Source organism: Meles meles, chromosome 15, assembly GCF_922984935.1.
Source record: "Meles meles chromosome 15, mMelMel3.1 paternal haplotype, whole genome shotgun sequence".
Classification (NCBI taxonomy): Eukaryota; Metazoa; Chordata; class Mammalia; order Carnivora; family Mustelidae; genus Meles; species Meles meles.
Window position 1 is genome coordinate 62,850,090 of NC_060080.1, and position 72,089 is coordinate 62,922,178.

Here is a 72,089-nt window from a genome sequence, read left to right on the forward strand (position 1 = left end):
TATGTCATTATTAGGGCTCCCAGTCAACAGTAAGCTATTATTAGTAGTTTTATTTGCGTGAGTAAAATGTTATATGAGGATTTTGGACTGTGCAGGGGGTTGATGCCTCCAAACCCTATGCTATTCAAGGGCCGACCATATAGTGAGGACTGTGGGAGGAAAAGTGGACTTAACTATGTACCTGGATGGATTTTTAAGTCAACATACCTAAGAGAGAAAAACTGAATTCTCATACAGAAAACCCTGCTTTGGACATTTTTAGATAGCAGTACTTCTGCAGCACACCAGGGAAACAGTAGTACCTGAATTTAGATCTAAAGTCAAGAATCTCCATTCTTTCTCTACTGAAATCACAGAGTATTTCTTTGAGGCTTCATTTCTGTATCCACATGCAAGGCCCTTTGTTGGAATCGAGGGAAGAGAGAAATTTAAATTCAGCCAAATATCCTCTCCCCCTCAATGGTCCCACTCCCCCAACCCTAGAATATACTGGAGAATCACCTCTCTCCTTCCTACTCCATGTGCTTTTCATATGAGGACACAGCCCCTACTGTAGTATTCTTGGCTTTGTGCACATGGCCCCATGAGTCTTGAAGTCCCCTGAAAAGTTCAGCCAGCTATTCAGATATTTCTGTCATGCTGATTATAGGTCATCGTAAGGGTTTCTAATAATCCTGAGTAGATTTCTATGATTTGCAAGGAAAGGTTAAATTATAGTCAATCTCAGGGAGGTTTTCATTGAAGGGCAGCTTCTCTAAGTGCTGGGAGCTCTCTCCTCCTCCTCTCGGTAGCACCATCATGGTCTGGTCTGGAGTAACTTCACTCAGTTCACTTGCTGTTTTGCCAGACTTCCGTGGTACCCTGGCAGCCAGCTGATCTTCGGTGAGATACAAGCATCCGTATTTGAACAGGCTGAGGCATCAAGTCTCTTCCTGTCATTTTAAGGTTCCAAGCAGAACTGTTATGCCATCACAGGGTGACCAGTATAGCCTACCAGGTAAGAAATATGATCCCACTTCTGATATCCTTTTGCATGGCTCCTTTTCCAAAAGTGCTTTTTACACATGTTGCTGGCCCTGAAATATGGGGCAGAGGGTTTATGAAGGACTGATCTCTCCAAAAGTACTTCACTCTCCAGCTGGAGACAGACATGCCTAGAGGAACTTGGGGTACTGTGTTCTAGTTCTAGCGACCATGAGTTCTAGCACATAACACCTTCGTGTTTTCCCCACCTCCTGAAAACTATTTAGAGCCTTATCTCTATCCTTTCTGCTTCAGTCCTTGGGCTCTGTAAGAGACCTAACCTTGAGGGGAAGCTGAAGAGACCGTGTCCATGGACACTCTCAAATTGTTCCACTAGTTAAAATAGAAGAATGTAATGAACCCAAGCTTGAACACAATCATACAATAATTGAATCACTTGAAAGAGCTGCTGGTTTCCGATTTCTTGTCCTTTGAAGGCCTTTGTCTACACATGTAGGCAAAAGAGACCAATAGCTCTGAGTCACTGTTCCTTTCAGAGCTATGTAACTTAACACAAATAACAATATTTTAAAGTAAGCCATGTTAGACACTGTTCAAGTTACCTTCACCAGGACCATCTCAAATAATTCTAAAAACCACCTTTCAAGGTAGATATTTTCATTATCCCAGTTTTAAAGATAAATAAACTGAGGTTCAGAGCAGTTAAGTAACTTGCCTAACAGTCACAGAGCATGAAATATATTCCTTTCATACATTAGGTTTTGAACCCATCGTGAGTTCGGACTTTGTGTCTGGAATGCCCAGCGAATTGTAATGTGAGCGTTTAAAGGGCGTGACCGCAGTGCCTTTCCCTCATGAATTCCCTTCCAGGCATACCTCGGTTCTCTTCCTCAGATACCACACCTAATGATGCTTCGAAAACAATTTATTATGTGTGGTTTTGAAAATAAGGAGACAAAGGCAAGGGGACAAGATCAAGAAGAGAAGAGAAAGCTCAGAGCTGGGGAGGGAAGGATGAATAGGAGGAGCACAGAGGATTTTTAGGATTTTAGTATTTTAGCGAAAATGTTCTGTACGATGCTGCGATGATGGCTATGAGCCATCACACATTTCTCCAAACCCACAGCATGTGCAGCACTGACAGGGAGCCCTGATGTAAACGGTGGGTGCTGGGGATGACACTGCCCCACTGTAGGCGCATCAGTTGGGACCAGTCTACCGCTCTGCTGAGGGACGCCGATAATGGGGAAGGCCATGCGTGTGTGAGGACAGGGTATATGGGACATCTCTGGATCTTCTGAAGAATTTTGCTCTGAACCTAAAATTGCTGTAAAAAAGTAAGGTTAAAAAAAAAAGCAAGGAGGATAATGTGGGAGAGGTGTTAAGAAGCTTGTTGTTGATGATTCTTTAAAGAAGGAGAGTGGGAGAGAAGGGGCACGTGGCTTCCCTATTTGGAAATGCTCATCTGTTTTTAGCAGCTTCTTTCTTTGTGAAAGGTGCCCCATAGATGACAAAAAGCAGGTCATCAGAGAATAGGCACCAGGAGAGACTGAGGGGAAAGGCCCTTCCAAATGTGGGACGATAAACTTTGCATGGGTTTCCCATTGCAGCGGTGTTCAATGAGTTCTCTTTACTGGAGAGGATGAGAGACAGAGGCTGGCCTCTCAGGCAGGAATCGGGAATCAGAAGACTCTGGGTCCATCCTTGTCTCTCCAAATAAGACTACTGGGCCTGGCGGTGGAGAAGCCAGGGTAGGACTCTGCCATGGGGAGAAGTTTTAATGGGAGCAACTGGGTAAAACCTAGTCACATAATCAGACAATGATCAGATGAGTGGTCTGAGTATAAGGCCTTCCCTCCAGGTGGTAGAGTATGGAATTACAGGAGGTGAGTGCCCTGTGTGAACCCCCTGCTGCACCCATCCATTTCCTAACCCTCTTGCCTGCTTTTCTCCCTTAGTCCTTGTTGTCTTGGATCACCCCAGACATTTTATTGATTTAGGTTATTTATTATTTAGCTTCTCCCTCTGTGGAATGTAAGCTCCGTAGGGCCAGGGAATTTTTAATATTTAGATCCCATTTTAATGGTCTTCTTAGGTGCTCAGTAAATACTATTGAAGGAATGAATGCTGGCGCTGGACATCCAGTAGGACAGTCTGGCCAGGAGGCCCAGCCTTTGTCTTTCTGTTTACAATAGCCATTGTCTCTCATTGTCTCTCCATCAGCTCTTTTATGGCCGGGGGCTAGCTGGATAGGTTTTTTTTTTTTTTTTTTTCATTTTTGTCCTGGGCATTCTCTCTCTCTTTTTCTGTCCTCTATACCATATTCCATTCAGTGTTCCCCACTGGCATTTGGGGCAAGTTCCTCTGCAAAATCTTTATGCTAAGTCACGATGTAGTGTGAGGAAGGTGCGGGTGACAGCCTAGGGTAGACAAGGTGATTAGCTGCTTGTTCAAGGAGGCAGGTGGTTGGAGAGCATCCTGGTGTCAGGAAGGCTGAGCTCAGGAGGTGTACCCATTCTTCTCTGGGTCCATAGGACCAAGTTACCTGGGCAGAGAGTAAGACATTAGTCCATGTCCATACTAGGTTTTAAGATGAAATGTTTTGCTTTTTATGGGAAAGACAATTTCAAAACCTCCCTTGATAACATTTCCTGGTTAAATACTGTATGTATATTTGTACTTACTGATTTAATAAACACTTCTGTAATGTTTATTATGTGCCAGGCACTGTTCTAAATCATTAAAAAATAAATATTAAGGCATCTAGAAGTAAGTACTAGTCTTACCGGCTCCCTCCCACCATATTATTATAATGAAGAGCTAAGTGCAAGGAGAGGTTAAGTAACTTGCTTGAGACTGAGAGGTAGTAGTGGCAGAGCTGAAATTTGTGCTTGCATACCCACATCTGGCTCCAGAGTCAACACTTTCATCTACTAATTAGGCTACATCTCCAATATTTACTAATAGTTTTGAAGTATTAGTTATGGTCTCATTAAAAAATCATCCATAATTCTCTAGATCTTTGCAACGGAGATGGTAAAAACCCACAGAGGAAGATAGGCAGCTATTCTAACTTCAAAGAAAACAAATTTTCTGATCCGATTTGTTTTGTTTTAATGCATTGATTATCTGCTCTGTATATATGCATACATAGATACTAACTATATATAAACATACATAGATCTGAATATATACATACATATATATATTCAAATGCTACGTGAATATATTGTGCCTAATCCATACAGAGCTTCATCAATATTTCTTCTTTATTCTCCTTTATGCCAGCAGCTTTCTTTATGCATTTCCATTTTCCACATTTTTCAGAGTGATTGGATTAGGTTGCATACACCTCTCCTGATATATTAAGTGCATACACTCTGCATCCACACGTATTGGGTCTATAGTTATGATCTATCATTTCGAAAATCCACATGTTAAAAAAGAGCAGAACAGGGGCTTGAGTGCTATGAAGTATTAGGCCCAAAGAACCCCCTGCCATTTATCTTCTCACTAATGCAGGGACTAACAAGACCCCAGAGTTTCTGTCTCATTGGCAGATCCTTTGTCCTACTGAAACCACACACACACACACACACTCATTCACGCACGCACATGGACACGCATGCATACCCATACTCACTTGCTCACATCTGCTTTATTTATCTAAGAGAATTAACCCATTTCATAATGAGTTAGTCACTGCATAGTCATGTAGAAGTGGGCTGTTTCTGAAATTTCTACAGGGGATATGGTACCAGTACAAGTGTCAATCAGATTGTTGAGCTTTGGCCCCAGGACAGTTTGGGGAAAACCTAGGTACAGAAATGGTTGGGCAAGACATCATTTTTAACTTATAATTGCTTCCACCTGATATTGTCTCTCTCTCCATACTATTTCTTTTTTTATGACCTTTGGCATTAAATACTTCCAGCGTCTAAAGGTACTGCTGCTAGATGGTGCCCATTTATTTTTTCCTCTCCTCTCTTACAAATATGATAAGGCAGCCTTTCTTGTTTGACTTTATGGAAATTGGTCTTACTGCTTTGGAGTCAGGCCATGCTTGCTGCAGTATAATTTCCTGGCTGATGGTGTCTCACTGTGCTTACTTTCTGGACACCCCCATGCTTGTATTGGGTCCACAAATTCATTTTCCCTGCTTATCTCAGTGGATTTCTGCTATGGTGTGTGCTCCCACCTCTGAGCATACAGGCACTTGACTTCTGTCTTCCCTTGAAGTCTGCCGCTCAGAACTTCTGAGTCCCTGTCCTCTGCTTGTGAGATTTCATGACCGGTTTAAGGTTGAATCTACAAGTAGAACAAAACTACCAATCCCTTCCATATGTTTTAGATAAATTCATGAGAAAAAGTCAATTTGTTTGAATTAGTTTGTTCAAATGGGAAAATCTTATGTCCTGTGTGAACGTGATGTTATTCACTGGGTATCTTAGTTGCTAGTTATTTATGCTGATAAAGTCTACAAAGCCTGAACACCCAGATTTGGTCGGTCATCTTTGTCTGTACAATTCCCCGAATAAGGATACTCTTATATACACATAAATCCCGATGGTTAACATCATGGACCAAACATCCTGATTATTTTGTGAATTTTTCAGAATGCTTCCTAGTAGGTATCTCTTTGAATTTGCTTTATTGATGTATAGCAAAGTTTCATTTGCTCACAGGTTTTGATTTAAAAAAGAAAAGCTAATGAATGTTGAATCGCATTCTTTAACGAAGGTAATAAGCCTCGCATGTATATATAAAAAGCTACCGCCCTCTGATTGTCAAAGTTTACTTCTTTCTTTTCAGATTCTTCTTTGTATTGTTTTACAATCTAGGTATATCTGTTTAACATGAAATGCAGAAAATGACAGGGCTCAGACAGCTACTGCATCCAGTGACAAAGATTACTGTCATCCTGGCTCATCAGTTAATTCATCATTGGCAATGGTCCATTCCATTTCCTGGTAGCCTAGCAACAGCCAATGGCGAGGAGGGCTCTTTGCCATGTGACAATGGGATGTGGTACTTTCCAGAATGCTTTTACATAAAAATAGGATGATAATTTATAAATTTACATTTTTATTTTAATAAATGGGAATATTTGGTTTTAGGGGTTGACATTCAAAAGGGAGACAATTTTATTTTGCGGACCATGACTTTCAAGTGCTGGACTAGTGACTTAATAACAGAAAGGGAGCTATCAATTTCACATAAAAACAGGGGTTTAAAGTTGAGCCTGTGAATGCCTTACTTTACCTTAGAATGAATGATACTCCCCCCACAGAGTAACTATATAAAAAATATAATTAAATGAGAGCTGTTCTTATATCTTACACACACACACACACACACACATCTTAGGATTTTCAGTCTGAACTTTGGCTCCTAATTTTCTCTATCACTGGATAGAGAAAAAGCAAAGAGATCTATGAGCATCAACAATTACTGTTGTCCTCAATATTTAAAAAAAAAAAAAATCTTTCAGTTTCTCAGTCCTAACCCTCTACTGATGATTCATGGTTCGGCAACTCATTTGAAAATCTGCTCATTTGTTTTCACTGATTGAACTCCCTGATTGTTAGTGTGTATAAATGTGTTAGCTACTTTTGAAGCCATCTTCTGTTAAAGAATTGATAGAAAATCCTATTTAAATGTCATAATGCTTTTTCTCTTGTTATGACAGTATCATTGAGTAAATAGTTTTATTTGAGTGCTATAGTTAAGAAAATCTATAATCACCTTCTCATAAATCTTTTTAAAAACCTATATTTAGCCCCATCTGCAGAGATAGGAGTGGAAAATAGGCGACTACCTGAGACATGAATTCCGTTAAATATTAAAGAGATCTCATCAATGATTTTATTAGTCTCTGAGCTCAGTAAAGGCCTCACTGACATCTAAAGTCTAATGATTTTTTTTAAAATATATTTAAAGCCTTGCACTGCACCTTTAAATATTGAACAATATTGAAAAATATTGAAGCTCTTTTTTTGTATATTAGCTTTAGGCAGAACTGTTGTATGATTTCCACTCCTTTCATGACATTGTAATGATGTTACCACATACAACTTTATCTTGCATGAAAAGGTGAAGTCATGAGTGATTTCTCCAATTTAAAAGCACTCAACCCTCACAGTGCTAGAAATGAATATTTTGCATATATTCATGCAACAATGATTCAATTTAAGATTTCTATTTTCAAACATTGCTTGAAACCTTCACTGTGTTAGTAGTAAAATTGCCAAAATGTGTAATAAGATTTATTATAGATGAGTAGCATTTTATTTAGTATTTCATGTTAACACGCTTTTAGGGTTACCTGGTTTAGCAGGAGAATTCATCTTTCCTTTCTAATCAGAGATAACATTTTATTGTATTTTAAAAAATACTCTTCCTGTACACATATATATTGTGGCACAAACTGAATTTTCTCTTGCTGGCAACACAAACCCAAACATTGCTCATGTCAAAGCTCAGTGTACCCTCACATAAAGACGCTCTGATTTAAAAAAATAAGAGAGAGAATAAAGACTTCCCTTTCTCTTTTGTAATCACTGTCCCTTCTCTCCAGAATATCCGGTAAGCCCTTTTGCTGTACATCCTTAAAATGGGTTCAGACTTTTGCTGCAGATTTGCCCCTTTATAGGGGTCTTGTTGCACTCTGGTTTATACTGTGTAGGTGCTTCATGCTGTAACAGCTTAAAAATGTATAACACAAGTTTCCTAGAAGCCACATCACGCGTATGTTACAGGCACAAGAAGTATAGGTTGGGGGCACCTGGGTGGCTCAGTGGGTTAAGCCGCTGCCTTCGGCTCAGGTCATGATCTCAGGGTCCTGGGATCGAGCCCCACATTGGGTTCTCTGCTCAGCAGGGAGCCTGCATCCCCCTCTCTCTCTGCCTGCCTCTCTACTTGTGATCTCTCTCTCTCTGTCAAATAAATAAATAAAACCTTTTTTTAAAAAAAAAAAGAAGTATAGGTTGGCGGGAGCTCTTACTTGAGGGGCTGTGTTTTTGAAAGAGGCTTGCACAGACGGAAGGGATGTATGGAAATGTGGTTACCTGTGGGCTTATGGATGAGCGACCAGGCAGCTGTGTAACTGTTCCATGACTATACCTGGGATTGTCACAGGGGAGGTGTAAGAAGGTATAAACTCTTACTATTTCTGTGTTCATCATGTGGCTTAGGCCCGTAAGTCTTCTTTCCATTCCAGATTTTCAGTCATTTCAGCAGTGAAAGAGGGAGCCTTCCGCAGACCCATTTTGTAGGTATTAAAAAAATGTTCTTCCTCCCCAGGTGTATTGATAAAGTGTACATGTACACACACATGCAGTCATGGAAATACACACACAAAACAAGGCTCTGAGAAGGTGGGTTAGCTTATATATGAAAAACAAAAACAAAAACAAAAAAACCACTTATGCACAAGCGCATAGTTCTCCCTCCAGGAAGGAAATACTAACTTGATTTTCATTTAGCAGAGACCTGTAGTTGCTAACAACCAACCCCATTTGTTGGCGCAGAGCCACTCACAGATGACACATACATACAAATGTGATTTTTTTTTTTTTGGTTACCTTAAATTTTATAGTTAAAAAAAATGTTATTGGCAACTGGAAATGCAACATGCTGGTTAGAAGCTTGTTCTGCATTTTGGGGAGGGAAAGAGAGTGGCGATCTTATTAGGCCCCTGGGTGGGCCAAATTTTCCTAATTACATGGAAATCAGAGGCAGCCCCTAGACGGGTCTCTTACCTGCATGGAGTAAACACTCCCCTGCTGTCACTAATGTCCTATAAATCATGTTAAAGAGAAGCATAATTAACATTTTTTATCAAATCAGGTTTCAAAGTCATGAGGTGCTTGAGTGAATAAAGCCCCATTTCAGCATCAGCAGGGAACAGATTCTCCAGAGAAGGCTGAGGATGGTCTGCACTCACCTACCCTACCCTTTGGATACCCATCCGAGGCAAAGGAAGTCTGGAGGAGAAAATCCTAGCAACATATGACATTCAGTTTCATGGGTCTGAGTTCATCAAGGAGGCAAAGGGCATGGGGTAGAGAGGGGACAAGACACTCCCATGTCTGAGAAAAGTGAGCAAATTTATTTTTCCAGTCCGATAAAAGGGTATTCTTTCATGGCCAAATTGATTCTGCTTGTCTATTAAACCGTTTAAAGAGGATGATATTCCTAGTTAATGGACAGGTGGTTTTGCAAAAATCATTTCCATCTTCAATTTTTATGTATTTTGAGAAAATTTCTAACCAGTTGCCAAAGGCTAATTAGAACTTAAGCTCATCTGGGGGTGGGTGCCCAAGTGGAAGAGTTGAAATGTATTTCAAAAATTTCTAGCCTCCAGGATAGCATCCATATAGAACCCTAGAACTGTTGTCACGGGAGAAGGTGTTTTTCTTTTTTTCAATGACAGAAGAGACTTTAGTTGCAAATCTCCATGGAAGTTACTAGTAAACTTGCATTCACACCAAGTTATAAGTGGTTGATAGCAGTGTCTTGGCGAAGGGAGTAAACAAGGGATGGGGAGAAAGAGGGAGCTCTGGATGCCCAACTAGGGCAGTGCAAGGAGGGAGAGAGGTGGAATAGAGGAGATTGTGTGACATGTAATCTTCTACCTAAATGTAATAGTTTTAATCTGGGTTTGGCTCTGGCTCTGAAAAGATCTCAGTAAGCATCAGTGACAGCAGAAGCAGAGGTGGTAAGGAGGACCCCTGCTCCCGAGACCAATGTCTGCACGGCAACATGTCCCTTGTAACTGGAGAAAGAAATTTTCCCTCAGTCCCCTCATTGGCTTTGGTACTCAGGGAGAAATGGGCTCTGGCAGCAGGGGTGGCGGGAGCCTGGGATTAGGGTCTATGGCTTTTCCAGTATTCCTGCTGGCTCCTCCCGTCAGAATGATACCTGGATTTTCCTCCTCCCTGGTATCCCGTCAGTAAATGCTGGCTTTATCCCTGCTGCGTTGGGTAGCCTCTGAGATGAAGTGATCCTCTCCACTTCCAACTCCATCAGCTGGGTGTGTGGGCTTGGGGAGGAGGGAAGAGGGATATGCCTGAAGCTAGGTTATGCTAAAATCCCTTATTTAAACAAACAAATACAGTAGTAAGAGTCCAGGAGCTGTGTGTTCTCCAGGAAAGAAGTGCATTTTCTACTAGGGTAATACAGATTACATTGGTGTTGAGGTATACTTCTAAGAACCATGGTTTCTGGATATTCTTTTCAAGAAAATGAATTTTTTAATAGATTTTATTTATTTTATTTTAGAGAGGGAGAGTGATGGGTGGGGGCAGAGGGAGAGGGAGATATTGGATCTCAAGCAGACTCCTTGCTGAGTGTGGAGCCAGAGGGGGGCTGGATCTTATGACCTTGAGATCAAGACCTGAGCCGAAATCAAGAGTCAGATGCTTAATTGACTGAGCCACCCAGGCGCCCCTCAAGAAAGTAATTTTTTGTTCTAAGATTTTATTTATTTATTTGAGAGACAGAGATCACAAGTAGGCAGAGAGGCAGGCAGAGAGAGAGAGGAGGAAGCAGACTCCCTGCTGAGCAGAGAGCCCGATGCGGGGCTTGATCCCAGGACCCTGGGATCATGACCTGAGCCAAAGGCAGAGGCTTTAACCCACTGAGCCACCCAGGCACCCCAAGAAAGTAATTTTTAAAACTAACAACCAAACATGGTTTAAATTGTATAAATTGGAAAAGCTTTTTATATAAATGTGCTTACAAATCACAAAAGGAATTCTTCATTAGGTCCCGAGTTCTAAATTATGACTCAGGAAATATGGGCTGTAGAGATATGCATACTGCCCTTCTTTTTTCTTGGGTCTAAATGCTTGGAAAGTAAATGACTCACAAGGTAAACACAGACTAATTGGTTACTTGGCTGCTCAGGAAGGCCAGATCGTGCTCTTCCCTCCCTCCTACCCCATGCAGAGGGCCCACCACAGTTCTTCTCCATTTTGCTCCATGTTGTTTTACTTTGCTGAATGTAGACAAACTGATCTGTATTTAAAACAAATGAGAGACAGACAACTTGAATTACTCTGAGAAAAAAGTGTTCTCTCTTTGTAAGTGTTCTGTTAACTTGAATTGTGCTGTGGCACAGGAACCGAAGTCCGCGCATATCTTCCTTGGTGTCCTGTGAGTGGTTTCTTGAGTCTGTGCTTGCAAGGGTTGCTGAATCAGTTTGATCACATCTGTTCCTAAAGATGAAAAGTTCATTCAGCTGGATAGTTTGGCTACGTTTCTATCTGGATAGGCCTATGGTTGTGGCTTACATGTTATCCTCTTAGGGAGGTCTTTACTGACCTCTTTTTTGTGCTTTGTCTCCACGGTACCTACTACCATCTAAACTGCTACATAGTTTAATTATGTGTCTGTTGTTGGTCTTCCTTCCTCAACCCCCAGCCACACTCTTCACAAATTACATAAACCCTCTGAGAGCGAGGATTTCTGTGTGTTTTGTCCACTGTATCCACAGGGCCCAGAATAGTGTCTCACACACGGTAGGCACTCAAGAAATGATTGTCGAGTAAGCAAATGCAGTAAGTAGATTGGATTTATCAACTCAACTGGTTTGAATTTAAATATATGACACAAATTTAAGTTTTATAAATGAGCTACGTTGATTTTTCGTTTTTGCATTCTCTTTTTGTCTTTACTGTTTTGGTCATTTTCTTTTCTAGGTCTTGTTCTTTTGACAATTTATGTGACATCTAAGTGTGGTGAAAGGAAACAAAATATCCATCATAAAAGTTATTTTACCTCATGTAGACCAAGAAAACTGGCTATGTCAGCAAATTTTTCACCTTCTGACGGGTTGTTTTGACACTTTGAGGACACCACTTCTGTTTTATGCAGTGTCATTTAGTCTTTGTGGTTTCATAGTACAGGAATTTGATCATAGTTCACTTGACACATTCCCCAAGTACCAAACCTGGAGTGGGTAGCTTGGGGCTGCCAGCCTGGAGTGTTGAAGCCTGAAGATTGAACGTGCTGAATTGCATGAACCTTTATACCCTTTGACCCTCGATGACACAGATACAATTTGTATCATACATAACTATCAACAGTCATTAAAAACCTGGTTACCTTGTCGTATCCTTTTTGTATTTCTGGGGATGGATATATGTGTGCATCTGTGTTTATGTGTGTGTGTGCCTATGTACACACATATGTATATGTAATATGAACATTATATATACACACACACAGAGAAATTATACATTTATGTGTATATGTATGAGGGGAGGGGAAAAGGAGGAGATAGAGGGAATGAATGAAGAAATGATAATGTTGAATAATGCTTGAATCAGCAAAACAACATAGTTCTGCTTTTCACTTTAGGCTGCTTTTACCCTGCATGAGGAATCCATATCTCTTTACTTTCTGTCCCTCTTTGGCTTTCTTCTGGACAAAGAAATATGCCCTATACCTGCTGGTGTGTTTTTATGAGATGTTTGGTATTTTCTGGGGTCTTCCCCAGAGGTGACTGTGTTTCGGTGGTGAGTGAATAATGCAAAAACAGTCTACAGGCTGTATGTATTGAGTAATCACTGGGAATTCTTCAAAACAATCTCAGGTTGGTAAAAATTTCCACAGAAAATAATAGTAACAGTCACAATGGCATACCAGTAACAATAAACACGATATGCCCTGAATGCTTCCACCCAATTATTAGCTAATAATGCATAATTATGATGAATTCCACTCTTTAAATGCAGACTCTAAGTAGCAATAACCATTTATTTTACGTTTTCACGTTATTTTCCTGCACGTCCTTTATGTCAATTATGTGTTTTCAGGCACATCTGATTGTGCTCTACTGTGGTTTCGATGGTTTGGTAATTGTACATTAAAAAAAAATAACAACACGTGTTTAGTATAAAAATTAATTACGTTAAGCATTCCTACTAATTTTGCTAGGCAAAAAATGGCATCCCACAAATTTTCAGCATAAAACTGGTGGCCAGCCCACTTAGGAGCTTTATGATCTGTGGCCGGGTTTTGTGAGTGAGTTCTGTCAAGGCAGTTTTCTCAAAGCTGGAGACAGAATGCACTGGACGGCAGCATGGCCCTGCTCTGGTCCCCGTGTTCCCTTAAAATTCGTCTCTGGTCTCCATCTAATCAACCACTTCCTAATTACAATTATAATAACAGCGCTGAAAATATCATTTTGAAATGTTGCTGCAGTCCAAATCGACAGAGCTTCTGCCAGCAAGCTGGACGGTCAGGGATATGGCTTCTTCCTTTTGGTTTGTTCCCATTTATAAGGGGTTGGTCCCTGGTAATAATGAAGAAGAACATTAGATATGCTGTATACCCAGAAAATCCGTGGGAGCAGGGGAGGGGAGCAATAATGGAGGGGAGAAAGGAAAAGGAGGGACAGAACCACAAGGAATTGGATGAAGAAAGTCTGCTCGATATTGCAGTCTTTGAGGAATATTTTCTTATAATGCATTCAAAATATTTGATTCTTAAAACAATTTTCTGGTTCTGTAACTCAACATAGGGCTCAGTTAGGGGGAAGGGAAATGGAACAATTAGTTGGCTTTATTTCTGAGGTTTTATTACTTTGATTCTTTTTGATTTAATCAGCCACGAATGCAGCTACTAGCAGACGGTGACTTTTCCCTGAAATGTGCTTCCTGCCCAGAACAGTGGCTTGTGATTGTAGGTTAATGTTAATGAAACATGAAAAGGCAGACCCTTTTTAGGAAAATTTGTTATTAACAAATAAAGACTGGGTAACATTTAGAATCACACCAGAAATCACACCGTTGAAAATATGGCCGGAGCAGATTCAGGAGCCAGCCCGCCATGCTCAAGTGATAAATTTGTTTACATCCTTTAAAAGTTCTAACTCAGTACAGACGAGGTGACGTCCTACTTTTCACATTCATGTTCAATTCACAAACATAAAGAGACTCTGAGCCATTAGGGAAGCTTTCATTTTGGCTGGGGAAGGATGAAATGATAGTGATAGTGGCTTTCATAGCAGAAAATAATTGTATACTTTTCTTATTATTATTTTTGGCAAGGCGTGCACATTTCGGCTTTCCGGTGTATTACATCATTACATTGTATAATGCATCATAATGATAGAGTGAATAGAGATGAAGAAATGCCAGCGTCTGCTGCAAGTTAAAAGAGAGAGACATTGCATGCATTTTCAGCTGGGGAGGCTGCTGTTCAGCGAAGTGTTCTCTGAGATGAAACAAAGCTGCCTTCCCACTTGGCATTCACATTAATTGTGGACTTGCCAACCGGCCAGTTTCACTGGTGTATAAATTAGTGGGGAATAATTCCACTTGTCTCAAAAACCAGAATATCTGAGGAATGCTTCCTGAGATGGTGACTTATCTGCTTTTCTGTGGTTTGTGCCCAGCGACCAGCAAACCTCCAGGATCTGCTAAACACAAAAAAAGCTCTGTGTCCTACCCTGGCTTACCTGTGTGAGAGGTAATGGCTGTCGTTAGGACAAATACAAGTTTTATTATTTTCAGCAGCATGTTTTGCAGATGTAGTAAAATAAATCATTTCGCAAATCCTCATTATTGAAAAATGAAAATCCATTGACATCTCCTGAGAGGAAATTTAAACATGCTGGTTGTTATTAATAATAATACTAGTAAATGCTAATTGAGAGTCGATGATCGTCTAGGAGCTGCCAGTCAGGACGTGTCAACGGATGCTAAGATAACCAGTTACAGAGGAAAAGGAAATTCTAGTCAGCTCATTCGTTTTGTTATGTGTGTTTGCCATTGTGTTGCAAAATAGATGCTTCTTCAGTGACTAAAATATATTTTTTAATAATCCAGATTTAGCCAGATGTATTTGACACCGCCTCCTAAAGGGTCCTGTTTTTCTGAGTTCTGCCTCAGACGATTATAGTGAGGATAAATATATGGCCCAGGACTTTCAATGTCCCTTGAACCTTTTACATTAAAATTAACGGAATCTTAAACATTTACTCTTTCATTCCTTAACTGTGCGTGTATTGGGCACTTTCTGCTGTGCTGGTGCCCAAGAGATAAAGGTGAACAACAGACTTGGAGCCTCTCTTCTTGGAGCTTGTGGTCTAGAGATCTAGATGTCCTTATGCCAGAACGGCTGGACGATTCTGGCCATACCGGGCTTTGTACACTTGCATCGAATCTGTTCTGAGAGTCACTCTTAGTTGAACCAGTTAGCCTTGAATTTACGGAGAGAGGCCACATTGGTCTTAACATTTATGCAGTCTCCTTAAGCCTTAATGGAAAGGAAAAGAAAAAAGGTGTTAAACCATTTAGTTGGAAGCAAAGTGCATGGGTGTTTCCATTGTTACCTGTTTATATGTAGGCTTCAAGGAGACTCACATTTTTTGTCCTTCAGATACTAGAACATTTTGGATTTTCACAAGCCCTGCAAGGCAAGGCTTACATAACCCAGTGAAATAGAGATGTATTTAGTTATTAAGAAATTTGAATTTTTTAGCTAGCCTGCCAGCCAGTCAGTTACCTGAGTATTTGACTTTATCCACACACATTGTAGCTGCCAAGTGCTTTGCAATTTATTAAACGTTTTTGAATGTAGTACCTCATTTGCTTACTGGTGAAGATCATGGGCATTGGAGTCATTTAGATGAATAGGGCTGGGTTCAAATAGTGGTTCTGCCATATATTTATGAAGTGACCTTAAATTCTATAAGCTTTGGTCTCCTTGTAAAATAAGGATAATAGCTATTTCACAGGGCTGCTATGAGAGACAATGAGATAATCCATTAAACTAGCTTATGGGAAACACTCGATAGATGGTAGCTGTTTTTGTTGTTGTTTTTTTAATAATATCCAATCCTTAGTAAACAACTTTATGAAGAAGCCTACTAATGATCCCACAATATCCTCCCATTTATTTTCATTTTCATGTACAGGCAGACTCCCTTTCCAGGAAGCTTCCCTTTTCTTCCTTTAAGTATTTCCTGCCCATTCCTGAGGGCTCAGTTGGAGGTTTTTTCCCTGACTTTAGCACTTGAGTTCAGTACTCCACAAATACTTATCTAGCTTCACTGTATGGAAGTCACTACACTAAGTGCTGCAAACACAGTAACAAAAATGGGAGAGATCATTGTCCCTGCCTCCATAGAGCTTACGTTCAATCAGAGGAAGCAGCCTCTCAACAACTATTGCGAAGATAAGTGTTTACATGGGTTGGATGAGGTGCTCACAAGGTGAGGGGTATTAAGGAGGCTAATCCCTGGGGACTGACATAGTCTGGGGTTGGAAAGATTTCCCTGAGGAGGAGGTATTGGGTTGAGATCCAAAAGGTGATGATTAATCCAAGGGAAGAGGGTCAGGTAACATGCGAAGATAATCTACCACATTCTTCACCTATACAGAGCCTTGAGGGGGATGTAACCTGCCTTGTAAGAGTTTCTAATTTAGGGGAACACCTTTTCTGACCACCAGTGAACAATGAGCTGCTTTTTCTTGGAAGCCCGGGAATGCTTACTGTTGGAAGTGTGTGGTTTTTTTTTTTTAACTTCTTTCCAGATATGTATTATTTATCCATTCATTCATTTATTTGAAAAATATTTATAGACCATCTAGAGAGATTGTCCACTATAGAAATGTCCTCACTTTACATGCATTTATGTAACCAGCTACCTTTAAGGTATATGTTCATACCTCTAGATCTGTCTTGTTTACTCCATTACAGTCCTGACTACAGAATCCAGGTCTCTCATCACTTTCTGGCCCATTCAGTAACTTGCACACAGTAGGCACTCAGTTGATACCGAGGACCCCAGGTGAGCCCTGGGCCGATCTTTCACATGGCAATTTTCTGCCATACTTTTAAAATCCCTGGAAACATGTTGTGATGTTGAATGTTTCTAGCCTAACAAAAGACATAATTAGGAAGGTAAATCTGCTGAAGTGGAAACAAATCATTTAATTCATTCCACAAGCCAAATGGAAAATGATTTTGAGATTATCCACCGTATTGGGTTATCTGCTCTACTGCTCCGTACCATTAGCTCAGGCAGTTGGGAATTGCTTGCAATTCACAAAGAAGCAGATTGTGTTTGGTTTGTGTTGGCTGTGTACCCTCTTCTGAAGTGGCTGCAAGTCCTCTCCAATTCGGCGAAGGCAGCCAGTCTGGATGGCCAATAGGCCGAGTAGGGTTCTCCCATGTTGGTGTTTCCATGTAATGTGGGGCTTGTGTGGGCACGTATATGCCTACCTCATTCCATTCTAGTTCCCCATCAGCTGAAGGTGGAGCCTCGTCCATACTTGGTCATCTGAATTTCTAGATGACCCATTGCTTCCTATTAACATTTCATCTTTCTTAGGGGCAAAAATGACCTGATGCTGTGTTATCCTTCCTTTTGCAAGAGGTAAGATACTGCCTCTGGTTCCAAGAGGCTCTGGAAAGATATCCTACCATACAGAAGTCCCCTTGCCTGTGGGAGGGTTTGGGATGCTGAGCTTTTTGCACAGTTGAATTCAGTCATGTACTTTAACATAGTTCATAGTGTTCTGAGATCTCTTCCGGCTTCCCTGGCTTTTGAAAACTCACATGTCTAATATGGCAAAGTAGGGTAGCACCATCATGAGACACTTATTCCAAGCTGGGTGGAAACCTGCCTTAGACCAGCTTGTTTTATTCATAAAGAGAAGAGTGGATAGAAGCTGTACTTCTGAAAGGCGCAGTTTTTAGGCATGAACTTTTAAGGGTCTTGGGGCCCAACAATGCAGTTTTAAAGAAGGTTCAGATGTCTATTCACAAAACCTGGGAGTTGGACCTTCAGTAACTGATTGACAGAGAAGATGGGGAACACATAGATGGAAAGGTAGATGGCCGAGAGTTGATTATTAGAAACATACAGCAGTGAGCCCTTTCTGGACTTGCTCCCTGTCTCACTAGGGAGTTACTTAGGCGGTCTTAAGAATTTTTCTTTTCAGCTCTGCTCAGTAAATGTGGGGGCCCTTCCCGTCCTTTGGAGCTGTGAAGAGCGCAGTGACACTGGTACTTTGTGGGCCCAGAGGCTCCTGAAGGGCCGATATGGGCCATCCTGGCCAGGCTTCTGTGAGGCCAAGAGAGGCAGACCCAGGCATTGGCAGGTGTCACACTCTATTAGGAAAGCTGCTTATGAGTTTGGCTGCATGCCCTCGGAGTGTAGGAATGCTGAAATCTTGGGGGAAATAAGTTAATAAAAAGAAAACACCTGACTCAAAGCAGGTTACTTAAATAGATTAGGCAATTTGCTAATATCACACTACAAATGATGCTTTTCTTATGCTAACCGAGATAGAATAAAAGACAACTGAGACTGTCTCATAAAAAGTGTCATAACTGCTTGGTTCCATCTACATTAGCATGAGAAAGCCCATGGACTTCTAGATCTAGCATGATAGTAGTGTGGCTCTCCACAATAGAGACTTTTGCCTAGATTTCTTTTTGCTCAGGGAGAACTCCCAAGCTATTAAAAAAAAAAAGAAAAAAGGGACAAGATCATCTTAATCTCTAACAGCACTGAAGGATGCTGGCTCCCGAACTGTGGTAACAGTTCCACCTGGATCTCTGTCCCCTGTGTGTGTTCTCATTACCTACGCCTCTGCTTGGAGGTTGACTAAAAAGGTAAATCAGGGCATGATTCTTACGGTGACGACTCTTGGTCATACAACCACAAGGAATTGAATTTGGCCAACAACCACATGAGCTTAGAGGAGGGTCTCAAGCTCTAGAAAGGGCCACAGCCCTGATGGACTCTGTGATTGCACGGCGATCGAGTAGGGAACCCTGCTGAGCCAGAGGCCAGACCCCTGACCTGCAAACAGAAACCGGGAGATAATAAATGCGTGTCATTTTAAGTCATGAAATTTGTGGTCATGTGTTCTATGGCAATAGAAAACCGGTACAGTGATTCTCTTCAGAAAATATCCCATCATAAAACGTAAGTAACAAAGTCCCTGGGTGCGCGTCTCGGAGGCAGCGTGTAAAACTGCAGTGGACACACACTTCTAGCCTGTAGGCTCACGTGTGAAGCCCAGTGCGTCTGTGCTCCTGCTGCCTCCGAGGGAGGAATACCTGCAGTGTGCCTGGGAGACTCTGGCCTGGCCCCTGTGCCCCTGCTGTCGCAGACTTCTTTTCAGCTGTCTTTGCAGGCGCATACATTTGAGCCGAGTGGGGATTATTAGTCCTGAGGGGTCTGGAGGGAGGGGTTGGTGGTGACAAGTCTCTTTCCTCTCCTACCAGTCCTCACCCTCCTGGAATTTCAACGAAAGCTGTTCACTGAGAATCCACAGGGTTATCCAGATAGACTTTCATGCTGGTCCTTTTGTGTTTCGCCCCAGGGAGAATCTGGCCAACTATATATTCATTGATATTTTCCCCATTATTTATTACCTAGACAGAATAGCATGATTAATTATTGATCATAGACTAGTAACTGATTAAAGTGTGGTTCTGATCAGCAGTCAAAAGTCATTTGTTTCCAGGCATTCATGGTTCCTGCATAGAGAGTGGCAAAACAATACTCTCTTTTCAGTGCATAAAATATGACACCTGTAGGCAGGCTGCAGTTATAAGCCAGCAACGGAGCTCTTTGACTGTACTTTGTCTTAATAAATGGGAAATAATGATTTGCCAAAAGAGAGAAACTGTTTGGAAGATTTACATGTAGAGAATACAATGTGAAGTATAATAGGAGGATTCTAATTAGAATTGTTTCTCATGGACTGAATGCTTTGCTGAAGAGAAACTCACTAGGAATAGCTCTTTACCATCTGGGAAGCATATCAAATTTTATTTCATTCTGACTTTATTTCTGGGTTTATTCTCCTTCTCCACCTCGTCTTCAATCTCCCCTTCTCCTCTCCCCCTTCCTGGTTGCTTCCCTCCCTTCCTCCCATCTTTATACCTTTCATTGGATAGTCTGCATCAGGGGTTGGCAGACTGGGGCCTGCGGGTCAAATCTCGCCACCACCTGTTTTTGTAAATAAAGTTTTGGAGCACGGCCAGGCCCCTTTGTTCTCATACTCTGTGTAGGTGCCTTTGGACTACAATGGCAGCTACACAGTTGTGATGGGGGCCATGTTGCTGCAAAGCCTAAAATGTTTACTTTCTGGCCATTTACAGAAGAGAGTATGCTGACCCCTGTTTTATGTGCCAGGCACTGAGACACAGTCCCTACCATCCGTGGTTTCCGTTATGTGACCGTCTAATTATACTACGTTGTGGAGGGTAGGGTGATGGACATCTGAATGGAGTACCGTGGGAACCAGGGGATGTATTTAAGAAGTGGGATGAGAGGATGACATCTGCAGTGAAGGTAATGTTTGAGCTGGGAGTTTCCTGGCAGTTTGGAAGTGGAGAAAAAGAGTCAGGACTTGAATCTTATAGCTCAGGTATTTTATTTCAGCCCCACAAAACACCCAACCGAAAGTTGCATTTCCTTCTTTGGATGATAAACTTTCTTTCTTTCTTTTTTTTCCTGGTCAGTTACTAGTGGGTCTTCAGCGTAGAGGCATCTCAAGATGTGGATGATTTGTGGAATCTAAGTTTTCTCTTGGATATTAGAACCTAGTGAATTGATAGAGTCGAGCTTCCAATGGTGGAGAGTGGCAGGAGGTCCTGATTGGCCAAACTGTTTCAGACCTCCAGGGATGCTTACAGAAGACACTGCTTTCGTCTTGAAAATTTTAAGGGCATGTCTTCATTACTCTGATAATTGCAAATGGAGTCAGTTGGTACCAGATGACGAGGAGACTCCCACATGCCCACAAACAGAGGTGGCCTTAGGGTTTGTAGCAGTATTTTCTGCAAGAGAGGTGTCCCTGAAGTTTTGACAGTGAGCTCCCTCCACCCCCTGCTATGAACTTGGCTGGAAGCTAAGTTCATTCCAGAAACAAGCAAACAGTATAATTTTTCTTCTGTCTTCTAGAGAAGTGTTCAAACCCACAGTGGGGTTCATTTTAGGAATCTAGTTTCAGTCTACCTAGGATACTTTCCAGGCCAAGCAAAGACAGAAACCCAATTATAAAAATCAAGTAAAGACAAGAAGCCAAGTTCAGATTTAGGAACTCTTTCCATGAGAGTAAAAAGTAGAATTGGTATGAGTTTGCTTTCTAGAAAAAAGGAAATAGTGGAAGAATTCTAGAAATTACTTGGAACTGAATTTTTAAAATATTGGGCAAGCAAGCCTTTGCCAAAGAAAGAAAATAAAGCCGACTAGAATGGGTGAAACCATCCCATTTCATCTCCCAGTTTTCAAGATGTCAATTCCTGCATGAGAAGATTTTAATCCAAAATTTCTAAGGCAAAAGAAATTCCCCTTTATTGAATATGGATTGAATGACAGTTGAGTGACATCACATATGCTGACTTTTAAACTTATACATAAACCCCTGGATTTTGTCCCTGGAGCTGTTAGGTTCTTTTTTCTAGAAATAGCAAAGACTTCTGGCATACCTAGGAAAGGTAATGGTGTCAAGTTAGGAACCTAAGAATTGAGCCAACCACACTTGCTCTTGAATCTCCGCTCTCCATTTCTTAGCCCGAGGCCTTGGTCAAGTCACCTGATTTCTCTGAACCCTGATTTCTTCATCTGTAAAAGGGGGGCTAGTAATAGTGACATGATGTAGCAATTGTGAGATTTTTATGAAGCAGTTAGCATCATGACCAGCATATAGTGGGTGATTAATAAATCCTTGCTATTCTCATTTTTAGTTCGATGTTACAGTAATTTGATTTCCTAGAAGGTTTGGAATATTCAAGAGTGACATGGACTTTCAAGTTCACTCTTTTGCCCACACGCATTTGGAATGTGCTCGCCACGTCAATTTAAATCACTATGGTGCTTACCAAGCAATTTATGAGCACAGATTTCTGAATGTCTGCTTGAAGAATGGACAACAGAAAGGACAATGGCGTCTTTAGGAGACAAGTCTGTTTACTCAACAGCATTGAAAAGGCATTATGCGTCAGACACTGGGCAATGGCTCAGGAGACAAAGGTAAATAAAATATTGTTCTTGGCTCATGGTTTTATAGTCTAGTTACTCTATGGACATGTTAACAGAAGATTATAATTCTGTATAAAAAGTGCCATGGTGGAATCTGTGGGATTCAGATGGCAGCAAGGGGACAGGAAAGGCCTCATGGAAGAAGCTTTTGAGCTGAAATTCAAAGAACAAGCAGGTGTTTTTCAGGCAGGCAGATGAGGGGAGGACATGCCTGGCAGAAGGAACGATGCAGAAAGACACCGCAGTAGTTCAGGATTGCTGGGGTAGAAAGCACATGTAGGATAGAGTGGAGGGAACTGCAGCTGGACAGGTTGGCTGAGCCCCATGTGCCCCACAAAGGCATTCTGTTTTAATCCTGTAGGTGGGAGGGAGCCATTGAGAAGTTCGGAGCAGATGAGTCACATGATCCAATACGCTTTCTAGAAAGATAATCTGGTTGGCAATGTGTAGGACTAATTGGAGGCAGCGAGGCAGGGAGGCAGGGAGATAGATGAGTTATGAGACCTTTGCTGCAACTACCTAGGCAAGAGATGATGATGTTCCAACCCATGATTGTGGCAGTTAAGAAGAAGGAAGGGCATGCGAGTGATGCTGAAGAGATAGGAACTGATTCAGATGGACATTATTGGAGTAGAGTCTGTTTCAGGTGCACAGGTCATCTGAGATCTCCTGTGATCTGAGGTGGGATCTAGACCACAGTATGGGCTCTTGCTGGTTTCATCTGGGAGACCACTATTGGCCTGCTTATGTTAGCTTCTTGAAACTCTAAATGGGACCAGAGACTCATTCCTCCAGGGTCAATCCTTACTCATTGATGTGAAGCTGCATATTTCACAATGGGTCAGTCTAAGTACAGATTCAGTGCCTACGGTCTGTGGGTCTTCATTTATCATCAAAAGGAAGTAGTCTGTCAAAAATGGACAATTCAGGGTGTGATGCCAAAACAATGAACACTGTTATGCTGTAAATAAGCAAATAAAAATAAATAAATAAATTAAAAAAAAAATGGACAATTCACATTTTCCCTAGAAATTCTGGGTTTTTGGAAGGCAACTATGCTCACCACTATACCACCAATGCAAATTCTGGGTTTTTGGAAACTGAATAAAACTCTACTCTCTCAAAAATCATATTTAAATATTATACTATTTACTATCCACCCATATATCTGTCCATCCATCACTTAATATTGGTGATGAGCCATAAAAACTACCTGTGAATTTTAACAGGTAGTATGAATCCAATTACCAACTGTTACTAGCATGAAAGAGTCAGGAAAATTCAAACTATAGATATGGAAACATCTTTTGTCAAATCTAAAATCCACAAAGCCTCTTTGTTTGCTTGCTCTCATAATGCAAATCTTGTGTTTGTTAATATCCAGTATGCAATTTTGTAAACATGACATAAGCATTTTGCACATATAAGATACTGTGTGTGTATGAGTGAATAGAATGTTTCTTTTTCAAAAAGTACTTGCTAATGAAGTAATTAGTAGGGACATATTTTTTTACTTTGTGTGTATATGTGTGTATAAATATGTGTATATATATGAATATATGTGTGTGTATATATGCACACATATATATTCATATATATACACATATATATTCAGTCTGATTCTTAATATATGCTAATCTTCATAGCACATGTAATATTAAAAGAAAATTTGGTAATACTTTAAATGTCCTATCATTGTGAATTCATTTTATATTCATTGTAATAGCATTGATCAAAATGAATTCATTTGGTATTCATGTAGATGTCACATGTACTTCCATAGGTGTTTCATTGTAAATTAGCATTTCTCAGAGGACACTTAAAATAAGTGTTACTGAAAGTCCTCATTACACATATTGCCGAGATTAGTACATTAAGGATCATGTACTTACATAGTACTAATGCATTTCTGCCACTTAAAATACTACATTACCCATTTCTGATATCTAGCAAATATCTAAGGCAATTTCGAGAATTACTGACATCCTAAAGGAAGTGGTACTTTTATGATTAAGCAGGTTGCCTATATTTTGCTCTGATTTTTTTTTTTAAACTGAAGTTCTGTTAGATATAAAAAAGAATTAAAAATGAAATTTATGTGATAACAGTGGTTTTTAAGTAATTTTCATATAGTCAGGCATACAAAGAAAGTAGAACCATATGTAATCTTATTTTTGATCAATAACCTTGCTTAAAAAATCAAGTGAAATGTAAATTTTGTGGACCAAACTGTAGATGTGTCAAGGAAACACTGAATTCTTGGAAGTACCAGTTTTGAGCTTGACTTATCTCAGATACAACAAACACATAAGCAAATTAAGGGCCATTCATCTTTGTGATTTATGCTGTCTTTGTAACTCTCCCATTGCTCTTTGGGGTAAAAATATATGTTGTGATCGTCATGGATGTTGGGACGATATAATGGTGGCTCACCTGGGTGGCGTTTGGCTGCAGGGGAGTACATCAGTAAGTCAAAAGTGTGGTTGGCTCTTCTCAGCTTCCTGAGAATTCTGACAGACAAAGGGGGAAGGTTCTGATGACTGACATGGTGGTAGCCAAAGGCTTGCAGATCAACCAGGTACAGTTGGGATCAATTTGGGATTTATCAGGATATTCAGAGTATTGGTTGGGATGTCTGTCTTAAAGTCACACTCAAAAAGATGTAATATATGCTTTGAAGAATAGCATTTCCTAGTACACTGTTAGTGGGAATACAAAATGGTGCAGCTGCTATGGAAAACAGTGTGGAGGTTCCACAAAAAATTAAAAATAGAACGACCATATGATCTGGCAATCCAACTTCTCGTATTTATCCCAAAGAATTAAAATCAGCATCTCAAATAGATACAGCATTCCCATGTTCATTGAAGCACTGATCACAATAGCCAAGGTGGGGAAACAACCTAAATATCCATTGATGGATAAATGAATAAAGCAAATGTGGTATGTATGGACAATGGAATATTATGTAGCCTTGATAAAGAGGGAACTTCTGGGGCACCTGGGTGGCTCAGTGGGTTAAGCCGCTGCCTTCGGCTCAGGTCATGATCTCAGGGTCCTGGGATTGAGCCCCACATTGGGTTCTCTACTCAGCAGGGAGCCTGCATCCCCCTCTCTCTCTGCCTGCCTCTCTACTTGTGATCTCTCTCTCTCTCTCTCTCTCTCTCTCTCTGTCAAATAAATAAATAAAACCTTAAAAAAAAAAAGAGGGAACTTCTGTGATATTCAACAATATAGATGAATCTTGAGGATATTATGCTAAGTGTAATAAGCCAGTCACAGAAAGATAAATGCATGATTCCACTTCTATGGGATATCTAAAATTGTCATGTTCATAGACCTAAAGAGTAGAATGATGTTTTCCAGGAGCCAGGGGAGGGAGGAAATGGGGAGTTGCTACTCAAGGAATATAAAGTTTTAGTGAGGCAAGGTAAGTTCTAGAGATCTGCTATACAACTTTATATCTATAGTAGACAATACAGTATTGTAAGCTTAAAAAATCTGTTGAGAAGGTAGATATCCTGTTAAATGCTCTTACCAAAATAAAATTAAAATCAAGTAAAATAAAATTAAGAATGCACTAGGTTTTAGGATCATGCAAGGGAAAACTCATAGATAGTGCTTCTAGGACACACCCAGTCATCAAATGTAGGTCCCAAGTTCTTTTCCTTTTTAGATTCTTTTGTTTTTGTCTTCCTCTCTGCATGGGCTGTTTGCTGTCTACACCTGGTACTGCATTGAAGGGCTGCCTCGAGAAGGACTTTCCCCCCTTAGCCGCACCAGCACTGTGGGGAGACAGCACCTTATTTGGCGCTGACTCAGGGGGAGCCAAGTTTCCAGCAGGCTACCAACTCACACCTGCAGAATTTGCCGCACATCCGTTTTGCAAACACACAAAATGGGTAATTGGGCACACAAATGCCTATTTGCATTGCAATTTGGCATTTGTATACACAGTGATGGATTTTTTTTCATGTGCAAATGTGGGGGATGCAAGTGCAAAATGGATGTCCTCAAGAAGGGGCGCCTTTAAAAACATATATATCTTTTCAGAATCCTGCTAGAAATTTGAGGAGTGCCAGGGAAATAGGTAGACACATGGGTCGATGTCTTTTACTTTTTTTTCCCCTCCATTGGGGAAAAGTCCTGATAGCATTGGTTCTTTTTTGAGGAAGGGCTACTTTTTCCCAAGTAGGCAGAGGGACATCCAGGCTTTTTTCACCATAATAAAAGATTTATCTAAGTATTACAGAATCAGCTAATAGATAGTAATACTTTAGCTGTAATGAAATGTGAGGAGTTTTTACATTCTTCAGGTGGTTGACATTTTATCACACGTGCCGTACACTTGTTTTGAGGTGACTTGCTCTGTGTTTATGTTACACTCCCAAACACGGAAATGTTAGGAACCATAGATTTTTTTTTTTTTCTTAATAACTGATCAGAATGATGCAGAAAAAAATAACGGTGGCCCTTTCAGTGTGGCGGTGTTCCACATGTTTCAGCTCATTTTCTGGTTTCTGTTTATTCTGTCTGGCGCTGTCCCTGTACGCTGCAGTGCTGCTCGTTCAAATCTCGTCATGTCTGGAGGGGCTCAGGAAAACAAGCTGTGAGCACCCACCTGAGGGGACCTAGCCTATGGCCCAGGACTATGCTTTGCTGGTCACTGTATCTGTCTGCTGTCCCTGGCTCTTGCCCCTGGTACCATATGAGTCCATACTTTCCTCAGATCTCTTCTGCTTTTAGCAATTTGCAAGACCATGTCTTGGCTCTTTTGGGTGCTGGCTTTCCTGCTTGGTTGGGCCTCTACTTTCTTTGCTTTGGCAGTGCCTGTGACACTTTGTGGAATGTGCTTCTAGGAGATCTTGACCTGCGGCCAAGAGATGGTTTAGACTTGAACTTCTGCCCGACAACTACGGGTATTGATCAAGGTTTTGGCCCTGACTGTCCATTTCTTTCTCTGCATGTTCTTACTCTTTGTGAGCTGGGGCACACTCACGCCTCCCATTACTGCCTGTAGTCTGATCTGCACTGCCAGCCCATTTTTTTCCAGCTTCATTATGCTGTCCTTATCTCTCATTTAACATGCCTACAACCAGATCTGGTTTCCTCCGCTTAATTTCCTCTTACTATAGTACTTGACTTGCTGTTTCAATCTTTTCCTCTTCCAGGCTTTTTATCCTCATTGGTGTCTGTCTTTTCTTGCTGCGTCTCATCCCAAGGGCCATCAAGTCTCATCGAGACCCCTTTTGAAATGTCTCTTAGGTTTTAAGCCTTTCTCTTTACTACAGCCTCCACCATCTGGTGATATTTACTGCCTGAGATGTCTTCTTGCTTCACTGTTGTTTCATTAAATACTCTGGTTACTACGGCTTTCATCTGATTATGAACTAGAGCTCCATATTGTCTGATCAAGTTCCCACTACCCATTGTGATCTTCAAGGTGCATATTCAACATTATTTCCCACAGTAATCATGGTAAATTCCTTTACAGCTCTCATTTCAGACTTTTCTCTTCATTTGCCCCCATACGTGTCTCTCCCACCCACCTCTATTTTTTTCTGTGTGGATTTCTCAACCAGGAATATTTTTCCTTCCTCCTGTTTATCTGACCCCCAAACAACCCTTGAAGTCTCCACAAATCCTAGTTTTATATATATATATATATATATATCCCTACTTTTAATTATCTCAGATCAACACAATTTTCCTGACTTTGCACCCTACAGCATTGAGAGCCCTACACCAGTAGTTCTAGATAGATCAAGCATCTCCTTGAATTCTTTTTTTATGTCTTACACTGGACTGGAATTTCCTTAAGGATAGTTATTCTGCTTTATTATTTCATGCCCTTTGCAGTACTTAGCACAGTGCTAGTCATATGGAAAATGCTCATTTAATACTTCTTGACTTTGTCTTCATATTTCAGAGGGTTGGAGGTTAGAAGAGGAGGTTAAGGAGTTAGTAGCGGAGGATGTCCTAAAGCTCTGTTAAAAATTCCCTATTTACAGTGATGCAGGCACACCAGCTTGTTGTTATTGTTTTAAATTTAAACTCTGGTTCCTCCCCTTTCCTCCCCCTCCAGAGTAACAAGGGCCTAATAGGCTTCATGAGTAAGTGCCTATTTTTATTAAAGACAAGTGTAATCTTTTGTAGACCAAATGTCCCTATCATAAATGCTAACGGAGAAAAATATTAGGACTCATTTATTTATGAACCTGTTAATAATGAGGTACAGTTATGAAAAAAGGCTTCCTCAGCAAAAGCTCCTGAACAAACAATGCACACTGGGGAGAAAGAAGCTAGTTAGCCTTCTTGACGTAGATAAAGCTATGGAGAAATGACAAGTGCCAGTAATTAGCACAGCCTCTTCAACAAGATAACCCTATACATCTTTGTCTATTTCAATCACCAAAGACTCCGATTCAGTGTAAAATTAAACCTTGGATGCCATCAATTTCTGTTAACCTCTTTATATTGTTCTGTGTTCATGCCTATGTGATAGATAGATTTTGTCATTTTATTAAATGGTGACATCTCTACAGACACGTGACCTAAAAAATCTGTTTGCTCCTTAGCAAAGTATTCCTGATCTTCTCGTAGTATGTTTTACAACCAGGGGACTAGGTTTATTCCCACATCCCATTGATGAACTCCTAGTCGTTAGGAACTTGACACTTTGTTTTGTTTGAGCTACCCTGCTTTTTTTGGCTGTTAACCCCAAGCCTGTCCTTCCCCAAATACTAGTCAGGGTCTAGCTTCTGGATCAAGCTGTTATATTCACATACCTATCAAGAAAACTCTGGGGCGCCTGGGTGGCTCAGTGGGTTAAGCCTCTGCCTTCAGCTCGGGTCATGGTCTCAGGGTCCTGGGATCGAGCCCCGCATGGGGCTCTCTGCTCAGCAGGGAGTCTACTTCCTCCTGTCTCTCTACCTGCCTCTCTGCCTACTTGTGATCTCTCTCTCTCTCTCTGTCAAATAAATAAATAAAATCTTTAAAAAAAAAAAAAAAAAAGAAAACTCTGATTTGAAGCATCTTCTCCCTTCATGTTTATTTCCTTCTTCCCACTCAACGCCAGTCTCTAGGCTATTTTAAAGGCTCCTGATTACCTATGACTTCAACTGTTCACTTTAATCTGGGCTATTTTGAAGTTGTAATGCCTAGTATTCCTTGCTGCCAATAGACTTTTATTAATTTATTTTTTATTGTTGTAAGGAGTAGTAATAAGCTACATCCAAATTGGGAAATAACCGGAAATGATACAAAACCACAATTTGACTTCAGGATCCAGGTTTATCTACAGTGTCTTGGGTAGACTCATGTTGAAGCCAGTGGAACCAATGAGCATTGCATGTTTTCAGTTGTTCCCCCAGGCCCAGCTTAAGGTCAGTGTGTTGCTTATGTCTGACGCACCTCTGTGTCCCGGCACAAGGGAACGTCATGCAGTTTAGAGGAAAAGTATACAGAACTGTTTCCGTCTAATGTGTGCTAAATTCCCTACTCTTCTTCACTAACTTTCTTCCAAAGTTTTTTTCATTAAAATGTTTATTACCATTTAATTTGGCTCAGGTCTGCAGTCCCTCCTGTCCTTTTCCTAGGGACCTCACTTCTCTGGTTGAGTAATATTTGTGTTTTAATGTGTTTACCCCACCTTTTCTTAACTATGTTGTGATCTTTTCTCTTTCCATTCCATAGATAGTATCGCAGGCTTGCTCCTTTATGGTGAGAAGGGTGCCAAAATTTAACTTCTGTAGACTCCTTTCCTTTTGATCCCTGATTGCGATGGGTCCCAGGGAACTATTACAAGCTATCATTTACGTATGTATTTACACAGTATTTTAAGATACACGTTATCTAGCCAGTAAAGCAAAACAGCTTACAACAATAAAGGGAATAAAGCACACTTAGTGTTTAAAAGCACAGATTGCTTTATGGTAAATGCTGAGGGAGCCTTTGCAACACAGCCTTTTATCAAGGGCATGCTGTTCAGGGTCTTCACCTTGTAGTGATTGTTTGCTGTGACCTGCAGCTTGGCCTTATGGCTTAGTTAGAGAGGAACTTTGAGTAAAAAACCCATTATATTTTACATTTGCGAAGTTTTGGGTAGTTGAGGAAAGAGGTAGTGATGGGAAAAGAAAGGCAGAAAGGAAATTAGAAAGGAGAAGAGATTCGGAGAAAAGAACATTGACACTTTGGAAACAAAGAAAACCTACCCAGAGAGCTCTTCTGAGTGAAAAAGACATCACCATGGGAATGACATACAAAATGCACCTTTTGCTTGTAAGTTGCTGTGATTGAATATTTGGATGATTAGCCAGCCTCCTGAAAACCATCTCCAACAAACTTAGGAGAGAACACCCTGAATCAGCACAAATAAGAATTCTGTCTGAGAGCTCCACCAGAAAAACAAACAATGCAGCCACAAAAGGAATGTAATTTTTAGAGGGGGAGTGACTGTCCAATTTGTATCTCTAAATGTTGAAAAGTTTATGAAATGCAGTGCTCCAAGTCATATTCACATTTTTCTTCACTCTGCTCTGGCTCCTCTGGTTTCTGATTATTTTGTTCCCCCTCTAAAATGTCCAGGGCTAGACAAGACTCTTTGATGTGACTGCCATTTCCACCCTAGCCCTCCCACCCGCACTCATCCTCACTATCTTTACCCTGTGTGGCCTGAGCTTTAACTCTCTTCTCCAGACACTTCCCAACTTTTCATGTGTTCTCTAAGTGTTCCTCCCCTATCTAAAAAAAAAAAAAAAAGAAGAAAGAGAAAGAAAGAAAAAAGAAAAAAAAGCTCGTGTGGTTTAATTTTCATTATTTTTAGGTGTTAAGTTTTAGATTAGCACACTATGTCTTAAACCACTGTATTAGAATGCTGCTTGACTCACTTCCAAATTGAAGACCTTTTAAAAAAATTGAAGCAGTCCAATAATTTTAAATCACTCTACACTGTGCATTGCAATTTAAAATTATTGGAGTGCTTCAAATTTTTATAAGCCCTTGAATTTGGAAGTGATCAAGGTTCTAGGCATACTCAGTGTAGAGCAATTTAAAATTATAAGAGCTGTCAAATTTTTATATAAGCACTTCAGTTAGAAAAGGGATTTGGGTTCTGGGCATGTGCAGAGAAGAGCCATTTAAATTATTAAAAGTACTTCAATTTTTTTTTCCCCAAGCACCTGATTTTGGAAGAGTTTTGGTTTGTGCAGCCTAAAGTGACAACTTCCTTTGAGAGAATCTGTGTAAAGAGACTTTCAATCTTTCAAATACGGCCAGCACTGTGGGGATGTGCAGTAGGTAGCTGGCCTTCTGGGGTGAGCTGGAGGACACAAGGAGAGTGTCTCTGTGGCTTGGCTTCTTGTCACTTTTGAAGTCCTTTGTTTGGTAAAGGCATCGCTAATTTCTATTAACTCACTGACACACTACTGAGATTAACGTTATCAGTGAAGAGCATGGCCCTGGGGGACTCAAGACTCACAAATACTTTGGTGGAGAGGGGAGGGAGATGGGTCTCTTGATATGAGCCTTGTTTCTGGGGATGATGTTTCTGGTCATCTCGCATGGCGTCTCTCAGACCCCGAGACTGCGGCTGAGAACAAACCAGGTGGCCTCAGAGTAGGGCAAGAACGTAAAACTGACTTTGTGTGTCAAGATTTTATTGAGCATTGATCCCCTCCCCCACTTAAGCTAATCATTAAAAAAGGTGGATTCCATGGTACTTTTAATGTTCATTTGCATTACGGCTTGCCCAGGATATCAATTTTCTCTTTTCTGAGAAGTGAAATATTATTCATCTGAAGCATTTTAAGGAGAAAATTGAAAGGAAGGTAGAATCGATAGGTTCAGCTTTAAGGTTGATTTTCCTTATTTCAGCTTTTGGTTGGGAGGTTCAATGATGTGAAGGAAAAAGAAGGGAAAAAAATTTAACAAAATGAAAATAATATTTCTCCTACAGAGGTTTATTTACAACAAAGGAAAGGGAAGATAAACGATGTAAAATTTAGGCACTTTGCAATTGTGATTTTATTAATTTCTTACCTCAGCAAGATTTAGATGACCATTTCAAATATTTACCTTTGTAAGAAATATGACAGTCATGTTGCCATATATGACTATGCCATTTGGAAAATGTTTGTGGGTCCTTGAATTTCTTAAAGAGGAAATAGCTTTAAATCAGGAAACCTGAACACGAAAAAAACATTCAGTCTTCTGAACTTCTTCAGAGGGACGTTGGTTCTTTTTGAAAGTTGAAATGCTCATTGTTGTGGAGTGTGAAGTATTCAGTTATTCAGAGTTCTTATAAAGGCACAAAATGAAACTTACTAAGGGCTCTGCATGTTTATCATCTTCTCTCCCAGGAACATACGGCTATGACAGTGAGCCAGCAAATACGCTGGCCTCACGCAGAGCTCTGGGCCTCCCTGTCCTTGCCTGCAGGTAAAAGGGATGCCGGTCCTTCCTCTTTCTTTGAGCTGGGGACTGAGCTAGTGTTTGGAAAATGGAAACCACTTCACTTGGTAATCTGCCCTTCCTTTGAGAGTTGTCCAGAGTGTAGCTTACGTCCCTGCCTTTATCAGCAAATTCACGTGGGGCCTGTGGAAGTTCGACTCAGAGGTCAGCAGGCTTTCCTCTATCCAGGCCATGGGCATGGGCCAGTGTTGTGGCTCACCAGTCTTTGTCCCGCAGACAATGGCATGAGACACTGTTTCAGAGTCAGCAGTGCAAGAACAACTTCCTGTGTCTTTCAGGCCAGATGAGTTTGGAGTTAAAATGTCATTCTGTTAATCTAAAAGTTAGCATATTAAAAAAAGAAACCAATAAAAGTTAATACATTAATGAATATATTCATTAAATCACCATCTGTTTATCAAATATGAGTCATTGTATTAGGTGCTAAAAGATACAAAGATAAATGAGAAATAGTCTTTCTCAAGGAATAGCAATAGAAAGACATGAACACAAAAGGCTAGAATATATTTATTATTTTTTGAAAAGATTTATTTATTTTAGAGGGAAAGAGTGTGAGCATGGGTGGGGGAGGTGCAGAGGGAAAGAATCTCAAGCAGACTCTGGCTGAGGGTGGAGCCCAGTGCAGAGCTGGATCTCATGACCTGTGAGATTAAGAGTTGAGCCCATATCACAAGTCACATGCTTAACCAACTGAGCCACCCAGGTGCCCCAGTATTATGGTGTGTGTGTTTTTTTTTTTTTTTAGTATCTTATTTATTTATTTGACAGACAGAGATCACAAGTAGGCAAAGAGGCAGGCAGAGAGAGAGGAAGGGAAGTAGGCTCCCTGCTGAGGAGAGAGCCAGATGTAGGGCTCCATTCCAGGACCCTGGGATCATGACCTGAGCCGAAGGCAGAGGCTTAACCCACTGAGCCACCCAGGTGCCCCTTATGATGTATTTTTAGTATAGATTATAAAACATTATAAAATGTAATGCCTATTCAATATTATTATTACTTTTTATTTGGAGGGCCTGACTCATTGCGGTATTCCTACATAGAGCAGCTTTGTTGTTGTTCATGGTATTTTTAGTCAATAAATAAATACTAATTAGGTGTAAAAAGTAGATGGGATACAAACCAAATACTTGAACAAGTCTTCTCAAATCTGGGCAATATGAAAATAACCTGGGGGGGTGGTGAAGAGGGGGCTTCAAAATGATGACTCCCGAGGACCTCATTCCTAGGGATTTTGATTGAATTAGAATGGGAAGTTACCTTTTTAAAAAGCTCCCCAGCTTTGAGACACACCATTCTGGGGGCCTCACGGGGGAGAATAGTGAACCACACTTGGAAAGTAATCAGAAGTGGTTTTTAGGGGATGTTGGAGCCTGGTGGATGGGTATCCTTTATTTAGACAAGTTTGATGGAGGCTGGGAATAGAGAAAATGGCATTCTCGGGAGCAGGAACACCACAAGTAAAGGCAGAAGCAGGAAAGTGCGGAGTATGTTCTGGAAGAGTGAAACCTGGAATGCACCTACCATCTGCTGTGTGAATGGGTGTAGTGGAATAAAAGAAGGGGCTGAAACAGTAGGTTGGGGTTAGGCTGCGGAGGAACAACATGCCTTTGCCAAGAGTTTGAACTTATTCTACACCTACTAGAGAACCATTGGAGGTTTGGAAGCCAACAAGTGGCATGAACATACCATTGCTTTAGAAGAACATGGGTACGTGGTGGAGAATGAACCAGAGACTTTCGGAAAGCTGGCACAAAGAGAAGCAATGTAGAAGCCAGAGCTTCCGGTAGACCAGGTTAGGGAGGGAGGAAAACCTGGGCCAGACCAGTTTGGACAGAGTATAGAGAGGAGAGGTAATTTGGGAGACATTTATGAGACAGTGTTGAATAGATTTGTTGGATAATTGTGTACTGAGGTTGAAGACCAGTGTGCAGTCAGTGAACATCCAGAGGGAATACAAAAATACTGAAAGAGACAGTTACATTAGCTGGACTATCATATAGAAAGGCCTAACAGACACTTGGTAATAATGGTTCAGAGCCCAGGGTAAGATTCAGCCTAATATTCAGTGTCATGACCCAGAACCCCTTCTCTCTCATCATTTAGGCCTTTGTTTTGGTTTCCCTTTTATCTACATTACTTGAAATAAGTACACATTTTAACAGCATGCATCAAAATGCCAGTGCTCTGTTTTTGATCAGCAGAACTGCAGTTTTACTCAGGGCTTCTAGAAGAAGGCCATTTGCAGCTCTTACACCTTCCTCAAAAATGAAAGTTTTGAATAAAAGCCAGTCATAGAATTAAGTCAGGGCAAAGTGGTGTCAGGGGTGAAATTCAAAAGACAATACGTAATAATTGGTTTTAAAACAGGAGCCAGATGAATCATAAGGTCAGACATATGAAAGCAAAAAGCTTTCTCGAGAAGACTTCAGGGCTAAGGCTGCAAGGACCTGTTAGAAAACAAAATGGCACCGGCTGTGATGGGGCCCACACGTGAGACCTGCCCAGGGAAAGCACTCACCATTTCCAGCGTGTCTGAGAACAGTTGATGAGAAGAAGGAGATCTTTCTTTCCCAATTGTCTGTGGCTTCCATAGAAAGCTATTTTCCACCATGTCTACAGTCATTGCTTTGTTTCCTCCAGGGAACCCATGAATTAGGAAAAAGGAAGAGATGCCCTGAGGAAGTCAAAACATTACTGTTTCTGGTGGAAATCCTTGGCCACCCAGGAGAGTAGCTCTAGGACTCAAGTACGGGATCTTAGAGGGGGGCACAGATACTTAGAGCTGAGAGGGAGAAAATATACTAATGCTACAGCTTGGAGTGGTGGGCACTGAGGCCAGAACATGTGGTGACTGGCTCAGAATCAGGAGGCTAAGGAGTAGTGGGGTCATCGATAGAACTAAGGCCTCCTGGCTTCCCCGTCAGGTATGGTCCAGCTCACTACTGCACCAGAGGCAGGCTGCTCCAGGACTCTGCACCAGGGGGCGTGACTTTGGGATGAGGAGGATGAGGAATCCCATCCATTCAAAAATCTTTTTTGTCCTGTTGCTCTTTTGTGTCACTCACCGAGAGCTTTTCCTCATTGCCGCATTAAACCGAAGAGCAAATTTGAGATGGCCTTATGGAGTTGGGGTTCAAGAGGTTAAAACGTGATTTCCTACAAGAAACCTCTAGTCTTGTGGCTACCGAGACTTCTCTCTTTGAGCCTTTTTGTTATGTTGGTAGAGTCCTGATTTGAAAGATTTTTTTTTTTAGTGAAAAATGTATAAACAATGTTTACCTACATCCGGTCGTCACCCCTGCAGCACGACATATACCTGACATGCTGCCCCTGACCTTGCCGAAGAGTGTCAAGGGTGCCCCGCATCTCAAGCTGCCCCATTTATTCCCTCTTACAGATTGGCAGCTGGGACACAGTAGTTCTCCCCTGCTGGGTCTGGAAGGTCATGGGAACCAGGGGGTTCTGGGCAATCTCATGTGGCTGGTGGAGCACAGTGTGTGGGGCTAGCCTGCCAGCACCCCCGTGCCAGCCCCATCACTTCCCAGCTGGCAGCCTTGGGCAGGTCACCTCTCTGCCTCAGCGTTTACAATTTACAATAGGAGATAGTGATACATAATAATAAGATATAATAAATAATAAATGAATAATATAAATGAGGGAACTAAAAAATGGTAAAAGATAAAAATAATAAAGTTGTTACATTCAGTGAGTTAATATGTGTTATGTGCATGGAACAGTGCTGATAATTCTTCAGTTGCTTGCTATTGTTGTTATTAGTAGTAATAGGACGACCATCATCATGGTACCTTCAACATGGGCTGTGAGGAAAGCCGGCAAAGGAAGTGAGGTTGTGGGGAATACACAGATCTAAAGAGAGAAGCACGGTCCGTATCTCATGCACTCCCTGAGCAAGACAGAGATATAAATATGGAGACAGTAAGAGATTGGAGTTTGACGCCTCTCCAGGCCGCAGTTCAGTTTTCTCTTGAGGCCCAAATATGCTTCTCCCTTTTGGGTTCTCTGAGCACCTCCCACAATAAAACTTCTCCCTTGAGTTTCTTTGAATGTCCCACGTGACCAAAGGATTCCTAAAGAAGAAGGACATAGGTAAATCATGAGAGGTTGAAAGCAGACATCTTTCCCCTGTATCTTTTGCCTTCTCAAGGACGGTGTCCTGGCTTCGCTCGGCCTCCGCGCTCAGATGGATCTCTGGCTCAACCTCATTTTGGGTAATTCATTTCAAATAAGCAAGGCCTGATTCCAGGGCAGCAAGTTCAGCCCTGGCCACTGAAGTGAACACTGCAAGCTCTAGGACATGTTCACAAGGAGCTGGTTATCTCCTGGAAAGCAACGTCAGCCTGCCCGGAGAAAGTGTGTCTTGTTCAATTTTGTATCCCCATCCGCTAGCAGAGAATCTGGCACACAGAAGGGCTCGAGGAATATTGACCGTGAAATACATAAAAAAAGCTTGTGGCTGTGGCTGAGTGGTCAGGCAGTCAGAGGTGGAAGAGACAGCTCTGGGCCCGAGGGGAGGGAGTGGGGACTGTATTTTTGGGTGTTAATATCCCCAATGGGAGTATCTTGTGAAACAACTTCTGGGTGTCCATCTGGTCCATTTTTATCCGCCTTTGTAGACACCCTTCGTTCTCCCAGTCATTCACTATTTCAAAGATTTCCAAAATAAAATGGGAAAGTCAGGATTTGCTCATAGATTTACTTTAGATTTTATTTTATCATTTATTTTTTATTTTTTTTTAAGATTTTATTTATTTATTTATTTGAGAGAGTGAAAGAGCACAAGTAGGGGGAGGGGCAGATGGAGAAGCAGACTCCCCGCCTTGATCCAGGGCCTCTGGGATCTGGACCAAGCCAAAGGCAGAGGCTTAACCGACTGAGCCACCCAGGTGCCCATATTTGATCATTCATTTTTTAATTAATTAATTGCATTTTGGATTTCACGGCAAGTCAAGGTTTTACTATAATCTTTAAAGTGCTTGGAGGCCCTCTGTGCTATGGAGATTTTTTTATTCTCCTTACCTTCACACCCTGCTGAGAATGGTGGGCCTGTGTGGAGAAAATCTTGATCTAGCCATCAGCTTCATCTCTGGACTTTTCAAAGGCGTGCTATTTAAAATATTTAGCTAGCAGCACCATGCAGGCCCCGACAAATGGGGACATTTGTTACTGCCATCAGAAGGGAGCTGACCGTGAGCAGCCTGTCTGGTGAGTTTCCCTGAGTACCAACCTAGCTATCTCCAGATACGGTTTGCAAGAATTTGGAAGTTTTTTCCTTCTAGAAAGTCACCCGTCCCAGTGCTGGACTTCGTAGCCTGAGATATTTGAACACCATGAGTGCACCTCGCATAACAGGAGGGGCAGAGCAGCCTGCATGCAAAGGGTCACCAGGGCAGAGCCCATTCTCCTAATGGAATACAATCCTTCTGATACTTTGCATCTCTTCTGGTCAGGAAAATGGAGGCAATTTTCAAGACTTGCCTCCATTTCCTTACGTTGAGATTTTTGTAATGGGACTCCTGGCTCCTGGCCTTTTGAGTCCCTCCCCCCTGCCTTTGTACAGTGGTCCTGTCATATGCCCGACACAGATGCACACATCTAACTGGACCTGGGGGGAGGACGCAGGGCTTTCCGCAGCCCATCTCTGGCATGAAGAATGAGAGCGGGCCCGACTCCCGTCCCCACCTCCCGTGGTGCGCTCCACACAGAGACACATGAGTCTGCCAGCCGGCTCCCTTTCCCCTTTAACTGAAACTTCCCTCCTTGATGATTTCACTTCAGACACTGCTTTCCCTAAACCTTTCCTTGACTAGAATCATGCTAATGTTGACAGTTCTTCTCCCCACCCCCACCCGCTTTGTTACAGCATGCAACCCAGAGAGAATGTGAGGTGAGCTTGTCGGAGGAGATGAAAGATGGCAAGAAATGGGTGTTTGGGGACCAGTTCTTTGGTGACATCGACTCTGCAATCCTTTTTTCACTCTCAGTACCTTACTCCCTCTCTCGCCTTCTCCCTCTCCCTCGCTCCCCCTGCCTGCTCTCCCTCTCCTTCTCTCTGAAATGGTGTGTGCCTCCAGTAATTTACATAATACTCTTCTGACACCTTTACTTTAGTCATCAATCACAGCACCTTCTCTCAGTCTATCTTTTGTCTGAGCATGTCTCTTCTTTATCAGGCCATGCACAAAAGATTAATTTCACAGTTTTTCTCCCTTCTTTCTTTCCTCGCAAGATACAAAGCTCATGAAATGACAGAAGCAAGATAATGAAAACAACAATGCAAGCAATTTTTTTTTGTTCTTGCAGGTTGGATCTCAAGATACTTTTTCTAACCTCATTGTGTGCCATCTGTCTTAGAAAAGGTCTGCTCTGTATTTTTTTAATACCTTTCTGATGCTGCTCAGTAGACTACCTGGGGGGGAGGATTACATATTTAAATCAGGTCAGAGGCTTTGGTTTTCAAAATCTTTGGAACAATTAAAGCAAGGGCCCCATCTCTAATGGAGGCATGGACTACTGCACAATGCCCACGCCCCAATTAATATTAATGAGCTCTTATGCATAGCCAATTTATGACATTTGATTGACTCACCCAACCACCCTTCAACCTGTCTTATAAAGTGAAATATATGGCAAAGAGGGACTTATTTGCATATGCATATGTTCTTAATATTAATTAGGCTAATGGATCTAAGGACTTGGAGATGATTTGGGTACTGGTGAGGAAGAAAAAAAAAATCTACCACCCACAAAACAGAAAAGTGTTCCATGTCCTGTGTCTGTACTTGAACAAAAGAAGTTGAAGTGGAAGGTAAAATTAACTCGTGCCAGTATTTCCTCCTTTCCTTGTATTCCACAGGAGTGATAGTTTTCAAAAATAAAAAAAAAAGAATACTAACCATAGGCATTAGTATTACTAATGTATAAGTGTTACTATCTTCTTTCTTTCATTTAAACGGGGAAAGTTTCAATAGATTATGGAATAACATGAAAAGAAAAGCCTCGTTCAACCGTATGCCGGTGGCTGTAGGTCAGCTCTCTCCCGTCAGCTCGGGATGCTGCGGCTGCAGGGGGATGTGGTGTCTCACAGGGACACATGTCAGATACAGGACGAGGGGTGATGTCAGGAGGAAGTGTTCCCAAGGATGTCTGCCTTAGCAGGGTCACTAATGGAATTTATCCCCGCAGTGGAGTGGCTGAGAAGAGCTCTTTTGATGTAGTCTAGTTAAGCCTAGAGAAGAGAGTCAAACTTCATGGATTTTGTTGTTGAGACCGGGTAGGGGGGCAACACACACCCCGATTTTTCTTTCAGACCATCCTTTAAAGCCCAACTGTGATTATTTTTGACATCAGTGATAACAGGAAAAACATTCAAGTGTCTGCTCACCCTCCGTATTTAAAGGTCACTAGCAGGCCTTGGACAGCAGAATAGCGTGTGGCCTATGAGTTTGCTCTATGGTACCATAAGTAAAAATCATTATACAAAATCATAGGGACTGTTACTTGAATGCTTTTTCTGTACCAGATGTTATGGAAAGCACATTCTGTATTCTTTCTCTCTCATCCCAGTTGTGTAGAGTATGGCTTTCGGGAATGCTAAGGCCAGGATTACACCTAGGGGGACCGTGACTCTAAAGTCGAATCTCTTTCCCTTGGTTTGACAAGGTCAGGACCATTCAAGGATATTGTAAACTGGAGATAGCTCAGCTTGGAGTCAGCACAAATGGCAACTGGCACAACAGGAAGAGGGACCTGCCGCATCCTCCTAAGATAGCCAGTGGCTTGGCTAACTCCGTGATGTCCAAGCAAATAGTACATTCAGAGGTAGAAAGGCTCGTTTGTTGCCATACAGATAAAAGAAAGTGAAATATGGAAAGAAATTTGATTAACTGGCAGTTCACTAATGTGCTTAGGAACAAAAAATACTTGTATGTAACATTTATGAATGAAAACTCTTTATGAGATAAAATCTTACTGGATAGAAATCTTCCAGAGGTTGCTAGAATGGTTACATCCATGGAAAGAAGATGAAGGCAAATAGATGGGGACTGGATAAGGCCTGTGCTGGGAACCCAAGGTGGTGACGTTAGAGACAAGCAAAGAATGGAGGCCTCCAGTACCAGGGATGGCCTCATGGATTCTTCTTACCTTGAGTCCCCATCTGCTGTCGGAAACCTGGTGGCTGGGCACAGCTGGATGCTGAAACTCTGCTGGGGGGTTTACCTTCTAATGCAATTCCTAATGAACTTCGTGAGCTGTCACACCCCTTTGCCTCTTCTCTAGTCCAAGTGTATATGAGTGTGTGTCTCTTGTAAGTGTGCATTTGATGGGAGGGAGGTGGGAGGACCAGGGAATGGTGAGGAGATGCTTTCAAGGAGAAAAGGAGGAGACCCCTTCTTCCCAGAGGTCCCAGGCCTGAGTTGGGCACTCACAGGACTAGTGGGGACAAATACGAGTCCTCTTCTCTGATAACCATTTGTTCTGCCCAAACTTGCTACCTTTTTTTTTTTTTAATTATCTCTGCTGATGAAAATGCTTTGACTATTTTATGAAGATGTGACAGGTAGTGAAAGAGTGTGTACAAAGTGATTAAGGAGCTGATATGCTTTATTCTCTTCTCCCATTAAATATATGTTCATTACAGCTAGGTTTATTTGCAGAGAGACAGTAGTAGGAGAAGGAGAGAAAGGACTGGGGTGGGCCTGAAGCCCTTTACTCTCATCCATGTCCAGCTCAGCAAGAGGCAGCCTAGCAGAATGGTTCCAAGTGTGGGCTCTGGATCCAACTACTTGGAATCGTGTCCTGGTCCCCACCCCTTATGAGTTGGGCACCCTTAGACATATTGCTTACCCTTCCTTCACCTCAGTTTTCTTCTTCTTTATTTTTTTTTTTTTTTTTTTTTTTTTTTTTTTTTTTTTTTTAAGATTTTATTTATTTATTTGTCAGAGAGAGAGAGAGACAGAGAGAGAAGGATCACAAGTAGGCAAAGAGGTAGGCAGAGGCAGAGGGAGAAGCAGGCTCCCTGCCGAGCAAGGAGCCCGATATGGGACTTGATCCCAGGACGCTGGGATCATGACCTGAGCCGAAGGCAGCCGCTTAACCAACTGAGCCACTCAGGCGTCCCTCTTCTTCTTTAAAAGAGGTATAATAAGAGCACCTAACTCACATCATATTTTTGTGAAATGTAAAGGTGTGAACAGTGTTTGGCTATCGTGAGGGCTCAGTGTGTATCAACTCTCATTATTATTATTACCAGGTTTCTCCACTCAGTTGATAACTGAACTGCCTACTTTTTTCACTAAGCACTTTTGGGATTCACTCAAGAATGCTTTCTTTCACTAAACATGTCATTGCCGTTGGCATGGCAAAACCGTTGGCCATACTTTATTCATTTCTGGGAATGAGCAGGGTAGATGTGATCTCCGCCCTCACCGAGCTTCTGTTTTAGCTGAGCGGAAAGGCAAGTAACAGCTGAATACCAACCACAGTGTATGATGAGTGTTGGGAGTGCGGACTTATGTGAGTCATCGGAGGGGTCAGGAAAGGGAGCTGCCCGTGTTCTAGATGTCTGAGAAGGTCCCTGAGCTGAGATCTGAAGGACAGATGGTTAGAGAGAGCCATGGGAAGGAGGTCAGAGAGGAGTGGGTTGGGGAAGGTGGTAGGAGCAGCATAAGTAAATTCCCCCAAAGTGGGAAAGGTCAGAAGAAGGTTCAGGGGACTAAATGGAGGCCCAAGTGGAGGGACCTTAAAAATTGCAGGACAGATAATGTTGAGGAGAGGTAGGTGGAGCAGGCGGAGCCCAGCCGTGTGAGGTGTGGTTAGCCATTCAAGGAAGTGGGACCTATGCCATGAGTAATGGGTAACCACTAGTGGATTGAAAGCAAGACCCTTAGATGTGCCAAGATATCCATTTTGCAAAGATGGGGAGGGTGGGAAGCTGGGAGAGGGGGGTGTACTGGCTGGTGAGGAGTCAGCTGCGCCACAGCAATTAAGGAGAGGGCCAGGGCAACGTGAAAGTCAGGGGTAAGCACCCTCCAGTGCCCACTGGCCAAGCCCTTGTCACTTGAGCCATCACTGGGGCCCATTTTAAGCCAGTCCCAAGGAGGGCAGGTCATGTGTTTTGGTGTAGGAGTGGCCCCCTGAAAACTGGACACCCATCTGTGAGCCCCTGGAACATTTTTACTTAAACCTTACAGTTGTAGGTTTTTGCCACCACCAGCCAAAAGGAAATGTGTCAAAAGGAAAAGTGTCAAGAGCACTTTAGGAGAAAATACACTAGCAGTTTCTCCCCCTTCAGCTCCTCTGTCTCTGCTCCCCTGCCAGTGAAAAGGCTGAGGTGTGGAATCCTTTGCAGTAGAAGAGAGCATGCGCTTAGAAATGCCAGCCATTTCTCCTTTCCAACTGTGCCAGCCTCAGGGCTAGACACACAGTAGGTGCTCACTCAGTGCACGTTGACTCACCTGGTCTCTGATCATATTCTCTCCTCCTGAGGAGGGGCCAGAGTCAAGGGACAATGATGCTTCTGTGATTGCCAGATTCTCCTTTTCCATCTGCTCAGCATTTATCAAGGTAATAGCGGTCAGGCTTCTGTGGAGGAGAGGACATCGCAAGAGGAAGCTGCATCTGACTAGCCCAAGATGCTCGGCTGCAGTCAGAGGACAAAAATGCGGTCTGATCCCAAGCCTGTCATTCAGCTCAACTGCCTGTCAGGCCCCTAGGGTTCCCAGACTTGCAGGCTGCCATTTGGACCAACATTTGGGAAGCAGGATACTTATGGAATCCATTTTGGGTTTGGCATCCAGAACAAAGAGTGAGGCTGGAATGGCGCAAAGAGGTGTAAATGTAGCCCAGAGCAGGGGGCTATCTGGTGTCACATAGCTGACCCTTCTGTGGCGAGGGCGGGGTGGTGGGGGAGAGAATATGTAAGGAGACCATTTAAGCTCTCCTCATGAGCCAGAAGAGGGGGAGCCAGATTGCAAATGAGGTCTCTCTGGCAGCTGCCTCCCAGAGACGAGCAGACCTAATCTTTGTTCATCGGTAGGTCAAAAGGGTTTTTTTGTTCAGTGCTGTACCATTCGGCACACTGGAGGTGAGCTGGGTATCGTGTGTGTCGGTGGGAGTCCCCGGGATCTCTCTAGCTCCTGCAAACAGGGCGTGCTACTTCCTGGAGCGGTTACAGTGAGCTCGCTCTGCTGCTGGGTGCTCCTATGGTCCCACATCTGAGAAAACATGGGCATTTGCAGGCAGATTTCTGGGTCCCGTCTTCCCAGCCCCCACCCCACACGCACACTCCCATACACACCCCAGTGAGCCCTGTTCTGCTTGAAAAAACTCTAAAATAGTCTGCGTCCTTCATATACGGGGAAAACCCTTTAGGCGTTAGATACTGCAGTAATTACTATATAATGGAGTAAATACTATACTATAATAATTAACTTGTAAACCTTGAAATAACATTTACTGTAATTTAGACCAAATATGAACTGTGAGTAATGAAGCTCGATCCAACATGAAATCATTTGCAGGGCGCTTTAAACATATGCCTAGGAAAGAGAGAGTAGCGGTTTCCTGTCGTTACCAAAATGGGCCCAAACGAGGCCCTCACATACTAGAAGTGCATGCAGCTGCCTTTATTTTGAAATATCTTGATAGCATTCCCCCACCCCCCTTTTAATAAATCGCTTCTCTCTTGCTTTTTCCTAAACTGTCCTTTTGGGCTGTCAGAAGGAGCCTACGATTTGGTTTTGTTTAGAATTTAGTTTTCACCCAAATGATTGCAAACACTCTATGCAAAGGTACTGTTTAAAGCCTGGGTGAGAATTGGGAGGGGTTAAGAAAGTTCTTGGGTTGTTGACGTCAGCAGTCAACTATGGATGCTTCTGGAAAGTGGATCTATGGGACAATGCTGCTTCTGGCCACTGTGGTGTCAGGAGTCTGGGAGACCTAGCAAGTGATAACACCTTTGGTTTACTTGACAGGTCATGCTTGTGCCTCAGATCTCTTTTACATGGGCTTGCTCACCTTCTGAGTAAGCCTGGGGGTGGGGGAGGTACAAAAGCAGATTTGCCTCCCTCACTCCCCCACTCTCCCTACACACCTGACACCTTAAAGGTAAGGGAAGGACTTGTATTAGGTTGAACCAAATGAAACTGTTGTTCTTCTAAGTTAAAAGCAGTGTAATGTCAACAACAGCTCATGGTTCAAGCTAATAGACCACACGTCCGTGCCCTATGACCTAAGAGCCCTGTGCTGTCCTCTGAGCCACTGCTTGGGCTCCAGATTCAGGTAAAATGGTGCCTAGGCAGGTCTCGTGTTGCCCACCCACCCACCCTCCCTTCTCAGGGTCATACTGTTGGGAAACATAATCTGGCCTTTACTTACCTTTCTAGGTTTTTCTTTAACTGGTTTGCACACCTTCTACTCTAGTCAGACCGAACCATTTACTGTTTTCTATTTCAGCATTTCTAGCTCCATTCCTTTGTGCTGTCAGGTCCTAGTCCCCCAGAATGCTCTCTTGACTGTCTTGAATTCTGTCTCTCCTTTTGAAGAGAAAAATTCACCTTTTCTCTGATGCCTTTTCTTGAGCAAAGCATGTTGAAGTGGAGAATAATAATAGGCGGCATCGGTTGAGCACTCACTGTGTGTGGTCAAGTGTTGACTCGGGGCATCATATGGATTATTTTATCTGATCATCACAAAATTCATGATATAGGTACTGTCCCTTACCCTGTTTTAGAGGCAAGAAAACTGACACATACACAGAGGTTTAGTAACTTTTGTAACGTGGCCAAGGTCACACAACTAGTCTGACAGAGGATTTCTCTTTGGTGATCGTGGCTTAGAGCTGATGATCATATCCTTGCAAAAGACAGTCCAGTTTAAGAGCAGTTGCAATAGCCATCTCCAGGTACTTTTCCAGGTACTTGAAGGACTGAATAGAGAAAAGTAAGGGATGTTTGCCCATATTACAGAGAGATCTAGAACCACTTCAAGGTGACCACTTGGCACAACATGCAAATCAATCTAAGTCTTTCAAATGGACTAACTACTGAAAGCAGAGTGGGTTGCCCTGTGAGAATGAATGAGGTGCCAGTCACTGGAGATACCTCTAGTAGAGACTGGGATTCACCATAGAAATGGTCTCCAGAGGCCAAACAGCTTGGTGGCCAGGAGCATGGGTTCTAGAATAACTGGTTGGTTTCAAAATCTCAATTCCACATTCACACTCTGCACCTGACACTTTTTTTTTTTCCTCCAGCACACACCCCCTCACACATATCCACACCATGCCTCTCCCCACAACACACACATGCACGCACGTGTGCGCACACACACACACACCGCACCTTCAGTTTCTTAAATCCAAGTATACTACTTATTCTTCTCAAACCTTAATAAAGTTATAGATTACTTCAACCTGGACTTTGTTATAATGCAGATTCTGATTTAGTAGGCCCGGATGGAACCCGAGATTCTTCATTCCTAACAGGCTCCCAAGTGATGCTGAGATGCTCGGGTCTAAGGCCACACGGGGTGGTGGGGCTTTATATTGGATGCATTATCTCTACCTCCAAAAAATTGTAACATTCACTATTTTGCCTATTAGGTCCGGGTAGATGATAGTGATTGGTTGATTGCTTGCTTGCTTGAACTCTCTAAACTAAGAAGGCCAAGTTTTGGTGATGAGAGAAATAACCCTTCAAGTACCCACTCCCCAGTAGGGTCCCTCCACATCCTTCCTTGCCTTTGTGCCAACTAACCAATTGTTTAAAAATCTGTGTGATCTTCTTCTTTTACTCTTTTATAAAAATTGCTCCGACATCTCTCATGGTGTTTGCCAGCAGAGATTTTAATTGGGACATGGATAAAGTTTTGAGCAAGTGGCAAACAATGGGAATTTAGATCCGTTAGGGAAGCAGTTTCAGCGATGGGTGTTTCTTCAGAGATAAATTATTTTTAGACAAAACACACATTCAAATCTGTCAAATGATTCCAATACATTTTTATCGGTTTTTGTTTTCAAGTAACTCTGCCCGTATATATCAGATCTTTTTTCCACTTATGTATTTAGAACAAGTGACCACTGAACTCTTAACTTCTCAAGAGACCGGAAAGTGTTAATGTCCTTTTTCTGTCTGTTGTAAGTGGTTGGCGTCACAGATGGGTTTTGCTCAGTGCTGGATCCAGAGACTTCTGTGTGTGCATCCTGATATTAACACAATGGATTGAAATCATATTTATTGTTTCCTTTTTCAGAGAAGGATCAGAGATGGGGGAGTTGAATGCTTTTAAGCAGTTTTTCAGGAAACAAAAGACTACATTTTTGAAATGCCAGCTATTACGAGTCCACAGTTCAGACTCTAGGAAGACTCGTTAGCACTTGCTCGGGTCCCTCCCTCCCTGGAAACAGTGCAGGAATTACACTCTGAGATGTGACCATTGAAACAGACTCAGAGTCAGTGTGCATAATTACTTACCACAACAGTGGTTAATGTGCCCTGAAATATTCTCAGCTCCCCTCGGCCTGGGGCTTGATGGTTGATATTCAGATTTTCTTGATAAATGTCTTGGATTCTTTGCTTACACCATTTCCCAAAATGCTTTTGGATTCTAATATGTGCACTTTCCCTCTCCATCTAGATGTTGGCCTGGATGGAGGAAAGGAAGCCTCAAAGGCTGTCAAGTTACGGCTGTGATGGGGAGTGAATGACATTTTAGAATGTTGGGGCTAAAAAGGGCTGTACAGTAAGTTAACCGTCTCTCTCTGGCTCAACCCACTCATTCTATAAATGAGCAAATGGAGGCCCGGAGAGGTTGAGTGACTTTCCCAGGGTCACACAGCTAATTAGTGGCCCAGTCAAAATGAAAGCCCAGTTCCCCTGAATGGAAGTCCCATGCTCTTTCTGTATGAGGCTGTTGCTTGTGTGCATGCCCCTGGTGTAGTGAGAAGGGCTGGGTTTTTTTGTCTGGACTCACGAGAAGGCCTGGTTCTCTTGCATTACCTTAGGCTATGCCCAACTGCTGCTCAAATCCTCTGCCCCAGGGAGGAGGAGATTTTCTGCATCTACCTCTCCTTTTTTGGTGATATTTCCCTCTTCTGTTTTGAAACTCTGAGCTCTGATGCTTCCTCACGTGCTCTGAGGCCTTCCAGAGTGGTGCTAGCCCACAGCTGCTCTCGTTACTCTGACCCTATCTCCTACAGTTGGGTTGGTTTTTACTCCTTCTGTGTCGAGGCTTCTCCCTCCCCTGTCTCATTCTCTTGGGTCATGCTGTCTGTCGTGACACTGGAGACAATGGACGACCATTGTCTCCTGCCCAGGTGATGTACTTGCCCTTGAGCAGCCTCTCCAGCAATAACCCAGAGAAATGACCAGGAGAGGTACTGGGGGTTGGCTGCACCATGGGAAGAGGTGGGCAGGGCTGAGGATTGAAGGGGACCTGATATTCACAAGACATCCTGACATTCTCTCTTGTATGCAGGGCGGCCCTGCCCTACCCCAGCTCTACTGTCTTCATCTGAGGAGTATTCATCTTCTCAGATGTGCCAGACACCGTGAGGTTCCCAGGGTGAAAGCAAACCATTACGAAGTACATAGGGCAACAAGAAAAGTTACTAAATCACAGGTCAGCAGAGAGTTGTGTGACCACAGGGGAAACAGGGTTGGGTCCCGCGAGGGGGTCAGGGCAAGCTTTGCATAGGAGGTGGTAGTTGGAGTAACCCTTGTTGACAGTGGGAATCTTGTTGGTCATCTCTGGGGGTAGGGGTGAAGGTGACGGATGCTGAACGGGGTTGGGGTATGTATACAGAGAAGAGGTTATACAAGGATGAAAGCATGGACAGAGCCAAGAGGCAAAAAGGCACATGAGTGCACATGATCCCCAGTGTTTTTGGCTCAGAGTGACTCTGGATAACATACTGACACAGCAGGCTGGCAAAGCAGGCCTTAGTGGGGAGGGGGCCTAAAAGCAAGCTTGTGCCCCTGATCCTAGAGACACAGCCCCCACACACTTTCTCTCTCCATAGGCTTGATTCCCCCACCCTCATTCTAGCCTGGGCTGCTCTTGGTCTCTGCTTAGGTCTCGTGCTTCCAATCTGTCCTTACAGGTGACACCTTTCTGGCATCTGCCCAGATGCTCCTGTTCTTCCTTCTGCTTCTCCAACCTTGACTCTTTCTGGAAGTGCCCAAGTTCCTCCCTTCTCTGCTGTGAAATCTCTAAACATTTCTTAAGGAGTAGAAGACTCTCTCACTACCAAGTCAGGTCTGCAAAAATGGTCCATTTCATAAATTTCTTTAAGTCAAATAAAATTTGACTCTAAACCCCTGTCTGCCGAGAATGATAGTAGTTCAAATTGCAGAGATTGTTAGGGTGTTCCTGGGGGTTACAGGCCTCCCTGTAGCTGCACAATGGAGGAAGGGCCTCTGGTTTTCAGTCTGTTATGTTTATTTTAGATCTTTTTCTCTCAAATTCCATGTCCTCCACGAAGGTGGCAGACTCTGTGTCACTCTCAGGGTCTGCCCTATTGCCCAGGTCAGACCTTCCAGGGAGACAACACAGCTATCGGCCTCTGGGGTCTTGCACTGCCAAGGCGTGGGGTCCAAGTCTCTGCCTTCCCAGCACCTGTGCGTTATCTTCCTTGTTCCCATCATGGAGTCATCTCTCTTCTCGCTAGCTCCATCAAAAGCATTCACTTCTCTCTGTGCCCCCCAGGACTTTGGCATAACCTCTTTAGTGAATTTAGGCTTTCATGGAAGTCAGGAAGAGGGGCCCCTTCTGAATCTTCGGCTTCCAACCTGTTCCACAAACCTTGCAGAGCTGAGGGGGCACCGAGAGCTTGGCTTCCTTCTTAAAAGAGGTAGGATTGTGCAACAAGGTGGAGAATACATAGAGAATGAAATTCGAATTCTACTTATTATGTCAATAAATTATCTGAATCACAATCCCATCCATCCTTTGAATTCTGGGTTTAGATGAGTTACCCACTTAGACAAACTCTCCCTGCCCTAGTTTCATTATCTATAAAATGGCAATAATATTAATAATTACTTCCTAGGGTTGTTAAAAGAATTAAATTACCGAATACCTGCAAGTTACGTAGAATAGTACCTTGATCAGAGTTAAGCTCTTAAAAACTCTGAGCTGCTTCGTTAGTTCTTATCCGTTTGACCATTAACACGCTGTGGAGGACTGTTAATGATTTTATTATGAGTGTGGCGGTAAGCATGCACACATGATTAAAACCCCTTGCGTATTTCAGTGCTCAATACATTCTTGGTGATTCCGACTTGACAGAAGGAGCAAGATTTGTCCCATGGATCCCAGAGGAGAGTCTGCGCCCTGAATAACCATTCCAACTATTGCTCACCATATGTCCACAACCCCCCCAAAAAATAGTTTTGGAGGGCAGGAAATGAGCACACATGTGCACATCTGCAGAGAGTCGCCTGCTGAAATCGACACGTAAGACATATTTACCACTGAGGCAAATGCCTTCATGTGTTTGTAAGTGGCTATTTCTGAACACCCAAAAGGGAAGAAGAGAGAAGCTAAATTCAAATGGCATCATGTGTTTGTTATTTTGGAGCAAGGTTATGTGGAAGGAGAGCTTCCCTTATGCCTGGAACACTTTAAGGGGGAGAAATGAAGTATTTAAAGGTATTTTAATGATCATGAAAGGCACTGGCTTAATAGGGCAGGAAACTACAGTTCTCTTTTTAATCCCAGAAGGAAAATAATAAGGCTGGAGCTTAGCCTTCCCTGAAGAGTCATAAACTGGACTGCAAAGAGGCAGCCCCTTGAGATGCCCTCTCTGGGTCTCTGTGGCCCCTTAACTGTGGGTCTGTCTGCCTAGGTTTTCAATGTGCTTATTAATTAATGATCCTAGCACTGTGCTTAGGTAGCAGCAACCTGCACAGGGTTCTGGGAGAAGCTGTTGTTTCCTGGTATGCTGGGTTAGGGACCTTTCTGAACAAGCCAGTGTATTTCGCTCCATGTTTCCTGCTCCCCAGCCCTCTATGGCCAGGTCCCCCACTTACCTACTCTGTCTTCTCTCTTTTCCCTGCTGAAGCAGGGAAGTCCCCCATGCTGGTCCCTACTTCCCCACCATCAGCATCACCTGACTCCTGTTATTTACAGCAGTTATGTTCTGTAAAGTCCCTGGGAATGCTGAATTAGTGACTAGTTGACCACTGCTCCTAGGGGAAATACAGCGTTAGGTTCCTGCGAGCCTCTGGTCATAACATTTCATCAATGAATACATAACCCTAATGTGTGTGCTTCAGTTCAAAGACATCTTAAAAGCAGCCAGCTGAGTACTCTAGGGTTATCAGTGACAAAGGACTTCACAGGAGAGACACCTTAGGGTGTGCAGGCCCTGGACCCTCTCCGCTTTGACCTGAACTGCCACAAGCCTGATGCTTTCCTTCCTGGAACCCTGGATCTTATAGATTTTACTTTCTCTGAATACATTTTCTCACACCCCATATCTATGTCACAGACCATTGATAATCAGACCCTCAAATCTGATCTTTGGCTTTGCTCGAGGCATCCACTGCCACTCTGCCTACTGTCCCAAAGCCTACAACAGCAGACCCTGTCCATCACATTGCCCCAAGCACTTCCTGTTGACCTCTCTCACTGCGGGATGGAATTATTTTTTGAAAGTGCTAAGAGTTTATTTTTCATCTCTTGAATTCCTTTCATCTCCAGAATCACTTGCCTCTCCTCATTAAACAGAAACATGCGTTGGAACTGCTGTGGGGCCCTCCAGCCAACATGTTAAGGACACGTGTTGCAGATATCATGCGGAGGTCATCAGTAGGCAGCGAGCCTAGCTAGCATCAGCTTTTTTTCCTGACGGCATCCCCAGTGGCCATTCCTTGGAAGGCGTTATGAGAGAGAGGAGAGACCAAATAGTACAACTCCAAATGAGATGATCTAATTGTGGAAGGCTGACGTGGGCTTATAGAAGACTGGGCATCTCAGAGAAACCAGGTCTTGACATAGAATCTGGAGAACACTTGGCAGATGACAGGAAGGCTGTAAACATGATTGTGTTTTAACAGCCATCACTTTTCATGGCAGGATTTGTCTCCAGATTCTTAGAAATGACCATACCATAGTCCCTGGTGGCTTCTCTGAGAGAAATCACAGTGCGTGTCCAAGTGAGTTCCTCCACTCTGAGTTCTTGAGTTTAATCCCATTTGTAGTTTTAGTTGCTTTATCTCCAGCTGGCTTTTGTCTCTATTTCCATTCCTCATTTTACTTTTTAGCACCTTCCCCCTCCATTCCACCATTCCTCCTTCCTTGTTCTTCATGCACACAGGGGCACGTCCATGTTTTAGATTAGAACCTAAAGCTGATGACCCTCCACATGTGTGAGAAATCAGTTGTCACTAACGACCTTGGGTAGTGCTTTCTTTGGGGCCACATTTGTGAATCTTCATGGCTTGTTCTTTAGCTTGAGAGGAAACATTGGGAAAGTTTTGTTGTAGCTCAGGAAGAAACCCTCCTTGTAGGAATGGCACCACTTTCACAGGGAAGTCTGAAGAATATCCTCATCATTACCCCCAGAGGGTGAATTTGGAGGGCAGAACTTATGTCCCTCATTGGACAGATAAAGAAATTGAAGTGTAAGAATATTCAGTGACTTTTCAGACTCACAGGGTGGCAGAGTAAGGACAAGGATCTAGGACCCTTGTCTCAAAACCAGCCCTGACCAAACACAGCTTAGCTTGCATGCGTCACTGTGCCATTGACCACCTTCCTGCCTGGATGGAGCTGCCTTTGCTCTTTGCCAGTCCCGGACCAACTAACCATGCTCTGCCCAGAGACCCTCACATATTCCCCCTTACATGGCACATAAACCCCCTCATCCCATGACCAGAAGTGCCCTTCTCTTCCTAGTGCCAGGTTACCCAGATAGATGAAGAAATCAAATTATGGCTCAGTAAATGGAGTCTTAGCATGCGCCGTGCCTGGTGGGAAATTGGCTGGTGGAGGAGGTGATGTAGCTGGATTAGAGAGCACGCAGCTCTTTAAGTCACGTTACTGTAAATACAGTTTCATGCTGCCGGATACTTTCCTCTGACAAATTGCTTGCCTCATCTCATTTCTGCACTCTCCTCCCCCCAGTTCCATCCCCAGCCTCTGTTTTCTTAACTTTACACTGAAGGATCAGCATACCCAGGAAACATCCATCTCCCCTTGGGGTCCCAGGATACATCCCCCTCTCCTCTTTGTCTCATCTTCTTGAAGGCAACGAGGTCTCCTTCCTGCAGGGGCTGTAGAAAGGGAAGGAGGTACACATGTTGATTTATCTCAGCCTGTCAGTTATTTTGAGGACGTCAGCGATGGAGGACACCTGCCCCTCCTCAGTCATTACGGGCTCCAAGGCAGAGCGCCACCTTTCATTAAAAGTGTGCACAGCGCCCCTTGAGAATGGCCACCATGCTCATTTCTTGTCTGCTTTCCAGTGCAGCACCAGCATGGGGTCTGGAGCCCCTGATTCCAGGCAGCCTCCTATCAGAGCTGAGCAGAGAGGCAGCTGAAAGCAAATCCTTCTCTTCTGGAAGGGTACTTGATGGTATTGGTGCCATGCCGGAGAGTTTCATTTTGGGTATAAATGAGAAGCTAGCATTGCAAGTGACAGTTATAGCAAATCAGAGTACATTGGGGATGGTTCCAACCTTTATTCACATTATGTGTCATAATAAACGTCTTTTGAGAAAGACGGCACACGCAGAATCCGAGAGAGTCGCCCCGGCGGCAGCTCTGCAGGGGAGTCAGAGGAATCACCATTGTCACGGCAGAGTGTGGCCAGAGGATGGGATCACACCTCCAGCCGGAGCCCTCTAGTCCCCTTCCCCGTCCTCTAGGAAACATAACACAGAGCACGACACCACATCCATTATTTATAATGTCAGAGTTAGGGAAGATGGAGTTTCATACCCGATTGTAGCTTTGGAACAGAGATGGATGGGGAGGATACTGCTGAGCCTGGATGTGGTGGTTAGCACCTCGAGGGTGAGAAGCTCGAGGCTTACATAGGTGGTGTCTTGCAGTCTCCTGGGGGCCAGGAGGAACACTGGTCACACACCATCTTTGGTTTTGAAGAAGCTGAACATGGAAGGTTTCATGCATACCTCATGTTCTCAGCTAAGTGACTTGCAAAGCCTGATTTCTGAATATGGGTGGACTCGGAAGAAAAAGCTAGGCTTCCCATGAGTAGAGGATGTACTCCATACCAACACATGCCTGCTCATCGTCCCCAAAGAGTCTGATTCCACTTACGCATTAATACTTGTGGTTATCTATTCCTGTGTTTGTCTTCTGGGTTTGCTGAGCTCGGAAGAATTTAGTGACTGGAGAGCTCTCTTGACATGAGACCAGAATGGTGTAACATGGCATAGTCATAATGATGTGGGGCTCGGTTGTGTCTCTAACACAGACAGATGGAGAAGGGAAGATAATTTATGTGGCTCCCAGAGGAAGCACACCCTTAGAAATGAGTTAAAATAGCAGTGACTATATACTTGGCCATTATTGATCATACAGGCGCAGAGATGTTAGGTAGCCACTGGTCTAGAGCCTCATGGCTAGCTGGATTCCGTGCCTGCTTGAGAGCTCAACAGCTTGCCTTCAGCATTTGAACTGGTTGAGGGAGAAGTTAGCTCCTCCACCCAAAATATGGGCCACAGAAGAAAGAACATCCCAGTAGCTTTCCAGGGAAAAGCTGCCCTTGAACTTGACTTCTGAGTTGAAACTGAGCATCCCTTTCTCTGCTCCATCGTGTCAGTTTCAGGCTTGGTGAGATGACTAGAACAGAGCTTGGAGGTGGAGTTATGTCTCGAAAAGGCAAAGCCAGTCGCTGGGGGTGTGCAAACTTTACAATAACCATGCCAGATAGCGGGGTCCATATGGTCTCTGTTGCAGCTGCTCCCCTCTCCCGTTGTCGGAAGGAAAGGGTGGGCTGGATTTTCTGACTCTTGACTTATAACTCTAAGGTGGAGATAATGCTCTGATTCCCTTTCAAAACCAGTACGTTTTCACCATTGAACAGGGAGTCTGGGGTTTTTCGAGGTGAGTTGAAAGGGATGCGAAAGAAGGTGGGACTGTGAGAGAGCAGCGCTGTAAAGCTTTGGAAAGCACCGCCATTGCTTGCTACAAAAGCTGTGCTCCTCTCCCTCTGTTAATTGAACACACCTACAGGGGTAGACACTGACACCAGCCCCTCATAAAACCCATGAGTGCAAACACAGCGCACACACAGATACGGAAATACTTGTGCAACACCAGATGTGTGTCCTCAAACATCTGGGCGCACATTAACTTTGCACAGGAAAAGTCTCAGGAATTCATCTGATTTGATGCCCACCTTGGGTATTTCATCCAACTCTTTAAAATCACAGCTATGCTTGGAAGATTCTCAGGTACCCAAACTTTTCTTCTGGTCCCCTTTGTCACTTACGTCTTCTTGCAAAGGAACCCAAATGGTGACACTAGTAGTAGGTGTCATTCTGTATAAAAAGGTAAAAATTCCTTCCCATTCCACCTCTTTCCAACCCTGCTTCTCTCTCTCTCTCTCTCTCACCTGCAGGCTGTCTTGAGTTATGGCCAAAACGCAGCAGCTTTTCCTCTTCACCCTCTGTGTACGGGGCTGAGGTCCTGGCACAGAGCACCTTCCTTCTGTGGGCTCAGGAAATTGATTTTCAGGCTGAGCACAAGGTTTTCTACTTGTGTGGGCTGCTACATTGTGTCCCTTTTCAGAGGAAAGGGCTGGGGTGAGCCTAAGAGTCCAAAGCACTCATTCTGTTTCGAAACATATTTCACACTTGCTTAAGTCAGGAAACACCAATAGTGGCAAAAGCCTGCCTGGTCTCTCTTCTGCGTTGGACAGGTGAGGAGGAAGCACAGTGGACAGGATTAAATGGTTTTTATTCCAGAATTCATTTAAGGATTTACATTCAATCTCCTGGCCATCCCAGGAGTACAGAATGTGAGTCTGCAAGGACATGGTTAGGCATGGTGATGTCCTTGAAGGGTCAAAAGCACTGGAAGGGAGGGGTGGGCTGGGATGGGGTGGAGGCATAGTTTCCTAGAAGACTTCTCCCTGTCCCTTTGTCTTGGGGGAGGGGAGAGTAGGAAGAGCTCTCTTGGCCCAAGTAGATATAGCAGCAGGGTCCTATGTGATTCCCAGGTGACTCAGGGGTGCTGGCCAAGGAGTGGCCTAAACCAGCAAGGTCCTTTGTTGAATGTAACGTCTTGTGAGCGCAGACAGGAGGGGTTTGGGATTCTCTCCTGGGTGGTGAAAGCTACCATCTGTCCTAGGTAAAGGATGGGTCTCAGTAAAAAACCTCCACGCCATGGCTCCCATCCTGATAATTTGCCATCTTTAACCTCCACTTCTTCCCTCAACATAGGAAGTGTTTTTTTAAAAGCACCGGCTATTGAAGAAAGCTCCCAAATTTAGTTACATAGCTACTCATTTAGGGCATTGCCCTCAGGTCAGGGTTTGCTAAACTGGGCCAGGTTTTACAAAGTCTCTGAATGTCCTGAAACAGCACACCAAATGAAAAGCGAATTTTCCTTTGTGTGTCTGGGAAATGCTGTGACTCCACACCTTCTGTCCAATTCTCAGGAGACATGTGAGGTCTACAAGGTTAAAAACTATTATCTGAAGCTGAAGAAATCTTGTCCCAGTGGTTGAATTTCAGGTGCCATGGGTGGGCGGGTGTAGACCGAACTCCTCACTTGCCCTGCATGGACACTGTCACCCTCTGACCTGCAGGAAAGGCACGAGTGGTTGACAGGAAACCCAAGTCACCGAGCAATGTGGTGCTTTGTAGCATGGAAGGGGCTGATCTAACTCTCCAGGTCTTTGGTCTGTGATGGCAGGGCTAGAATGAAATGTGCACTTCAGCTGGGTATGGAGTAACTTCACCATTTGGCAAGATTTAGAATGAATGACAGTTTTAGCTCTAAGTACCTTGCATGTGTTAATCCATATAATCCTCATAACCACCTTACGAACTCACTTGTGAGTTTATAGCTATAGGAACCACTTTCTAGCTATAGGAACCAAGGCCCAGGGAGAGAGGTGACTTGCTCAAGTTCATTCCACTGGAGAAAAAAGTTCCCTTTCATGTGGTCGGACAGGCTGTTGGCACGGAAAGGGCTTGTTGCGTAGGTCCTAGGCAGAGTGTCCTAGGGAAGCAGGCTGCCTCCTCTGTCTCCGTGCTCACAGGCTGGGCACACATTCCCACATGCACAGTAGTAGCCCAGTCTCTCAAGTGAGCGTGCCTTTCAAGAACACACGGCTCCTCTTTTCCTGACTTTCCCACCTGTGGCTGCATCCCCAGTGGCCTGGCCCACCAGGTCTCTGGCCCAAATAATTCAGCAAGGACACATTTCGTGCTGCCTGCCAGAGTCCCTGCTTGGACCTGCTGGTTCCCGTTTGGAATGCCAGGCTGAAACTGGGACCTGGCTTGCCCTGCCCCTGCTTCTGCTCTGGCTCAGCTAGAGGGAGGGAGTGAGTATTTCTCCCCTTCATGTGACCGTAGCATAAGAGGACATCTTTCTCATAACTGTCTCAGTGGTATTAGATTTCTTTTTTCTTTCAGAACCCATAGTAAGTGGAATTTCGGGAGAAGACAACAGACCATGTGTCTCGGGCAGTATGGGTGTGTTGGGGAGAGCAGATTGTGATGTTGGCAAGTTGCTTTACCTCTCTGAGGCTCAATTTTCATCTCTTTAAAAGGAAAGTAATAGTAATAATAGATACTCTATGGATTATTGTGGAGATTAAATGAGATCATGCAGATGAAAAATGATTGGCATATGCATGCTTAGCACACAATTCCTGAGGTGCTGTCAGGACTTAGTCCAAGATTGCTGTTAGAGATTGAGGTGCCCGAGAATGAGAGGTCCCTGGAGGCTGGAGAGTTAAGGCGGGGCGGGATTTGTAGGTTTTGGTATTCATAGAGGTAGAGGAAAGGCTTAGAGCACTGGGAGGAGCCAGAGGCAAAGGCACAGAGGCAGGGGGAGGGGTGTGAGGGGCAGCGAAAGTTGTCCCAGTGCCTGGGCTCATTAAGGCCAAGGGCCAGGTGAAGTGGGAAGTGAAGCCGTGTCGTTGGTGATGCAGTCTGGGTCTTTATTCGGTAAATAATGGGGAATAATTCAACAAGTTTTTGAATAGAATGGAAATGTGGCAAAATGTTACTAAATGGTATTTGAGAAAGATAAAAGTGACAGGAGTATACAGAAAAAGTGGGTGGCAGAGACTGTCATGAAGTCGCCAAAGCCAGTCTACTTTTCCTGCTGTGTATATGATGACACTACATTTCCCAGTTTCTCCTCTGGCAAGGTGAGGCTGTGTGACTGAGTTTGAGCCAGTTGAAAGCCAGTGGAAGAGATGTGCACTGCTCCCAAGCCTGGCCCGGCCCCTTAACTGTGATCCTGTGCATTCTCTTCCCCATCTGCTAGTCAGAAGCAAAAGATCTGACAGAGAACTTCAAAATTCTGAGGCCACAAGTTATGAGGAGCCTGGATCACTGAATGACCACGTGGATCAGAGCCCCCCCCCCCCGCCCCCAACTTTGTAACTCACTGGGCTTTTTACGAGTAAGAAATAAATATCAACTATGTTAAGTTATTGAGAGTTTGGGATTATCACAGCAGGTTAACTACCCAGTTACAGGTTGGAATAGAGAGACCAAAAGGAGAATCAGGAGGCTGGTGATTCTGAAATGAAACGAAAAGCTCTAATTTGGTAGAGGTTGAAGTGAGAATAAGTTAAAGATATTCTCTTGGGCAGATTCACATGACTGACTAATTAGGTGGGGTCTCTGTGTGTGTGTGTTGGGGGGGTATGGGGGAGTCGAAGGAGAGAAATGAGAAAATGCTTGTGATTTTCTAGTCTAGTGACTAAGAAAATGGTAATACCATTGACATGAATTAAGATATCAGAAGATGAGATAGGTCTAGGAAAAATAATGATGAGATTTATTCAGTATGTGGTGGATTTGAGGTGATGGTACAAAAGGAAATTTCTAGACAAGACCTTCTTAACCTTGGCACTTTCATATTTTGGGCCCAGTAGTTCTTTGCTGTGAAGGGACCTTCTGTGGTTTGGAGGACATTTAGCAACAGCCTTGTTCTCCACCCACTAGATGGTCCTCTCCATCCCCTGCCAGTTAGGATAGCCCATAATGTCACCATGTCATATTGTCTTCAGAAATTGCCACATGCCCCCCCTTTAAAGACCACTGGTTCAGAGGAAATTAGATATGTGGGTGAATTTGAATGGCTGGGGTCCTCTGAAGGGGACCATATGTAATTAGGACACTTCCAGTTCTGTAAGCTCAGATTTCTCCTGATTACCAGAAGTTAACAGGCTCCATTGGAAGGTGTTCAGACCCCATTGGAAGGTGTCTGCCCTGTTTTGATGAACCCTCCTATGTTCTGTGCTCTGGGCTTTGGAGAAGACAAAGGTTGTGGAGATCATGACTGGGCACAGGGACCCAGGAGAGCCACGGTGGGGGCCAAACCTGGCTTCCCTTCCAAAATCTCAAGGCAGGGGCAGGGTGTCCTCTCTCAAACCCAAGAGTGGCCCAGGATCTCTGAGACACGTGTGTTTACTTGAACATATTAGCAGCCAAGCCTGTAACAAAGCTTTCCAAACTGCATGAGCAGATCTCTTGGACAGCAACTGGCAGTATGGTTTGGGAGGATTCTTTTTTCATTTCCTAGGTTTTATGATTTTTTTTCTTCCACTTTTCTTCCACTTTTCAAAGAGCATTTTTACAAGCTAGTGTTCTATATTGCTCTAACTGTACTCTGAAAAAAGATAAATATTTTCAATGTGTTTTCTGAGGCACAAGCTCCCATTGAGAAAATGTATCCCTTATGGACATAGCTATTTTGACCTCATTAGCTGGGTAGATCAGAGGGAATTTGACAAACAGGCCCCTGTATGCCCAGGAAGCCTCTGCTAGTTTCCAGGGGACCTGGGGGGTTGGTACCACTGGGGGTACACCTTTGCGTTTCCCAGAGGGCTGCAGCGGGAAGTGAGGGGAGCCTCGTGAACAGGTTCATCAATGAAAGAGGCCTAGGAGAGTGACCCTGCTCCCGGTTCCCCCTGCTAAGGGTCCTACTTAGCAGGAGTGGTGAGGAGAGCCTGGAGAGCTGGCTCAGAATTCTACAGAGGCTCCGGGACCACCCCAGGGAAGCTCACACAGAATGCAAAACCTCCCAACAGGTAACTACGGCTGCTTTCTTCCTGAAAGGTATTCCGAAGGTTTCACTGGATGGAGTGTAACCAGCTTGTCGTAGTCTGACCAAAACATCCCCCATTTCCTCCCTGCGGGTGCATCTTGGGAAACTCCGCTGTCTCTGGCTGACCACAGATAGTTGGTCACCCTCACAGTTGTTTGTGCCCTGAGGAAGGAGGGCAAAGCCTATTGCGTCCCATCTCTTTCACTGTCCCCCAGATGTTAGATGTCCAGCCCTTTGGGTCTTTTGGTAACTCTGCATTATATTTTGGTTCTAGAATCAATCCCAGTTTCAGACTTGCTAAGCGGTGGGTGACTTCAGGTACATCACATAAGCTTCTTATACCTAAAATTCCTCATCTGTGATTTTGGGTAACTGTACCTACCTCCCTAGTTGTATGCACCCAGTTAGGTCAGTGTATGTAAAAAACTCGGCGCATAAAAGCTGTCCCAGTGTAGACAGTAAGCAATTGTTACTACTTCATAATTAACATCTAGTTCCGGGGATCTTTTAGTAATAGCTGATATAAGTTCAGAGAAGGGTGATCCTGTCAGCCACCATCAGCTAACAAGCCAGGTCAGTTTCAATCCTCATCTCCTTGAATTACCTGCAACTTTTGCACAGGTGATAATGCTGTCCTGACTGTGTCCTGAAATGCTTCTCCTTGAACTGCAAGTCTACTCGGTTTCTTCTTTTTTCTGTCTCCTTTAATAGATCTTCCTCCAATTCCCAATGTCTACATGTTCGGGGCCCCCACGTTTTAGTCCTTAGACTTTTTTGTTTCTGTCCATCCTCATTTTATAGATGATCTCAATCCATCTCATGGCTTTAAATACCATCTTGACATTGAAACTTCTGAATGTACATCTTAATCCACAACCTCTCGCCTCATGTGTAGTGTCATACACTTGAGGTAGTCTCACCAGCAGATGATAAGAGCCCCCTTTGTTTCACATATTTGGTGGAACTTACATTGTCAGACTTGTGTTTTTCTCTCCTTTGATATAAGTGGAATGGCTCTGCGTTATTTACTCTTTGTCCATCGTTTGTCACCTAACCCTGCTTCTGGTCCTTGAAGGCATTCTCACTGCCAAGCCTCCTTGCTATGAGACTATGTTATGGATTGATGTGTTCAAGACTCCAAGATCCTTGGGGGGCAACTTTGCAGTATTTCCTTGAAACGCAAAGGATGGAGGCAAAAAGAAACAGGCTTCCTGTGGGTGAGAAGCCAGGACTGGAAGCGTTATGTGTACTCCAGTTCCATCCAGGAACATCACCTGTCTGCATTTATTTAACCTTTGTTTTTTCCTTTTTTAAAAAAAAAATTCTTTTCAAAATTAATGTGTGTTATAAAGTCAAGTATCTGACTTTTAGATTAATATACAAGGATTTAGTCTAAATCATGGGACACTTCTCCACATTTTATCATTATCACCGTCCTCATCATCTTGCAGTTCTTTTGCAAATGCCTTTCTGAGTATCTTAAGTTATTTATGGAACAAGGTGGGGATATAAATAACAAAAGATGCCTCTTTTACTTGTGACCAATTCTTTTGGATAATGGAAATAGTAACCATTGTTTCTTTGAAGGTGGATATGATATTTGGAAATAACTGAAAGTTGACACATAATTATTAGTTTAATTTGCTGTGTGACCTTGGACAAATTACTTAACTTCCCTGAACCATTTTTTACTGATTTGTAAAATAAAGGGGTCATGTTTTCTAATCATAAAAGGTCTTTCTGTTATGTTCTGTGGTCTAAAGGACCATTTGGTTATCTGACAGTTCAGAGATTTATACTGACCCCGTCTTGTTATTTGGGTATTTCTTTGATGGATGTACATGTGTATGCAGTCTGTGTACAGTGGGTACGGGTGAATATGTGTGTATGGGGGCTGGAGATTCCAGGTTTACATAGTCAAAGACCAACTGTGACTTTGAGATACCATTTTATCCAGTCTCTGTCCTTAGACCAAACCATATCCACAATTATCTAAACTGATGGACCAATCTACTTTGAAAATTACAACTCCATAGTTTTTTGTTTTTATTTTTGTTTTTAAGAAATTCTTTTTCAAGATTAAACAAAATCTCTCATGCAGTCATCAGTCAAGGTCACCCTTGTTCTTCAGGGAGATAGACACACCCTGGAACACACACGAAACTTAAAAATGAGAACTTGCATCCAAAACTTGAATATGAAACTTGAAAACGAGAAACTTGAAAATGAGAACTCCATAATAAGAGGCCAACATGAGGTGCCTGGGTGGCTCGGTCAATTAAGTGTCTGCCTTCGGCTTGGGTGATGATCTCAGGGTCTTGGATCTAGCCCCACATTGGGCTCCCTGCTCAGCAGGGGTCTATTTCTCCCTCTCCCCTGTCCCTCCCCCCAGCTCATGCATTCTCTCTCTCTCTCTCAAATAAATAAATAAAATCTTAAAAAAAAAATAAAGAAGCCAGCATGAAGGAACAATTGACATCTGGTAAAAATGAGCACACCAAAAACTCCTCTTACAAAAAGAAAAAAAAGTTTGTCCATCCTTCCGTCCACCCCATCCACCTGTCTTTCTTTGTCGTATGTCTACGTATGCATCTATCTTAGCATAAAGAACAAATAGGTAACGTTCTCTGGTGTGCCTGCCCCATTGTTAGGTTAGTGCTTTCTATCTTCAGAGGCAAAGAGATGTCAGAGGCAGTCATCCGTTCTAATAGTAGACACACCACCAAACAAAAACTCACACAGAAGTGTGAATTTGAGGGCCATTTAACACTGTAAATTTCCCCCTTGTATAACAATTATGGAAACACGCCTGCTAATTGACAATGCAGCGCGGCAGCGTGTGAATGTGAGCAGTGTTCACTCGGCCTCATAATTCCTCTCTTTGTGGCTGGTGGTGAGGCCTGTCCAGAGAATGGGGTGCCCAGCCCACTTATGCAGGAAGCTTTCTCCTAGCTTAATATTGTCTAATATTCCTATTAGAATCTTCTAATATTCTACATGTTTATACTCCTACTGTGCACCAATATCTGGCTTATTGTACTGACAACTTCAGTTTTAGTCTACACATGCATACTACCTTAGTTTTTGGTTTGGGGGTTGGTTGTTATTTTATTTTACTTCTCCCATTTAGTTATTCCCACTTTGGGTAATTAAGGCATATTATTATACTCAAGAGTATAAGTCTGTGGCTTTAAGTATTTGGTTCCCTAGCAGGATTGAGAGTAGACTACTTTTGTATAAAAATCACTTACTGGAGTCTGGGTATCTACAAAGGCAGATTAAAAAACAAACAAACAAACAAAAAACAAAACCCTAAATTAATCCTGGGTATATATGTCCCAGGATACTAACCCCTGCTAAAGAACTGTGCCCTCTCTGGGGAGTCCGAAGAGAGGTGAGGCTAAAGGCTGGTCACTGCAAGCTGACCACCTGAGCGTAAATCTTGTTTCTGCTCTAATGACTAGATGTGTGACCTTGAGGAATGTGCTCAAATCACTTTGCGTATCACTTTTCTCATCTGTAAAATGGGAATATGGTTAGAGCTCTTGTGAGGACTCAATGAGATACTCCATGCAGAACACTTTACAAGGTGCCTGGCATATACTGAGTACTTATAAGAGATGTTAAGTTGTTTTGCAGGAGTCTGGAAAGTGAAAGGAGGGCTGGGGTCCGTGAGGTGGCCCTGAATCCCAATTTTAGACAAAGAGCAGACATGTTATCTCATTTGATCCTGATTCTCATCAAAGCCTGACGTTGCATCTCACATCTGTGACACAGAAGACTCCAGCCCTCAGTGCTGGCGTGGTCCCACCTGAGTCCCTTATATCCAAGAGCACCCACTCTGCCAGCATCATTCAGTTGTTCTGAGTATGTATCAGTAACAAGCAGAAGAATATGCGTGAAAGTTTAAGTGCTATAAATGCACCATTCAGATTTTAATCTAGGCATTGCGTATTGCATCTTATTTCCTTTTAAGTTATATCAGGGTACAAAATGTGGGCATGAAGAGTATGTGTGTGAACCCACGGTGTGCACAGGCCTTTGAGCTTGAGCTTGTGTCCATGTTGACAGGAAGAGAAGTAGCAAAGATAGAGGCTGGCCATCGGAATCCAGATTCTCTAGGTAGGTTCTCCATATTTGCTCGGGATTACTCCCAAGGCCATGACCTTATGAAGCAAATAGCACTTTTTTTTTTTTTAAGATTAATGTCCTACAGACAATAAAAATAAGGGAGGGCTCAGAAAGTGAGGGAGAAGAAAAGGATAAGAGCCATCATTGTTGCTAATGGTATTTCACACAGATCTTAGTTGCTATTAAATTAAAATTATACCTGGATATGAAATGACAGCTTCTCCCCCTGAAAGTGTTTGGTACCCATAATAAAAACTGAATTTAGTAGATTGAGAAGTTTTCGATGGAGTGTCATTTGCAGGCATGTCCTCACAGCCACGTGCTTAGGGGTATGTATGAGTGTGTAGGCAGCTCGGTGGCGTTTGGTGTGGTGGTTTTCCTGTTTTCTTTTGTGCTTTTGTTTACTTGTTTTGTGTGTATAATCTCTCAAATCCAGCCACAGCTTGTTCTTTTTCACATCAGTCTTGTCTCCCAGTTCTCTTTTTTTGCACAATGAAGTCTCGGGGGTATGGAGGGTGGAGTATGGCAGAAAAACTATTAGATTATAACATTTTATGGATTGTCAAGGCTCTAATGACATTAGCCACCTAACTGCAAGGTAAAAAACCTTTGTGATGTCACATAACAGGCTGCCGTGGGTCTGACAAAGCTTTGTGAAGGAAACCAGAGGAAGGAGCTGAAATGCCCACAACACGTATCTCTCCCTCACCCCTGAGAGTCTGTCGCCACCCATGGACATTCCCTTCTTGCTTATCAGCCCCTGAAGGGCACGTTTAGTATAAAATATATATAAAGTCTTCCCAAATCAGAAAGGTCTCCAAGTCTCCAATTTAATTGGAATGGAAAATGCTAACTAATTGGCATCAAAATTTGATTTGTGGGAGAAACCTCCTTTTCGTTGGAAACACAACAGTGTGTCTGGGAACACAAGCCCAGTCCTTCAAAAATCATCCGTGAGCGCCGCCGAGGAATCAATTAAGGTTGATTTGGCATATCTGCTTTTGACAAATATAAAGAAATTTCTGATTAGGCAGAGAAGAAAAGCAGCTTTCCCTTTCTTGCTCTCTCTTCCTCTCTCTTTCCGGTGCCTCTTCCTCTCTTCTCCTCATTCCCCTTTAAAGGCAGTAGGTGTCAGAAGGGGGTGGGTAGTGATATGCAAAACACGGCCTCCGTAACCAAAGTAGCCTGCAAAATTAGGTGTCAGCATGCAAAGCTTATTGATGTATGAATGCGGAAAATGAAAGGCGGCAGTAGACAGCCGGGGCTAAAGGTGAGACAGGCACAGCGAGAGCAGCTGTAGATCCACGTCAAGGTGTTGCTATATGAGCTCGGGTTTTTTCTGGAGGGCCACAGCCTAACAAGGTAAGCCTGGCCATGAAATGATGGAACAATACAATATAGGCACACACAGTGTGAATACCAAATAAATTGACATGGTGTCCGCACCCCCCCACCCCGCCACGCACATACCTCTCCTCCCCCTGCACTGCCACCCCCTTCAAAGTATGCCTGTGTATTCATTAATAAATTCATATTCTTGAGTTTTCAATAAAAGAAGAAAATGCAGTGTAAACTGGAGTTACTTAGTGACACCCAGCTCATTGCTTTTTATTGTTGCTTGCAGCTACGAAGCCTTCACAGTGCACTAGTAGAATTTATTACTGTCTGTCTCTGTAGCAAGTTGGCGAAGTGCGCCTTTTGAAGAAAATTGACCCACACTTCATGAATATGATGAAAAATGCCAATAACACTACAAAGACGAAGCTCTTGACATTACTCTGCAAAGAGCTGAAAGACGGTAATGAAAGTATTGCAATTACAAATCATTACCCCCTCTCCAGCCAATCGCCACCTTCCCTCCTCTTTTCGTTCTTTCTTTTTCTTTTCTTTCTTTCTTTCTTTTTTTTTTTTTTTTTTTGACCACTCTCAGGCTCTGTGGCTGCCCCAGGTGCTGTTTTGCACAGCATGATGGGAGATGGAGCATGGATGAAAGCTCCAACGGGCTTCTCAAAGAAGGGAAAAGGAAACAAGAAGAAAAGGATGGAAGGGTTGGAGGGACTGTGATGAAATTGCCCCTCCTGTTGCACCTGGGAAATGAAGGTATATGTGAAAAGTTCTTCAAGCCACTGGTCAGAAGGTCATGACTTTATTGTATGGTCTTGTCCAACTGAAAAGTGGGACTCGAAACACCCCACCTATTTTGCTAGAACTGTTCCCTCTTGGCAGGTTCCTTTTTAGCCTGGCTTTAGGGAGAGTACCTAAAGATTAGTCCCTAATCTCTTCTTATTTGTTAGAACTCCAATTTAGGCATTGGCAAATGAATGATCAAAAACATATATTGGTGTGTATTCAAGGTAAGAAACTAGCCTATCTTCTTATCCTAAAGCTGCTGCTGAAAAAGTCAAAGCAGGAAGAGAGAACTCACTTTAGACCATAACTTTAGACTTGAGCATGTTAAGAGGATGGAGGCCCTTGTCCTTAGTATTTAGACATCTTTCCAATATGGGTCTTCTGTTGCATATGTTTACACTGTTGATCTTCAGAGTTTTGTGTTTTGTTTTGTTTTTAATTTGGTGGGCGGGGCGGCTGTGTGTGGAGGGAGTGTATGAATACATGCATTTCTTGACTCCTTTATGGCTTACCTAGAAGACAGCAGAATTATCTTCTACTTATGCTATGATACAGGGTATAAAAAAATCTCAAAACTTTGTACAGAGTGTGTGAAGTCAGAAACAGAAGTTGGGCAGAAGTTATGAGGGAAAGAAAATAGCTGCTTCAGAGATCTGCCTTAGGAAGATGAGAAATAGAACAAAGAACGATACTGTGATATAATTATTTGACTTTGAGGTCGTTGTCTGGCCTCCAGATAGCCCCTCTCAGGTCTTTCTGAAAGGCTCATTTTGCTCTCTGAAGCTGTTAGAAAGTCAACTAATTGAAGATTCAGTTTGGTTCCACAGTACTCCATTAGAAATGCAAATTCCTCTGGGAAAGATACATTACAGACCATTTACACTTTAGTATGAACTAGCTACATTAGATTTACTTCCCTTCTAAAATGTAGCTAAACTTTTGACTGGCCATACAACACAGAGTGCTTTGCATCATGAAACACTGGTGGTGACTAAGTCTAGATGATATGGGGCTTAGGATACCCTGGAAGAATTGATTTTGAGGGACACAGCGACAGATGGTGGAAGATATATCTAGGAGAGAAGGTAAATGTGGGCCTATAATAGCTTAGCCCATTTCAAAGTGTTTGAGGCTAGCCCTTTGACCAGAAAATAGGCAGAAGGCACATTTTTCTTCCTCTCTTTCCTCCTATGTTAGATGTTCCTTTGGTTTTTCCAAGACCCAGAATTTAGGTTAATTGAAATATTGTTATGAATCAGCTTTTGTGGACTAGCCTGGGAGTCTGGGGACCAAAGCCATAAAAAAAAAACCCAAATCATTGTTTACATGTCAAAATGCATTGTGGGATCCCCACGCCCAATTTATTAATTGCAACTCATACTCCCAGCATGGTGTGGGTACCATGAGCTGTGGGAGCCGATTGTTTATAAGTGCCTAATGCCTGCCAGATGCTCATGAGATAAGCAATCATGGCCATTTAATCCATTGTCCTTCCTTTAAGCATAAAATGCTTAAATACCAACAACACTGAACTTTATTTTTAATAATCTCTTACGTTTATTAGCTCATTTGCTTAACTGATGATCTCACAGCTGACAATACCCACGTCCAGCAGTCCCTGCCTATGGACCAGATTGTCAGCTAAGGATCTGTGGCAGGAATGACATTAGCTGAGATGCGCATTGCTACACTTCATCAACCTATCCATGGCATCATTACCAATAGACTAGATTGTCCCTTTTCCTAAGCCTCAGAATCTTTCTCCTGCTATGTTCCAGAGAACTCCTACTTGTTGATCAAAGCTGGCATACCAGAGTAGATCTGTTTGTTCTTCTTGGGCTTTACCAGGTCATTTAATGTCAATATCCCTAGCAAAATTGCATAGTGATTGGCCAGTGCATCTCCTAAAGGGGAATCCAGATCTCTGGTTGGTCAAGCCAGTGACATAAGGTACTTGTCTCTCATTCATTCAATTTTTTTCGTTCTTTATAAATCCAGTGGGTTCCTATTAAACTTGCCTGGAGTTCTTAGGGCATGTAGCAACATCAGTGAAACTCTCTAGGGTTTGACCATGGAGCAGGATCTAGGGGCTAAGCTTTCTGATACACGGCTGGAAACTGGCCTGTGAAAGAGCAAAGCCTTCTGGGTGGAAGTTAGCATTAGATGGAACCACCTTTCTTTGCAGGGCAGCAGTGCCGTGGGCGGAGCCTCCAGAAGCAAGTACAAATGAACACTGGGGCTCCTTTCTAGAACCTGGACTGGTACTGAGAGGAAGCTTTATTTTACATTTTAAAGATGAGATTTGCAATCAGTTGCTAGAAAAGGACAGAAATGACTAGGAGAGTAGCAACCACTAAGCAACAGAGCTGAGATGCATATATAAATACGAATCTGACACAAACTGCATGTCTACAAGTATCCATGTCGCTAAATTTGCCCTACCATCAGAAGATTTTGCATATGCTCTTCTACTTTCTGTGTGAGTCAAAACATGCCAAAGCCTCTCTTTCTTACAGCAAGAGTGGTAGATGAGGCTGGAAATGGAAGCTGAATGGACTCTTAAAGGAGAGGACTGTGTTTCTGCACCAGGCTTAATATGGTTGCTGGCACACAGTGGTTGAATCAAGTTGTTCAGAAGGTCAAAGGCAATGGGAGTCCCTCGAAGGGTTGATTTTTCAGGGGTGGTCCATTAGGCATTCTGTGAAAGTTTGATAAATTGAATTGAATTTGTTACTGTTACTAGAGAACTTGCATGAAAGCCCATGGACAGAGGAAGTATTACAGACCTAGACATTCAATAAATATTAGTAGATACTTAGGAATATAGGGTACCCTGCCCTTTCTTTCATACTCTCTTGACGTGGTTTGTGAATTAGGCTAACACCAGCTTAGGTTGCTGTGACAAATAACTCACCAAATTTCTTTCTAACATAAAAAGTCTATGTGGGCATTCCTGGCTGTCAGAAAGCTTTCCTTTGTCTTATGGTTTTGCTATCCCTTAGGGCCTTGGAATCTCCATAACCAGCCGGCAGACAGGGGAAGAAAGTGTTTGAGGGACACAAACTGAACTGCTTACATTCCTTTGGTAACAGCCCCTTCGTTCTGCATCCAGTGCAAGGCAGGCTGGGGAATATGGCCCTGGGCTGGGTACTGTGTGGAAGTGGAACAGGGATTTGGGGCAGGCAATAGCCATCTTGCACACTAGGTCGGCGAGCCTCAAACAGGTCAGTAGTGGCAGCTCCAAGTCTAATGTGTTTCAAGTAGTCAGACCTTCACTGCCACAGATAAAATCTCACCATTCGCCATCCCTTGGCTTATTCTTCTTCTTACAGTTCCTCACTCAAAATACACAAATGTGAGGAAGCAGTAACACAGTTAGGTAGTTGACATTAAGGAAGGTAGTCAGAGAATGCTGACTTTCGTCTGTATCATGGAAGAGAATAAGTTGTAAGGGGACTGACTTTAGAATCTGTCCAGGGTCATTCTCCATGTCCAGGCTGCACACAGAATGTAAGCCAAAAATAATAAAGTGTCCTCAGAAATCTGAGAGCAGTTTATGAGAAGCCATCCCATCTCCCACCACTGGCCTCTGCCTGCTAGGCAGGTCCACTGTAAGACAGTAGGGAACTCTAGGAGGGAAACCCAGGCCTGTGCTGGTCTCTCTCGGTGTAGCTGCGGTTAGCGAGTCCTCAGAGACACTTCTCAAGGTCTGTTTAATCTGGAGGCAGCCATGTTTTCCTGTTTGCCTGCATCATTTGTCCCAGCTCCATCTTCCTCCTTTTCTGGGTATTTGGGAGATAGGAAAGCTCTAACGTGAGAGGTATAGTCCGTGGTCTCTGGTCTGAGAAACTTCTACATGTGACAGAAACAATCACATTGAGGGAAAAGGCCATCAAGAAGGGTGTCACAAAGCCCGAGACTCATTTTGGCCTAAAGTAGTCATCTGTACCCTTCTTCATACTCTTCTTTTTGCCAGGTTAATCCGTGTTGAAATTATCAGGAGAGAGCCTAAATCTAGCTTTGAGTGTCTTCGGGCTTCATCAGGCTCACATACTTCTTAAATTTGGATTCACTGTAAATATTCCAAGGCCAGCAGTCTTTCTATGCGTAGGCAACACGGACTACCTTGCTTCTTAAGGGCGGGGGTAGCCATAGAGCTCACATGGGGGAGTATTTCATTGTGGTACAGATGCCACACTTCTTGGTGGAAATAAACACCCAGACTATTGAAAGAATGTAGGGATTTGTTGGCAGTTCGGGGTCAAGGTAAGTCAGTAGTTAAATATTTTTTCTATTTGGAATTACACTAGAGAGAGAGAGGCTGGCCTCAGGTGCTGAGGCAGCTGGCTATAGCTCCTTGTCACTTGGCCACAGAAATTTGAATGGGTTTGTATACATGGCTTCTAATATTTCAGGCCATTTAGTTGCTTTGTAAGTAATGTAGCTTCCCCCCCAAGTTTTGCATTTGCTCTAAACCAGATGGCCATGATGCCTTGGCTAATGCCTTTTAATATCTAAGCCTTGTATATCTAGTGCTTGGTTAATAACAGGGAAAAAGCTCCAGTGACTCACCTTGACCTCTAGAGGGAAAAAACATCCTTTTAATAATCTGGGAGTTTATTTGGATCGAAGGCATACTGCATGTTACACAATCTTCTTGTAGACCCGCGCGGGTCACGAAGCAGCACCCTTGTTTTTTATGAAGTCAGCAAAGATGTAGAGGGCCAGGCTCACTGCTTCTCTGAGAGCCTTCAAATTCATCTTTAATGTGTAACCTACTAGCAGAGCACAAATCTTTGCTAAGTTTAACGGGCTTTTCTCTGACAACTCTCTAAGGATATAACCTTTGTTATAATTAAAGGTACATTTTCTAAATGTCCTTAAAAAGGAGTGCACAGCTCATCTTTTAGGAGTCAAACCACTATCTCACATGTCTTTCTACTTTAAAGTTTCTCGGTGCTACTGAACTAGGAACTACTTGAGGGTAGAGACAAGTACACTGATCAGTGTTCTGAATAAAACAGTGGCTGAGGGACACCTGGGTGGCTCAGTCGGTTAAGCCGCTGCCTTCAGCTCGGGTTGTGATCCCAGGATCCTGGGATCGGATCCTGGGATCGAGTCCCACGTGGGGCTCCTTGCTCAGCAGGGAGCCTGCTTCTCTCTCTGCCTCTGCCTGCTTGTGCTTTCTCTCTCTCTCTCTGACAAGTAAATACATAAAATCTTAAAAAAAAAAAAAAAAAAAACAGTGGCTGAACTGGATGTTGTGCAGAAACAATGAATCTTAGAACACTGGGAAAAAAATAGTGGCTGAATACATCAGTCAGATTTGGTAAATTAATGAATGGATGGAGACTTCTGGTATACCTACACTGGTAGTTCTCCACCAGGGGATAAATGGCAATGTTGGAGATATTTTGGGTGGTTACAACTTGGGGAATGTGTGGGGGAGGGGGGCGGTGCTACGGGCATCTGGTGAGTAGAGGCCTGGGGTGCTGCTAACAGCTCCCACAAAAGAGTCATCTCAAAACATCGGTAGTGCTGAGGTTGAGAAACTGCCATATGCATTCCATAATGGGGTATGCATCCCAAATGTCTAGAAGACAACCATTGGTTTTTAGAAAATTCATTCAGCAAATATTTATAGAACAATTTTCATGTTGAAATTCAACCCAAGATATCCACTCAGAAAGCCCTCGGAGATTTTCTTTTACCCTCCCGTCTCCCCCCCCACTTTTTTTTTTGATCCTCCTCCCCCTTCCATTATCTTTACCACTTTCTGTCCTTACCAACCATTTATCCTTACCATCCATCGAAAAAATGAAAGAATACTGCATTGCAGGGGGAACTGTCTGGAGTCAAGAGCTTGGCTCTTTCTAGTTACTAATTTAATTGTAGCCATGTCTTTTCTGGACCATTCTTTCTGAAGATAAATATATTTATGCTGCCCTCGCACAGCTTGGGAAGCCCTTTGGAGATGGGTATTGAAGGTAAAGAAACACATTCACAGGATGTTTACTCTAATGATGCTCTCAAAAGCATTTGGGATGTTTAAACATATGCTTCC